Here is a 72,089-nt window from a genome sequence, read left to right as displayed (position 1 = left end):
GCGGTCTAAGGCGCTGCAGTCATGAACTGTGCGGCTGATCCCGGCGGAGGTTCGAGTCCTCCCTAGGGCATGGGTGTGTGTGTTTGTCCTTAGGATAATTTAGGTTAAGTAGTGTGTAAGTTTAGGGACTGATGATCTTAGTAGTTAAGTGTCATAAGATTTCACACACATTTGAATATAATACAGCTGGTCAAGTAGTGGAGGAGTGTCTACGATGTTACCATGGTAGACTGAGGAGGCTTGAGGTGCGGTAGCAGGCCGGTGAAAGCTCAGAGAGCGGGGCTGCCAAATTGTTTTGTTTTGCACTGGTACATCAACACTGCACCGATGAGTGAAGGCGAACATGCTCACACTCTGTGGCAATGTGAACACATATCCATTTTGATCAGCAGCTCTCCATAGTATTTAGCTGTCCATGCAATATATGATGGATAGCTTCCTGTAAGGTCTCCATTAGCACTCTGTCGCAGCATGCACCTTTTGCTAGCGATTGCAGCATCCCGGTCATAGTGAGTGTTGCATGCAGTACATCCATTCCTGCTTGCTTGGTCCCCAGATCTCGTTTCACAGTGTGCTTCAATGTCTTTGAGTAATTCTTCATCTCACTTGCTTTCTTGTCAGCTTCTGAAGAATTCGCGTATTGTTCAATAGCTTTCAAACCTCGCTATCTGCCTGGCATACCACTTAAACGACGACTTAATGTCCTCCGTTAATTCCTTCACCACTTCCGCTGCCTCGGTCAGTTCAATAAAGTCACTGGAAACTGCCGTTCGAATCACAATCTTCAAAATTCCTCCCCCAGTATCTGTACAAGCCATCTTCGGTCATCTTAGTGAATGTGGCCCAGTCGCCACTGCTTGCTGCATTTGCTCTAGCAAACTCTCATACGAGTTATGCAGCTTCTCACATTCCCAGAAACTTCCCAGAACAGACAGCTCCTGGCTCCCTATCGAATCGTATGAAACATCTCCTAGTGTCTCCTCACATCATTCCGCTTTTCCCATGCATTAAAAACTAGACTCAGCGCCCACTTATGGCAGATAACCACGAAATCCTCTCATTCTGTAAAAAAAGTCCTCTTTCCCGGTGATAATTCCGCAGCGCCCCAACTACGCTCCAAGCAAAGCGATGCTGCACCGCCATGAATAGCATCTTCTCATCCTCGGCATCGGTGTATAGCAAGCTCAGTGAAGGGACTACCATCCTCCTCCCTCCCTCTCAGAAGGCCGGTACCACCCGTAAGCCCTAGTACAATAAAAGAACCCCTTACTCTAACACAAGACTTACTTGTTATCCTCAGTACATAACAACTTGATGCTGTGCACATACTATCCTAGGTAATTATCAATAACACATATAACACTTCCGTCTGCTGCTGCTGTACCATAACCTTATAGCAGGTTGTGAAATAAAACAATCTGATTGAAGCAATTATGGTATAACACAACAGAGCAGTGTTACCCTCTGAGAGGAATTTTGTTGTGTTGACCGTGTTGTACCTAACGGAGATGGCTTATCGGAAGTGAAAGTCAGAATTACGGAAATATTTGAACAGTAACAAACAAAATTTTGCCTATCTGTACTGTTTAACAGGTGAAGAAAACGGTCGTCAGGCTAACTAGGCAAGAGAATGATTAACATTCTCGTTCAAGAAAATAGTTATTAGTAACTTTAATGGATAAACACAACCTATACTTTGTCACACGCGAGTGCAGTGAACTCTTGACACATACGTATGTATGTTGAAGCTAACAACTGGAGCAGCACAAACTATTTCAAAATTATAACAGATACCGAAACACACTATTACTTTAAGGGTTACACAAACTGGATGGTCTTTATAACGTTATTATTACTATTCACTGCAGAGTCATTAATTGGATATAGGTTAAGTCTCTCTCAGTTAAAAACTTTACTATTTAAAATGAAAGTTAATTGGAATCCACTAACAGGTTGCTTCTCACAATCATTTCAATAAAGAAATTATGGTTTTCATAATTAATGGTCTTTCCGTTACTTGTTACCGAGCATTAACACAATAGACAGACTGTGGATCCTGGTATACTATTCATATGCACTTCTAATACACAAGAGAGACAAACACTTAGCAAACATGAGTATATAACGTTTCATACTGCAGTTTTCCACTCTTACTACATTGAGAGCAAAATTAACTTATATGTAAGATACTGACTCACCTTCTGTGATTTACAACAGGCAGTAATGAGATCATTTACGAAGCAAAACTTTACAAGCCTCAGTCTTACGAACTCTTAATTTGAAGTTGGCAACAATACATTAATAAGCAGTTTTATTAGGAAAATTACTTTCATTAACTTTCTTTTTTATGTTCAAGAGGCATTAATTAGCAAAAACACTAGTCTTTAATGTTCTTTCAGTAGGGACACTCGGAAATCACTTTATTTCAAACGGAGAGGAACCTGAGAGGTGTTATGAAAAGGAGAAAAATCAAGGTAGGTACATAAACTCAGTTATAAATTACCTTATATTTGAGCACACTAACACATCCATTTAGCTGATCCTTCACTGTACATTGCTATAGTGCTCCATTACAGTGACTGCGCAGTATGGTGGCGATTGCATGTCGGTAGGTGGAATTGCAGGTAGAATTGCTGGACTCTGTCATTTCTTGGTGGCGATGATAGATACAGACTCCAGAATAGTTCTGGCTATTTTTCCATCCATCCAAGGCATTGGAAAGTAGCAGAAAAAACCTCTCTAGGAATCAGCACAGTATGCAACATTTACATGGCAGTGCACAATTTGGTAGCTCGTCCCCGACTGACTCTTGTTCCACCTTTTCTACCTAGGCCAACCACAATTTGCGCGCTCTACACAGTTCCGTTCCCGAGGGGAATCACAACAACTTTTACATACAGAATAATTAAGAATCCTAAGTGAGGATCAGCAGTTTACACAACAGTAACCAAATACATTAAATAAAACAGAATATTTGCACATATTGACATTGCTACAAAAACATTATTCACACAGAAATTATAATTATATACAGTAAGTTTTGTTCCCTCCAAATGGGACAAAGAATTTAAATGACAGATACACTATATTGCGGAGAATCATACCATGACATCGAAGTTCTTACAAAGAAATGAGTATACAATTTTATGTTATCGATTCAAACAAACGCATTTACAGAAGCTCAGTGATGTAACATTAAATGAAACAAAAACCAAAATAAATCTTTGGAGTATTAGAGCTATGGTGTTACACACAACAAAAATCCCTTTCAAATGAAATTATGTGGTTCCAGACCTTTCCAAGTGATGTTGTAAGTAGGCTGTTTACGTTTTCTTATTGGTAACGCCACGTGGCGCTCTGTATGAAAAATCACTGGCTGTGCTGTGCGCAGTCTGTGGCTAGTTTGCATTGTTGTCTGCCATTGTAGTATCGGGCAGCGGCAGCTGGATGCTAACAGCGCGTAGCGTTGCGCAGTTGGAGGTGAGCCGCCAGCAGTGGTGGACGTGGGGAGAGAGATGGCGGAGTTTTGAAATTTGTAAGAATTGGTGTCATGAACTGATATATATATTATGACTATTAAGGTAAATACATTGTTTGTTCTCTATTAAAATCATTCATTTGCTAACTGTGCCTCAGTAGTTAGTGACTTCCGTAGTTTGAATCTTTTAGTTAGCTGGCGGTAGTGGCGCTCGCTGTATTGCAGTAGTTCGAGTAACGAAGATTTTTGTGAGGTAAGTGATTTGTGTAACGTATAGGTTAATGTTAGTCAGGGCCATTCTTTCGTAGGGATTTTAGGAAGCCAGATTGCGTTGCGCTAAAAATATTGTGTGTCAGTTTAAGCACATTCGTGTATAATTGTTCAAAGAGGACGTTTCACATAGACCAGTCTTGTAAAATTTTTCTAAGGGGACGTTTCATATGTCGACCCTTAGCCGAGGATACCTCACTGGAATCTTCTGATTTTTTTGCTTGTAGTTTGTGTAGTTAGTGTAGCCTTTGTTTATTGCTAGCGCGTAATCATAGAGAGAATTTCCTTTGTACTTGCAGTCTTTCATTGTTGTACAGTACAACAGTTGTGGCATGCATGTAGAGTTGCACCAAGTATTTCGCAGCTGCGCTTGCAATTGACTAGATATTATTTTCAGTGCTACGTTAATGTGGTCTCTTATTTTTGCTCTTCAAATTGTGCTTTTCTGTGTTGTCGTGTGAATATTGTGACAATAATGGCGTGTGAAAAACGTAATACTATGTTCCAAAGTAAACTGAGAAATGACAGTGAAGACGAAAGCAGTGTGTTAGCGCCACCATGTAATGAATTAACTAATGTTCAAAGTAGTAATTTGGTAATTGTACATAGGGAAATGGAGCGGGCTGCAAACAATGGTGTAGACCGTGAAACAAGTAGTGAACAGAGAACAATTATCGATCGATCAGTCGGCAACAGCTCGCCTCAGGATTTCGAAATGACAGGACACATTCTTGCAAATACTGTAGATTCAGGTTTTGCGTCCACACCGCTTTCTCAAATAAGTCAAGACACATTTTCTGTTTTTCAAACTGCGAATATTGCCGGTTCAAATGCATTGCCGAATAGCACTAAGCAACATGTTTCAGACACCAGTGCATTGTTATTACAATTAATGCAACAAATAGGACAAAAGCTTCAAAAGTTAGACACAATGGAACAAAATCAGAGACAAACACAGCAAAAGTTAGACACAATGGAACAAAATCAGAGACAAACACAGCAAAAGCTTCAAATGTTAGACACAATGGAACAAAATCAGAGACAAACACAGCAAAAGCTTAAAAAGTTAGACGCAATGGAACAAAAGGTTCAAAAGTTAGACTCAGTGGAACATACACTTGAACAAACACATGAAGATTTAACTACTGAATTACATAAAATCGAATCGAAATGTCAAAAAGTCTGTAATGACGTAAAAACACAAATTTGTGAGCATTTCCAACCTATTTTTTCGCGGCATGAAAATGCATTACAGAATCACGAAGCAGCCATAAAAGAACTGCAAACTATTGTTCATGAAAATCATGAGACCTTGCGAGCTAAAATTGACTCAGTTGCATCTACTGATTCGGTTACGCAACTTGCAAAAACTCAAGAAAACTTAAAGGACACAGTAGATACTCTGAAAATTGGTTCAGAAAGACACATGGAGGACATTAGTTCATTATCAGAGAAAGTAGCTGAACTTTCGGATCAGCTAAATAATTTATCTACGAAGGTAGATGATAATCTGAATGACACAAAACCGGTAGTCTTTAATGACACAGAAGATTTCGAACAAATTAGGAAATTCAAACAAAATCAGAATCAAATTAATACGCAACACCAAAGAGAAATCTGGGAAGTACAAGATCAGCTGACACAGGTAATACAAGAATTACGTATTTCAGAGGACACTCGCACTCCAATACGGGAAGAGGGATATAAAAATACGGAACTGCCACAAAATAATAACACAGGGCACTTTGGAGATTATGAAAGAAATTGGCAAAGTACACCGAATTTTGAGATGGAACCGCCGAAACGACGTAACAATGACCGATATGCGACCCGCCGACACGATGATTTTGACTATAAGCTGTTCATTACTACACGTAAATTCAAAACATTTAAGAATTCTGGCAACGACATTCATCCACAAGCGTGGCTCCATCAATTCTCTCATTGTTTTCCTCCCAACTGGTCATTGGAGCACAGGTTAGAATTTATGTGTGGCTACTTGGAGAATGAACCAGCTGTAAGAATGCGATCGGTCATTCACGATTGCCACAGTGAAGGAGAATTTTACCATGCCTTCCTCTCAGCATATTGGTCCCAAGCCACACAAGACCGAGTAAAACATGGCATCATGATGATGAAACATTTCGAACAATCTGAATTTTCAAGTCTTGTGAAATATTTTGAAGACATGTTACATAAGAATGAATATCTTTCAAACCCATACAGCCCCACAGAACTCATCCACATTTGCTTAATGAAGTTGCCTGAACATTTACGACATATTATTTTGGCAGGACGTTGCAAAGACGACATTGAAGCTTTTCAGCGGCTCTTACAAGAACTGGAAATTGACACTGACAATCACGGAACGCAAAAACAGAAGCACAATAATTACAGGTCATATCCGTCGCAATTCCACGATGAAAGAAATAACAACTGGACACGACAAGGTTATTCTCACAACACAAATCGTGACCATAACAGACACCACCCGTATGACAACCACTGGCAGAATAATAGTTACAGAGAAAGATCGTATTTCCGTAGTAATGAACATGACAGAGACAATCATAGAAACAGACAATATGGCAACCAGACCTATTATTATTATCACGGGAGACAGAATAACTTCAGACGCAACGGTCCAGCGCGCAATTACGATTCAGGGAGTAATTCTCCACCACGTGGCCGACAAGAAAGAAACTATGGAATCTACCGACAAAATGACAGACCTGAATTGCATCATAACTGGCGGGATTCCTACAGGACAGGGCCCTCTCGGCAAGGTGAATTTGTAGAAGTTAGGTCTCCTAATCCCAGTAACGACGCGCGCCAACAAAGAGGTAACAAACAATGACTCGCACCGCAGGCAGCCGCGTGCGCCGGCTGGCTCAGAGAAAAATAACATAAGACGCTAACCTTGAGAAAAATTTTATCATTCCTTACCGACGTACACAACATGATAATTGCTTTGAAGTTAAAACTCTGTGAACTAGAAAAGGTAAATGATGACACCACATTTCACATGTAAAACCGTTTATTGAAAGATAATCTGCTTTTTAACTTTTGTCTTTGCCATAAAATTTTTCACTTTACATTACTAGTTTGCTTTGTCAGACTTAGAATCTGTTAATATGCAACAATATTTGAAGTTAAATATCCAGTCTAGAACCTACGGAACATATTTAGACAGTATCTACGAGTGCCTTGTTATTGTGAACAGACGACACAGTGTTGTTGTGTGTGTGTACATTCTTGCTTGTTAGTGGCACGATTACGTAACGACCATAAGGCTCACATACTTAGAACATTTACCAGTACTGCTAATGAGATTTTAATGCAACATTTTGGTTTACTTGAAAATACATTCTGGATTTAAAGTACTTTCTGTGAGATACCAGATGACACAGTGGTTAGTTTATGTGACAGCTACACGATTTTATCACGACGCTACTAATGAGTGACAATTTACAATGTTGCTTTTGCAGTTTATCTGTTTTATATCTGCACAGTTTTTCTGAATTTTTCTGGAAAGTAAAACATGTTTTAGTAGTAACGTTTGTGGTATAGCTACAATGAGGCAACCTTTTCTGTAGCACAACAATACGTTACAGTACAGTACTTACTTCATCACAGCAATAAGCGTAGTAACTATGATGTCTATACGCAAAGCATTTCACTTTTGTTTATCATGAGGTAAGTACATTGACTTCTGCAGAACATAGCTTCCGGAGGACGGTAACTACGACACTTCCACAGAGATTATCTTACAACACGACGCACAGTTTAGCGCTACAGTACGCGTATTTGAGTTACTAATTTTGTACTTAAAACATTTATTTTTAAAGATATTTGAAGTTCAATGATACAAAGGTTTTCCGTGATACATTTCATTCGATTGCTGTAATCTGTAACACCTGAGAATATAATTACATTAATCCTCAGGGGGGTACACGCTTACTTTGTGTACCATGTGTGTGGCAAGCACAAGGAGCCCTAGCTAATATGGTATTTGCTTATACAACTTTACACATCGGTACCATATTTCTGCAACACAGAATTACACAGCTACCTGGTTATTTAACAGAGAAACAAACATTTTTTTTTTTTTTTTTTTGCTACGTCAGTCACAGATGTTTACGCAATTACATAGTTGGATAACTTCACACTTACGAAATTGTATTTTGTCTGTACTTTGTGAACTGTTCATATTTTTTCGGAACCATTGTGATACTATGAGAGCTTTGAATGACATATTTGGTATGGGATCATGATTTTTAAAGTACGTTTGAGGTAGATGACACTTTTGACATGAGCAGAGAATTTTTTTTAGGTTTTGAAATTATTGCAGAAAGCTATGACGTTTTTGAGATTTGACTGAGGTGTTATGATGCTGTTATTACGACGACGATGTGTATTATGCTGTTGCGGTATGTTTATGATCAATAAGCTGATGCTATATGACGAATTTGATTATGCTACATATTTATTATGATGAGACATTGAAGAAGTGTCGACGAATATGTATATGTGTAATAAGGTAAGAAATAATGCGTAGAGGTTAGGGACTCTGATTTGTGAAAAAGGTTGTTGGAAACCAAGAATCGCACTTTAACAGTTATGAAATGTATGTAAATGCGTGAATGTATTACAATGCCGACGAAAATTTTTCGGACACTGTTATATCAATAGGATTTTGTTTCTACTGATGTGTAACGCAAATTCTTGACCTGTGAATCTTTTTATATGAGACTGCCACTGTAGCAGAAACTGGTGTCGTAAATATTTCGATAAGATAGTTAAGTGACCACCTGCACGTAATGCGTCGTGGGCACTCAGCTGCACGACAACCACCTGACAAAAGAAAGCCATTAATGTGTGCCTTTCAGAGGCACAGGTGAAAAAAAAGGAGGCTATTATCCTCGCTATTGACATTCCTTTGTAGAAAGCACCGCAAATACGACACGCTCATTACTGAGAAAGATACTTACATCTGACACCTGATTATAACAAACGTCTTTCTACGAGAGTTGAGAGAATTCTACTAACTTATGAAATGTCACATGAGTATTGAATGATATTTTTATGCTTTGTCCATAGTTGCTTATTTCATTTGATATCTGTTTTCCAGCTGTGTTGCAGCATTGGTTTTATAAAATTAAATGCATTTGCTAATGTGAACACTTTCTGTCGACAGATCTATTAAATAATTAGTTTATGATCCACATTCTTCGAGAAAGGAGCTCTTGGAATGGAAAGAGCAATAAGAAGCGACTAATAACAGTAACTGTGTATATAATTTTCTTTTCAAGTACTTGGTAATTTGTTGTGGCATTAGTTTTTGTAGTGCACCACTTTAATTATATAGACATTAAGATGTGAATCGACATCTCCCTTTTCTGCATTGTTGTCTTTACTGTAATATCTTTTCTGCTTGAGCTTTGTCATGTTTAGTTATAAGCTGTTGCATTTGCTTCTACTGTGTGCCAGGCATAGTGCTACTGAATTTCACTTTGTATTACTGTGTTAAGCCAGTTTTATTACGGATTTATTTTTCTTGTTTGCTGCGCATTGCCTTATATTAGTTGTAATATTGCTGCCTTTCTTTGCCAATTTCCATTTTTTTATCATTGCTGTTTGTGTAAATTGTTTTGTGCTACTGCATTGCCTCGTCCCTTAGTTAAGCATCTGAGCTCAGTAGATTGAAGTTAGCTTAAGAGGGGGTAGCCTATATAAGAGAATGAGTTGCGATGAATTTGAAGAAATGCAGTGAGAGGTTATATGAGAAAAGTACAGAAAGCAGGTATAGATAGGAGTTTTTGGAAATAATGAAGAACGAATGGAGATCTCCAAGAAGTAAAGAAAGTTTTGTTTGCAAGATACTGCAGTAAAACAAACCCTGTCCTTTCCCTTTCTATTATTCCGCTATGTGTTTGTGTACTCTTGTATATTTGTGTTCTTCCTGTCTTTATGTGTTTAGCTAATAATATTTACATTGTAGAATTTTTCTGATGTTTAGACATTATTTATTCTCTTTTATTTTAATGCTAATGTGTGAAGTTGATGTTTCAATAATTATTCTGATCTTTTATGTATGTACTTATGTCATAATTCCTGTAACACTGATGTATTTGTTATTTCGATTCTTTTGTAAAGCCTGTATTACTGCAAATGTTATCTGTACTATTATGTTCTTTAATGATATATTTTGTGCCTTTGTTATTGTATTCTCATGTTATAAAACTGTAATTGACACCAGTTCATCACATTAAATAACTTGTAAATTACATTTCACTGCACACGTTTCTGTTGGTCATAGTATATGGACAATATGTGAGAAGTAGGGACTGATAGTGTTTGCACGTGTGTTAATAATTCAGCAAGGGACTGGAAAACAGCATTGCTGGTTCTAAGGACATTTCAAACAAATTCTTTGTAAGTGGACGAGTGGTGGTTTATGGCCTTGCTATATTATCCGCAAGACTCTTCAATGGTGATTGTGCGCCTGCACAGTCAAACAGATGGCTGCTGGCCATCTCTACAAGGACTACACTGGGTCTACACCTTTGATGACCCACCAATACCATTATTTCTACAAGGACTGCAGTGGGTCTGCATCTCTGGTGGCCCACCAATACCATACTCTCTACCAGGACTACAATGGGTCTACTCTGTGTTGACCTACCTACCAATATTCTTCAAAACTTTGACTGACTCTGCTGTGGGTTTTATCTGTTGTGGCCCATTATCTGCCTGCATGTCAAGAGTCAGCACTGTCTTTCTGTTGGAAGGACAACACTTCTTCAAGACTGCATGGAAATCCACTACTTCCATGTGCATTTTCTTTTATTGCTCAGTCTTTGAGAAAAACACTGCTATTTTACTGTGATGAATGATCAGGACTGTCTATATGGACTGTGAGAAAATTTTAGTTTTTGACCAACATTGTATCAATAAGTGTGTGCATTTGATTTCTTTGCTATTGTAATCATACTTATAAAAAAAAATTCAAATCTGTATTGACCACTGCCCAAAACAATTTGTAAATTTTTTTGTGAGGAGCATGGGGGCTATGTAAGTAGGCTGTTTACGTTTTCTTATTGGTAACGCCACGTAGCGCTCTGTATGAAAAATCACTGGCTGTGCTGTGTGCAGTCTGTGGCTAGTTTGCATTGTTGTCTGCCATTGTAGTGTCGGGCAGCGGCAGCTGGATGCTAACAGCGCGTAGCGTTGCGCAGTTGGAGGTGAGCCGCCAGCAGTGGTGGATGTGAGGAGAGAGATGGCGGAGTTTTGAAATTTGTAAGAATTGGTGACTTCCGTAGTTTGAATCTTTTAGTTAGCTGGCGGTAGTGGCGCTCGCTGTATTGCAGTAGTTCGCGTAACGAAGATTTTTGTGAGGTAAGTGATTTGTGTAACATATAGGTTAATGTTAGTCAGGGCCATTCTTTCGTAGGGATTTTAGGAAGTCAGATTGTGTTGCGCTAAAAATATTGTGTCAGTTTAAGCACATTCGTGTATAATTGTTCAAAGAGGACGTTTCACATAGACCAGTCTTGTAAAATTTTTCCAAGGGGATGTTTTAATGTGTATATGCAGACTGAAGTGACGAACGGACGTTTCGAATCCCATCGTTGGTACAAAGTTTTATTCGTTGCTTCAGTTTGTACACATTTATCACAAAAATACCTCTGTTAATTAATTTACTTTAATGCATATAGTCCCCATCTAACACATCCACTCACAATCTCACATCTACTTCTCAGCTTCTTTCTGTTTTATTGTTTCTCAGGATCCATTGTTATGATTCCTGGGATTGATTCCAAAGCTCCAAATCACCTCCGAACAGTTTCAGGAGTCCAGTATGTACTACTCTTTCTCGTCGGCAATGGTAGTCTGATGTTCAGTAGTGACATATTTTCAATCGCTTGATGGGGTCCTTGGTACAGAGTGACGAAAATGTTAGTGTTATTTTTCTCTTGTTGTAGGCTGGATACCCGTCACCCACTGCGCCTCTCTATAAAGTGGTAAGCACCCGAAGAAATCTGCAACTCCCGCCCGTTGTCCAGTGCTTATTCATTTTCTGCACCCCAAAGTACCCAGCTGCTGACAATCGCCTATGTGACTGTACCTGTTTGCTGGTTCGGTATAGCAATCATCCCCACATACCAAGAAAAGAGATGTGTTATTACAATTAATAAAATATTCCAAGCTGTTAAGCCATGGTTGAAAGGATTTCACTTTAAAACCCCACGTTTCTTCCCCATCTGCGGAGAACATTTTCAAGATGGATCGCAGCTTTGTTGAATGTCCGATTCACACCCTGGCTCGCTACTGACTACAGCAAAATTCCGTTTCCGCTAGCTTCCGCTCAGTGGCGTGACATCGTATGTTATGAATACGCGAGCGCAACTGGCTGTTATCAACTGCCGTCGTCCGCTTTTGCTATCTTCCCACGGTGGAAGACTGGCACACGTCTTCTTCAGCACCGGAATCCAAATTGCCTTCAATTTCACGCCCTCCTCATTCCTATTAAAATTCTTGGGGTGTTTCAAAATCTCTATGGGCTCTCTGTACAGCCTTTCGTGGTACACAAATGTAGCTGTCAGTACTCGAGTCCTATCATAAAGAATTCGGTGGTCTCCTGGCTGTAAAGCATGTTCCGCAACAGCTGATCTGTCAGTTTCTCTTCTTCTGCAATGGTCTCGCGCTCTTCGCGTCGTTTTCTGACAGTTCTTTTTGTAGTACTCAGGTACATCTCCACACAGTTACACAGAATCCTATAAATTCCAGCTTTTTTCAGCGCTTGGCGAGCGTCCTTGCTCTATTTTTGGTGACCTTGTATCTTGCGTGCGGGTGGGTTAATTACCGCGATGTTCCGCTTTCTCAAGATTTCTCACATGAGGTAATTCACGTCCTTAATGAATGGCCGGAAAACTTTCGACTTCACCGGTGCTTCAGCATCACTATGAATTCTAAGCGGTGGTCTTAATGATCTTTTCACCTCAGCGAACGAATAACCATTCTTCAGCAATGCATTGGTCATTTGCTTTAATCCCGCGTTAAGCAGTTGTGGTTCACAGTTTTTCCTTGCTCTGTCCTCCAATGTTTATATGATGCCTCGCTTTTGTTGTGGGTGGTGGTTCGAGTCACGTTGTAGGTATCGGTCTTTGTGCGAGGGTTTTCGATACTCTGACTAGGCCAAGCCAGCATCTTCCTTCTTGGAAACTAGCACATAAAGAAAATTTAATGTTTCGCCTCCTCCTCCTCTTCATAAACTAAATATTCGGATTGATCCCATTCAGTTTTTTGTGAAAACGATAAACTTTCTCCTTGCATTGCCGCCACATTTCAAAGACATCTTTAAAGTAGCGGAACCAAATATTCGGTTGCTCAATAATGTTAGTGTATGGGGAGTGCGGTGGCCAGCGGAAGTTTTTAAATTCAGAAGAGTGTTGCTAGAGCCACTGTGTAACGATTCTATATCTGTGTAGTGTCGCATTGTCCAGCTGTAATTGGGGAAGTCCGTCGGAATGCACAGTGGACGTGAATGGATACAGATATTCAGAGTCGTATCTAGACGTATCGTGGGTTCTATACCGCTCCAACTGCACACGCTCCACACTATTACATATCTTCTACCAGCTTGAATAGTCCCCTGCTGACATGAAGAGTCCATGGATTCATTAGGTTGTCTCCATACCCGTACACGTCCATCGGCTCGATAGAATTTGAAACGTGACTCGTCCGACTAGGCAACATGTTTCCGGTCACCAACGGTCCAATGTCAAAGTTGACCGACATAGGCAAGGCATAAAGCTTTGTGTCGTGCAGTCATCAAGGAAACACGAGCGATCGTTCGGCCTGAAAGCCCATTTAGATTATGTTTCGTTGAATGGTTCGCACGCTGATACTTGTTGATGGCCCAGAACTGAGATCTGCAGCAATTTGCGAAGGGTTGCACTTCTATCAGATTGAACGATTCTCTTCAGTCGTCGTTGGTCCCATTTTTGCAGGATCTTCTTCTGGCCGCAGCGATATCGTTGATTTGATATTGTACCGGAATTGTGATATTCACGATGCATTCGTGAAATGGTCGTACGGGAAAATTCCCACTTCATCGCTACCTCGGAGATGCTGTGTCGCATCGCTCGTGCTCCGACTACAACACCACGTTCAAACTCACTTAAATCTGGAGAACCTGCCACTGTAGCAGCAGTAACCGATCTCACAACTACGCCAGACACTTGTTGTGTTATATACGTTTTGCTGACCGTATTCTCTGTAAACGCATGTCTATAAAGGTTTCTTTGCCGCTTGAGTGTATTTTGTCACATATTCTTCGTGTTGCCTTTACAGAAAGGATAAAGTGGTGGCCAACCACCAGCTCTGAAATGGTTATTAAGTCGGAAAGACCCATCCGCTAGACTAACGGGTAGTGTGTTAAGGGTCAGTGAGTTCGGTATAAAGTGGCTTAGAGCAGAAATGTGAAAATTATGTAATTACTGGGTTATGGTTGTGCTGAATGGCAACCAATGCTGAACACTGACAGTGACTGGAAACTGTAGAACACACAAGACTGCAGTTAAGTAATGGTCTGTAGTGTAAAGTAACTAGATGAGGTTTGTGAACGTTGGTGCCAGATAAGTTGACAGAAGAAGAAGTCTTGAGACAGGTGCATGATCGCGTGTTGTTGCGTAATCGAGGATACAGAGCAATAAACTGAAGGGTCACAGAGAAATATTGGTGGAATGTAAGAAAGGGTGATCCGAATCTCTATGTGAGAAATTTTGTGCAGTGTATGTAGCCTGAGGACTTGACCCATTAACAACTATCACTACAGGGACATGCTGAAGCATTGGGGTGAATGAGTAAGAACCGTGTAACTCGATTACAGCAGGGAATCGTTTTGTGTTGATAGTAAAACATTTGCAAAACCTAAACTTTCACGCTGGCCAGTGCTGCCGAGCGGTTCTAGGCGCATCAGTCTGGAACCGCGCAACCACTACAGTCGAAGGTTCGAATCCTGCTACGGGCGTGGATGTGTGTGATGTACTTAGGTTAGTTAGGTTTAAGTATTTCTTAGTTCTAGGGAACTGATGACCTCAGATTTTAAGTCCCATAGTGCTCAGAGCCAATTGAACCATTTTAAACTTTCACGACCAGAACTGTCACAATAAATAAATTATTCCTTGGTATTATGCCGTAGTCGACGGTATTTCACTTTAAAACCCCACGTTTCGTCGCATCTGTTAGGACAATTTAGCTTTGTTGAATGTCTGATTCCCATCCTGGCTCGCTACTGATTACAGGAAAATTCTGTTTCCGCGAGCTTCTGCACGGTGGCGTGAGTAGTAGAGCAACCTATTTACGACGACACGCTGCATTGTTGCCAAATTTATTAAAGAAGGCGGCGAGGACGTCATTCAAGATGGCGGTATGTAGACTTGGTAACAGCGCATGACGTCATCCAATATGGCGGCTTTTGGCGGGAAAATAGGCCAACTGGGCTACCTCTAATAACCTAACCTCGAGAAAAAAAGGCACGAAGCTTGAATTTTGCTGGGAAAATAGTCCAATTGGGCTACGTCCACTAACCTAAGCCTCCAGATGAAATTGGCACCAAATTCAAATTCCAACAAGATAATGCATGCAAAACCTTACTTTTTTATTATTATTCATTATTGTTCATTAATCATTCATTATCATTCATTATCATTTATTATTATTATTATTTAATATTATTGGTGTACCTCCACTAGAAAATTCGCCCTAAATTCAAATTCGAGCACGGTAATGGCTACAAAACTGTACTTGTCTTTATTATTATTTATTATTATTATCATTAATCATTTATTATTATTTATTATTATTGCCCTACCTCCACTAGAAAATTGCGCCAAATTCAAATTCCAACACGATAATGTCCCGAAAACTGTACTTCTATTTCTTATTATCAATTATTATTTATTCAAGATGTCCGATTTCGGTGGAAAGAAGCACATTTGCGTTACATCCGTAGCAAAAATCTGTCACAAGTTCAAATTTCAACACCATAATCTATCACACGTACGAAATAGCCCACACCCTACGAACTTGCGCGCTCATTTATCCTTTCACTGCTAAGCTATGAAAATCGCGTCAAGTAATAAAGTGCACTTAAATAACCTATTTCACATCCTTTGATTTTGTGTGGGGGGAAAAAGGGCTTATGTCTTTATTTCATGCAGTACGATTATCACTTGTTCTCCAACACAATCAGTACACATCTTCGAGATCCCAGAGCAGTCGCCACGACGACCACGCTACAACTGAATTAGTTGAAATCGTCGCCGCACCTGGCCCAGTCTCCCAGGCGCCACGGTCACCGAGCGAGCGGCCGCATAGCCCCGCGCGCCACGGGTAAGGGAGCGGCCGTATGGCCCTACGTCACGGCCGGTCCAGCGCTCTCATGAACAACATATTTTCGTGGACAGGGGAGTCTGCTCCCACCGACCAGTCGGCGCCAAAGCTGTTCGCTGGACACGTTCAAACTTGTCGATGACGACCGTTCACCGTCCACCACGTGTCTTTGTGCGACAGTGGAATCCGCCTTGACTGTATAACAGCACATTTGGTCGCCACGAGAATGCTCGCTAAGTTAATTGACTCACTCTCGCGCGCGCGTGCGTTACAACCGGCCACTCGCTGCGCCGCCGCCCCAATGACGTCCGACCGCTTACGTCACACACCCTTGATCGCCCCCATCCCTACACGCGACGGACATAGTCTTCTGTAAATATGCTAACTCCCACATCAATCATCTAACCTATCAATTACCTAAGTACTTAATTCCATTTCAAATTTAATCATATTAAATAATTCAATTTACAATTTCATATACGTATGCAAAGGTGTTCAGCTACTTACTTTCAACTACTTTTAGAGGACCAGACCGCCACCTCTTCCTAGGAACCCTCACCGAGTTTGAATTCTGTCAGTAAAGAAACATCACTTGCGCTTTTGCTGCCAACGTAAGAAAATTGCGTGTAAAGAAAGGGCACTTGTACTAACCTCATCCACCCGACCGCCACTTCCTCCTAGGATCAGGCGCCAAGTGTAAAATCTGCCAGTTAACAAAGCTCACTTGCGTCTTCGCTACCAACATAAGAAAATTACTGAAAACGAAGTCTACCACCACCTCCACCACCACTTCCTAGTGGGCGGTTGGTAAAACAGCCTGCACTAGGCTGATGGAAGGAGTGTACTTTATTTATTTGGGAGCAATTTATTTAGGGATGAAGTACATATATCACAGAACACACGCTCTCACACGCCTCCACAGCATACAAACCTGCAAACTACTCCTACATAGCTCATGTATAACACTACACACATGCTTGCTAATTGTAAACCATCAAAAAAAGTCACTGAACAGCCTACAGACATGTGAAGTACACCTAAATAGTTCAAAAAATTCACGCACATAGAACCGAACAACTCTTAATTTCTCTAAGTAATAATCCATCTAAAATACCCTGCTCCCTAATCGTCAACTTTTCAAAATCATACACCTGTCTTTATTTAAACAACTAGAGATAGACAGCACCACCACCCTCTGTATTCGCCTCTCAGTCCGCGGTCCAACTGACTTAGTGCACAGGACACCCCCCCCCCTCCCCCTGACATAAGAATATGTCAATAGATTCACATATTTTTTTGAAACTTTTGCTTCTCATGGGTTTCGATATGTATGGCTGACCTAAGGCAGGTTCTGAACTCCAGTAGTGCACTACACTTGGCAACACAACCACACCCATCAAGGTATTCATTCCAATCCAGGCCTGTAACTCTTCTACAGATAAATTAGTCCAGTTATTTGTTGACTCACTGACAGTCTGACCAGATTGACCAGATTGCCGTTTTTGCGCAAAAACCGCTCAGACTGCGCTGTGCTGCTCGGGGAAGTAAGAAAGGACTGCACTGTATTTATTTCGAGCCCTTTTATTTACTCATGGAGTATATTTGTCACAAAACACCCGCACTGATCTGACTGTGGTTCTCTGACGCAGGCCACAAACACGTAAAAAACTCCTAATTTCACCACACACTAGCAAACAGCTCTTAAATAATGCAGTACACAATATCCGCAGACGAGCTCTCTACTCTTAAACTCTCCAAATAACGCACACCACAGTGCACAGACATGCTCGCTCAGTGACCCCTTTCCTAAATGTGGAATTGTCATCATATACTATATTCTAGAGGTGATGCGTCGCCAAGAGGGTGAAGAAGGGAATACACATGCTGTTTCTCCTTTTCTTGAATTCTCGAGTCCACCAAGCGAGGAGAGTAGCCGTAGTTTGATGCTTTTGGTTTGACTTATTTAATTCCAGTTGGAAGTTGGTTCACTCATTAGGATGGATACCAAGCGATGATTCATTGAATGAAAGGCAGCTCGTTTATGGGTCACTCATTGTTGAAAATTGTCAGGTGTTAAAATACCTCTAATGGTAGGTTTGCCACAAATCTCGAAAGTATGAACATGACCACTGATGTCTATGGTTAGACGTAAATAATTTAGTTGCTTGGAAAATTTTTGAAACCGTCTGGTAGAACCTGTCTGTAAACAAAACACTTCATCAAGATACCTAAACCAGTGGCCAACGACTGGGTTATTTTCTAAAAACAGTTTTTCTAAATTTTCCATGAATATTTTAGCAAGGATCAGCTAAATACATAAATAGACGGATGGTCTAGCTATGGGATCAAGGAGGTAGCCAGGATTTTGTCAAAGGAGAGGTTCAACTTGTTAAAGATAACCTTAAAAGGGCTCACGATTTTCGTTTATTCTGGGAACACATTTATGTATTTTTCAAATTTCATTTACATTATTTGCTTTCGGGATGCCTTCATACAAATAGTATTTGGTCTATAAAATGAAGCAACAAAAGCTGACTCAAAATGTATGAATATACTCTTGACAGTTTCTCACTTTTGTTCCATAAAATATGGAATTTTTATAAAGAACAATAAACCATCTTCTTCGACAATGATCTAGGAGTTTTCACCAAGCGGAGACATAATCTGATTAATTTGGAGTGCTACAATTTGGCACGGAACTAAGAAGCGGCCATCCTCTAATCTCCCTTTACCCTCCAAGTTTCTCTTACACTTTTCCTTTCTTTAATCTCGATTTGAGCTGAGGATATGATCAGGAGGCAACAAACGTGAATTTTTTGAGGCACCATGATCATTATCCTGCAGGGTTGTTGAAATGAACAGAGCTGATATTGCTGTGTCCGATAGAAGCTGCAACAATTTTTGGTGGCGAAAATGCAAAGGATCTTACACTTTCCCAATTGCCTCATTTGAGTATTCCTCTATAATTTCTTGCAATGGAGAAAGGTCTTTTTCTGCTGATAAACGCATCAGTCTGAATGAGAAGAATCTAGATTATTATATAACAGCAAAAAAAGCGCCTATGGTGCACAAAAAAGGCGAACATGTTCTTGTTTAAATGACACTTCTAGAAATGAAAAGTGAGGTACCAGTAGCATCAGTCTACCTTCCTTAGTATCTTTAAAAATTTTCCCATACATTTTCGCATGTGAACATGTTCGCGGTCTTTTCAACATACAACGAACCTCACACTCCCACGAGCTCCCCTAACTGTAACTCGCTCACTTCCACTAGTCCATCGCTCAATTGTCACTCATACCAATCCACTCCCATTTTCCGTTCTCACTCACTCATTCAGCCCAACTCCTTGTCATTATATCTTTGTGTGTCTGTGCCACTGTTCTCTGTCTGACAACCAAAGTTTCGTTCCTTCTGTACTACTAATACTGTCTCCTCTCATTGTCACTATCTCCCTCTTCCTCTCTCTTACTGCAACTGCCTCATTTATTCCTGCCCACTGCTGCTGTGTCTTCTCACTATCTCTCTCTTCCTTATTGTCATTGCCATATACTCTGTCTGTCATTACCACTGTGTCTCACCCATTTCTCCGTCTCTTTATTCTTCTCCCACTCCCACTGTTTTCTTCGCTCTTTTCCTAGCACTGTTCTGTCACTTTCAACTATGTTCCACTGCTAATGTGTCCTTCTCTTTATTTCACACTGCCATCGTCTTCTTCGCTTTTCATACCACAACCACTGTCTTCCAGTACTTATTACATTTCCTTCTCTCTTCTCACTGCCACTGTCTCTTATCTTACCATAAAAAAGGCACGAATATACTCGCGTACCAGAATTTGGTAAACTAAAGATACTGAGGAAGGAGGACTGAAGCAGCTGGTACCCTAACTTTTCAGAACGACTTCTTTAAACACAAGCATATTCGGCTTTTTGTGCTCTGAAAGGAGCTTTTTCCGCTGGTTTCCTGCTATAACAGGGCATGTCACTCATAAAACTGTACGGGTCGATAAAATTTTGATAGTTTACTTATGTGAAACTGAAATAACGCAAAAATAATTTTACACCTCAAACTGGATTTTATGCCCACAAAAACATTGCATGTGCTTCAGTACTGCAACATGCGGTTGTAATACTGAACTATACTTATGACAGCGGATGCACCTTACAGCATATTTTTCCATGCCACGTCACTTTATAAACTACATTTTCGCTACAAACCAGATTTTACGTGTATATTTTATGTCTACAAGTACGGCAAATTTTAACCTCTGTATCTTGGAAACGATAAAGATATCAACAAGACTTTCTAGATTGTTTGAGATCTAGATCTTAGGAGTATACAGTAAACATTCACCCATTTGCTGTGCGTAGCCGTATTTGAATCTGCGGCTCGGTTTCCCTACAGAAGAGCTATGTTTTTGGAATGTTTCTTGATGACTGATAAAGATGTTTGAAAACTTGAAGATGGCACTTCTAGATCAGGTCTAGTGAATATAAAGTTAAAATTTTAGCACTTTGCTTTGGTTATTTATTATTTAGAGTTCATCTCACATCGGATTTCACGCAATGCAATTTTTGAATCTCCGTATCTCGGAAATGGATAAAGATATCAACCAAATTTTCTAGGTTTGTCGAGACAGGGATCTTAGGAATATATTGTAAAAATTTCAGCAATTTCAAATTCACGGCTCGGTTTTGGTACTAAAAATATAGTAAAGACTTCTTTTTTGAAGTTTTCCAAAGAATCGCCCATTAACTAATGGTGCCTCTACAAGCCTCTTAAGGCCCTCCGTACATCACATCAAATGCGAAAAGACCAACCGGTGTGCTCCATTTGTCTCAGCAGGAATAAGTGTGTGGCATTCATACTTTCATGCTGTACTGTAAGGTTCTTGTTTAAATGACACTTCTAGAAATGAAAAGTGAGGAACATGTAGACGATCGTTCTGTTGGGTATACAAATGGTCCCTAGCCCAAGGTCTATCGAAAACGCTTAACCCTACCCTTCTGTTACCGATAGATTCCGAGTAATGAGCCACGGAAGAATACTGTCTTTATGCGCGGAGTTCCGGAGTTTCGGTATATATTAGATAGCTCATGCTGTCACCTGCTCACCGATTTATCGTGTGTGGTTTAGTGGTGGGATTCTCACAAGAGATATTCTACTCGCTTTCGATGCAGCTTTTTTCACTTAAGCAGGGAGGCTGTATCTTTAAGAGAGCTGGAATAAATCGGGAAAGAAAGGAATTAGGAAGAGATTGGTTGTTACCTGTGGCAAGAGACCAACAGAAACCTATTCTGAAGGCTGCCGCTGAAAACCCGCTGAAAAAACCTTTTGTAAACGAATGAACTGCAGAATGTGCTATCATTGCATACCCCTTCCGCTCTCCACAATTTCCTCCCCATCGTTCCGTATCAGAAATGTTTTTCATAACAGCGTACTAGCCGGGGCTGTAGATTGGGCGGTATTTTGCCATTTGGGCTACTAATGACAGAATTTTGAGCAATTTTTTTTAAAGAAATGCAGCCATTGATGTTTGGGCAATATTTTTGTTGATCAAACGATATTTGGGATACACAGGAAAATCCAGATGTATGGTATTTTTATGCACTGCTTTTATATAATGTTATTTGTCATGTTGTTTACCGTTCCGCTGTTATGTGAAATACTGAAATTTGCTAACATTAAACATCTGTAGATAGATAATTAGGCTGTTGTAGTAGATCGTACATATTATCGTGATACAAATGGGGAATGAAAATCTGTTCTCCTCTTTTTTTATTGCCACAAAGTACCCATAATCAGAAACTATCACAACGGCACACAGCACAAAAGTAATAAACCACAGCACTGACATTAAATTCAGCTGCAAGAAAGAACTGAGCTGACTAAGAAATCAACAACTGAGCTTAAGCATGGCCAACAACGTACAGTAGTTGGTTGGTCTTGGCTAAATTATGGATGGGCTGTCGATATGTCGATATTTAGATAGTTTAAATCTATCGACGGCCTTGCTGATTATGGATGGTGTATATCACTTTTTCGTTCTGTGAATGAAAATCAAAATACACAGCAAGCAGGTCGTGTGTAACTTCATTTAGATTATAGGGGGCGTCGGAACATCCTGGAACCCCTTAGACAAGTCCTTGATGGGGTCCTCGCTCAGTCCACTTTACATAGCGCAGCGGTCGGCAAGCCACGGTCTGTTTCTGACAAAACTGAAATCTGAGCAAGAATGACAACCAAACGGAATACAGGCCACGACGGACGACAGTTTTCACTCGCGAGTGCGCGCCATCGGTGACCGCTAATCGAGCGAAACGAGTTATTGTGCATCCACGGCGCTACAACTACTTTGTTATAAATTTCGGTGCGTGTGACAGCTCTTTTTTATTTCACATATTTGATTTCATAGAGCTAAATAGTGTATATGCAACAAAACAACGGACTTAAAAATTCTGTTGATGGCTTTTCTTTAAAAAATGCAAGCAGAGATTTATACTTTTTTCTTGACTGCGATCTATACGGAACGAGTTGCGCGTATGTGCGAGTTTAAGGGTGCCGAAGTACTTATGAAGTCTTGCGAACCTTACTGACAGAGATCTAGTAAAACAGTGTGCTTTAGCTATAGCTGAGGATATACAAAAGAGAAAAAAAAGAGACAGAAAAGGAAAGGAAAGAAAGAAATAGACGCTATTTGTCTATCTGCCAGAACGTGCTCTCGATGTGCTCAAGATGTGGGCGAGCAACGTCAGAAAAGGTGCGATTATTTGAATGGATCTCTTCAACCATGGAACAAAGGGAGGACGTTTCAGATACTGCTCATCCATTAATACTTCTTCGCGGAATTGATAGTAACTATAATGATTTGGAGATTTCACCGTTATGCTGTTTGAAAGGAATGAGTAGAGGGGAAAATTTATTTCGCCACTTAGAAAGAGCGTCAGCAACAACGCAGTTTCGATGGCTACAGTTGGTAAGCGCTACAACTGATGGAGACAGAAACATGAGTGGAAAGAACAAGGGTCTAGTGGATAGAATTAAAATTAAATGGACAGACATAGATTGCGATATTCCATGACCTTTCCCTTTTATTGTCTTCCAAGAAGCGTTATGCTGCATAGTTCTTGCATTGAAAGAAGTAATGGACATGGTGATATCCAGTGTAAGCTTTATCAGAAAAAATGGGTTGATACAACGACAGTTCCAACAGTTTCTGTCAATTAGGAAAGCAGATCACAGAAAAATCCTATATTATCTAGAAATGAGATGATTAAGTAGAGGTGCAGTGCTAAAGGATTGTTTAATTTCAGAGTAAAAATCAACACATTTGTGGTAGAAGACGGTAACTCTATTCCAGAACTTACAGATCCTCAACGGATTTTTGATAGATTTAACTAATGAGTTAATTACACTGACTACGAGTCTTGAAGGAAAACAAAAATTAATATCTGATGTGCACACTGATTGAAAGGCCTTCCAAATAAAAAAAAAGCTCTTCCTAAAAAATATTGACGACCATTTCACAAATTGAAAAAGCTTTCGAGAAATCTGGAATAATTTTTAATTGAAAAAAGGGTAACATGAAATGCATTTTAATGCAGCTATAAAATCAATTCTGTGAGAGATTTTCTGACTTCGAGAAGGTTTCTAGTAAACTGAAGATTTTTTAAAACCCTGTTTTCTTGTCATATTGAAGACGTAACGAGTAATTTGCTGAGGAATGTACTTAATATTCAGTCTGGTGATACAAAAAACTCTTTCAATGATCTTGCTAAGTTTTATGTCTTTATGTCATCCAATTTCAAAGAAATGAAAACGTTTTCTTAGCAAATAATTACAGCTTTTGACTGCATTTACTTGTGCTAACGAAATTTTTCAGTTACCAGTTGCAGAAACAATAAATATTGTTCTCGTTTCGGAGATGAGCGTGTTGAGAATTTGAATTTGTGCCCTGTTCGGCACTATAGTTATGTTGGCAGTACTTTCTATCGATACTGAGGTGACCTCTCTGACTGGCATGAGGCTTTATCTATCCAGTGTGGCGGTAGAACAGCAGCAATGACTTGGGACAGTTACGCCGGGTAAGCAATGAATGCACAACTTGATGTATGCACGGTCAGCGCACACAACTTGTTTACTTGGCTCTAGACGGAAGGCGCCGTGCTGTGTCTTAGGATGTCATCATTGTGTATATTGGTCGCGAGCGTCCTAACCATTGAAATCTGTGGACGAATAGCACTTGCAACCTACGTCCTCAATTATTTGCTTGACGTATTCAAATCTGTCTTCCTCTACAGTTTTTGCCCTCTACAGCTCCCTCTAGTACCATGGAAGTCATTCCCTCGTGTCCTATCATCCTGTCCCTTCTCCTTATCAGTGTTTTCCACATATTCCCTTCCTCTCCTATTCTACGAAGAACCTCCTCATTCCTTACCTTATCAGTCCACCTAATTTTCAACATTCGTCTATAGCACCACATCTCAAATGCTTCGAATCTCTTTTCCCACAGTCCATGTTTCACTACCATACAATGCTGTACTCCAGACGTACATCCTCAGAAATTTCTTCCTCAAATTAAGGCCGGTATTTCATATTAGTAGACTTCTCTTGGCCAGAAATGCCTTTTTTGCCATAGCGAGTCTGCTTTTGATGTCCTCCTTGCTCCGCCCGTCATTGGTTATTTTACTGCCTAGGTAGCAGAATTCCTTAACTTCATTGACTTCGTTACCATCAATCCTGAAGTTAAGTTTCTCGCTGTTCTCATTTCTACTACTTCTCATTACCTTCGTCTTTCTCCGATTTAATCTCAAACCATACTGTGCACTCATTAGACTGTTCATTCCGTTCAGCAGATCATTTAATTCTTCTTCACTTTCACTCAGGATAGCAATGTCATCAGCGAATCGTATCATTGATATCCTTTCACCTTGTATTTTAATTCCACTCCTGAACCTTTCTTTTATTTCCATCATTGCTTCCTCGATGTACAGATTGAAGAGTAGGGGCGAAAGGCTACAGCCTTGTCTTACACCCTTCTTAATACGAGCACTTCGTTCTTGATCGTCCACTCTTATTATTCCCTCTTGGTTGTTGTACATATTGTATATGACCCGTCTCTCCCTATAGCGTACACCTACTTTTTTCAGAATCTCGAACAGCTTGCACCATTTTACAATGTCGAACACTTTTTCCAGGTCGACAAATCCTATGAACGTGTCTTGATTTTTCTTTAGCCTTGCTTCCATTATTAGCCGTAACATCAGAATTGCCTCTCTCATGCCTTTACTTTTCCTAAAGCCAAACTGATCGTCACCTAGCGCATTCACAATTTTCTTTTCCATTCTTCTGTGTATTATTCTTGCAAGCAGCTTCGATGCATGAGCTGTTAAGCTGATTGTGCGAGAATTCTCCCACTTGTCAGCTCTTGCCGTCTTCGGAATTGTGTGGATGATGCTTTTCCGAAAGTCAGATGGTATGTAGCCAGACTCATATATTCTACACACCAACGTGAATAGTCGTTTTGTTGCCACTTTCCCTAATGATTTTAGAAATTCTGATCGAATGTTATCTATCCCTCCTGCCTTATTTGACCGTAAGTCCTCCAAAGTTCTTTTAAATCCCGATTCTAATACTGGATCCCATATCTCTTCTAAATCGACTCCTGTTTCTTCTTCTATCACATCAGACAAATCTTCACCCTCATGGAGGCTTTCAATGTATTCTTTCCACCTATCTGCTCTCTCCTCTGCATTTAACAGTGGAATTCCCGTTGCACTCTTAATGTTACCACCGTTGCTTTTAATGTCACCAAAGGTTGTTTTGACTGTCCTGTATGCTGAGTCTGTCCTTCCCACAATCATATCTTTTTCGATGTCTTCACATCTTCCCTGCAGCCATTTCGTCTTAGCTTCCCTGCACTTCCTATTTATTTCATTCTTCAGCGACTTGTATTTCTGTATTCCTGATTTTCCCGGAACATGTTTGTACTTCCTCGTTTCATCAATCAACTGAAGTATTACTTCTGTTACCCATGGTTTCTTCGCAGCTACCTTCTTTGTACCTATGTTTTCCTTCCCAACTTCTGTGATGGCCTTTTTTAGAGATGTCCATTCCTCTTGAACTGTGCTGCCTACTGGGCTATTCCTTATTGCTGTATCTATAACGTTAGAAAACTTCAAACGTATCTCGTCATTCCTTAGAACTTCCGTACCCCACTTCTTAGCGTATTGATTCTTCCTGACTAATGTCTTGAACTTCAGGCTACTCTTCATCACTACTATATTGTGATCTGAGTCTATATCTGCTCCTGGGTACGCCTTACAATCCAGTATCTGATTTCGGAATCTCTGTCTGACCACGATGTAATCTAAGTGAAATCTTCCCGTATCTCCCGGCCTTTTCCACGTATACCTCCTCCTCTTGTGATTCTTGAACAGGGTATTCGCTATTAATAGCTGAAACTTGTTACAGAACTCAATTAGTCTTTCTCCTCTTTCATTCCTTGTCCCAAGCCCATATTCTCCTGTAACCTTTTCTTCTACTCCTTCCCCTACAACTGCATTCCAGTCGCCCATGAGTATTAGATTTTCGTCCCCCTTTACATACTGCATTACCCTTTCAATATCCTCATACAGTTTCTCTATCTGTTCATCTTCAGCTTGCTACGTCGGCATGTATACCTGAACTATCGTTGTCGGTGTTGGTCTGCTGTCGATTCTGATTAGAACAATCCGATCACTGAACTGTTCACAATAACACACACTCTGCACTACCTTCATATTCATAACGAATCCTACACCTGTTATAACATTTTCTGCTGCTGTTGATGTTACCCGATAGTCATCTGACCAGAAATCCTTGTCTTCCTTCACTTCACTGACCCCTACTATATCTAGATTGAGCCTTTGCATTTCCCTTTTCAGATTTTCTAGTTTCCCTACCACTTTCAAGCTTCTGACATTCCACGCCCCGACTCGTAGAACATTATCCTTTCGTTGATTATTCAATCTTTTTCTCATGGTAACCTCCCCCTTGGCAGTCCCCTCCTGGAGATCCGAATGGGGGACTATTCCGGAATCTTTTGCCAATGGAGAGATAATCATGACACTTCTTCAACTACAGGCCACATGTCCTGCGGATACACGTTACGTGTCTTTAATGCAGTGGTTTCCATTGCCTTCTGCATTCTCATGTCGTTGATCATTGCTGATTCTTCCGCCTTTAGGGGCAATTTCCCACCCCTAGGACAAGAGAGTGACCTGAACCTCTATCCGCTCCTCCGCACTCTTTGACAAGGCCGTTGGCAGAATGAGGCTGACTTCTTATGCCGGAAGTCTTCGGGCGCCAATGCTGGTTATTTATCAAAATTTAGGCAGTGGCGGGGATCGAACCCGGGATTATGAATCAAAGACGTTACCCCTAGACCGCAACCTTAGTTCAGTGAGAAACTGTAGAGTTTCTATTATGATGAATAAATTATTATTCAGTTAAATATATTTCAATTCTTTCAATTTAAATCTGTGTTTCATACTAGAATGTTGTGTTCCCAGTTTGGCACAACTTGGCCACAGGAGACACGAAAGCGGTGGAAGACGTCCGTCTTCTGGTCGGCTCCTGATCGTTGTCAGGAGGAGGCTAGTTTTTGATTACGCAAAGACTTCTATTATTTGGATAAGAACAACCCGGATTTCTTTGCGCAATCAGTATGAATTTTATAATTAACTAAGGGACCCTTAACAATGAACAGTAAAAGAAATTGAATTTGCAAATTAAATCATTATTAAATGGGGGAGCTATGAGTTGTATAGAAGACAAGGGCAGGCCTTCTGTACACGACCAGGATGCCGCAGTATTCTATGCTATAGTAAATGCTGTCTGACATTTTTAAAAATAATATGTCATGTAGGTTAAAAAAGTACAAAGGAAAAGAACAGAATAAGAAATCTGGTAAACACTAAATATATTTAATCAATTCTCACTAGCAAATTAGGGCTTATTTACTTAGTTACTTAAGTACTTTTATAACTGTAAACACCTTCATAACAATAACTTGCCGATGTACAGTTTCTAACATAAATTACTTGAATTTTATTAATTAATAATGTTGTCTGCACGCTGGCAAGACCGCTCACTTTTCTAGCTTAAACTTGATCTTCTTTTACGTTTTCACATTACAAGCAGAAGTACCTGAAGATCTACCAAAGTTTTTTTACTGTCATCTTTTATTTAGACCGAAGCGGAACGTCAGTTCAGCTTCTGTTAAAATGTTTCTTTGACTACGCAATCGATGTATTAGCGTCCGCGCTAGATGCGCATCTTTACAGTTACGTAAATTATGTAAAACAGATGTCTTCCAAAGAATAGGTCTCATATCATAAATTGATCATTTCATATAAAGATAGGTGAATGCCTTTCCAAGGGTACTCACAGCTTTCATACTACGGAAATCCCAATAATATTAAGAGTTACGTTGCCCAAAGTGTGGGACTTGTGAATATTCTGGAGTTTATAGTGTGAATTCAATTCAGACAACGAACTTGATGCTCTTGTAAATAACTGTTTATTATGGTCAGCTGATTTTTTTAAATTCGGTCACCTTCTTTGCTGTTGGATCAATAATTGTTTTACGAGAAGTTTAGTAATATTAAACTATTGGTGGTTTGAATAATTGTTTCACAATAGCAATTTGTTCTTATGATGTGTTTAATGATACAATGCAATTGTTCTATGGAACACACAAGCGTACATTGTGATCTGTGAAAGCTTTTTTTTTTCGTGCTTTTTTAAATGAATTTTTTTATGTAATGCTTCTGTCACGCAATCGTTTCCACTCTTTCCTAATGTATGGATCCCAGTGCTTCTGCACGATTTCCATGCTGTGAATTTCTACTAAAGAAACGAAAACAAAAATTCGACAAATACCCAGTTAAGTATCGTGTAAAAAATTACATTAAATTTTGATCCCAGTCACATGTTCATTTATTTCTAAGTTCTCATTTAATTTGTCTGTTTTCTCCTCAATTTTCGCCATTGTCCCCACTTGTTGATAAAAGTGATGATGAATAAAATGTAAACGTCAATATTGGTGTTTTTGCATTATTAGTAGGCCATCTTAGATATAGTTATAGGCACACAAAACTATTTATAAATATGACCGACCTTTATTTGATTTTGCCACTAGATGGCCCTTCACGCTGAAAGATTGTCGACAACCGGTTTGAGGCGCTGTTTCCAGAATGGAAGTCTCTCCAGAGCGAAAGATCTGTTCTGGAACCCTATGGAAGCAAGTGGGTCTAGGGCGTGGCACATCCTCCAGAATTTTGGCCGGATGTGAGCCAGCCTTTACTGACAGTTTCCAGAGCGTCTGTAGCCCAGTGAGTACCGCTTCACTGGACACAAGGGGTCACGACAGCGCCTGTAGTCCAGATACGAACGCGTATGTCATCCACTTGCCTTGACGTAGATTAGAAGAATGTGTGACTGTAGAATGGCGCCCCGAAAAGAATAAGTTATGTATATTACGTTTCGTTTTTCACATCATCAATATATCGGCAGTTTTGAGGCAGTCGTTCATTTCCCACAATCTCGTGCTAGACTTTCCATCTTCACATAACACGATGTGCTTCACCTATCTTCCTCGACAACTCTTCCACTTACGTTAATATTCGTCGGCCCCCTGTCTCTCTAGTGCGTCTTCTATTAAAAGTTTCAAGACCTAAGGGGCTAAACATGAAATTGTAGCAAAAAACTGTTTCTTCATATTTTTGAAAAATTTGGAGTAAACATAGTATTACTTCCTTTTTACCATTATTTATTATTCTATCATCCATTTCTATGTATGATATCGTTCAGGAGCATCACATAGCATATACCCTCTCGGAATTTTTCCTGTAATGTTATAAGAGGCAAAATTCCTATTGTTAAAGTACATATCTTTCGTTATGTCTATGGTATTTGTACTCGATTTTCAGTTTATGGAGAGTTCAGTGGCACAATCTCATGCGGTTGTTTAAACAGGGTTACTCGTTTAAAGAAACAAAAGATTCTATTGTGTACTGCTCTGTTAATCAACACTCAAATTATGTGAAGTGAACAGTAAAAAATTTGCCCTTTATAACTTTAAGGTCCAGATCTGTCACCAATAGTCCGACAGTAAAATACTACAAGACTGTGAAGCCAGGAAATCAATCTGTAGCGCATATGGTATGTATAGGTACGCATCCAGGTATTCAAGAAATACCAACAAAAAGAAAACTTGTATCTTTGTAAGTGCCAAATATGCTAAAATTGGCGGATTTTTATTCATAATCTTTGATGCTTTACACAGTCTACATACACTATTTATTTGCAATAGGTGTGCGTTAATTCATAGAAATGAACCAGGATACTTACGTGTGTTCAAAATGTGTCGAGAAGTTGGTATCTTCTGACCAACGTTCCTTATACATTTACAATTGCTTGCTTCACTCTGAAAATGTCACATTGTTTCGGTACAAGTGGCTGTTCTGTGCTGAGTCCTCCAAAGACAGGCTGCAGCTAAATTTTCTGCTTTTCTGTTTTCTGCTTGTTTCAAAGGTTTTACACTTTCCCTTTTCTTAGCAGTATGGGTCCCTTCTCTCTGCTAGGAGCAGAGGGGTGATTTTCCAAAATGTCTGTTGGAGGACAAAGTCAGATGTCTCTGGAAGTGTGTAAATACTTCGACTGTGTTACCTTTGCCGACTATAAAGCAATTTTCTCCAGAAAATATGATGCTTTATATCCACAAGTTAAAGTATTACTCACAGCTTTACTGTATGTTTTAAAACTGACCTATGTTCACTGTTTCCGTGCATTTAAGATGAGGTCCGTCAATTTTTCTCACCGGTCGAAATTTGAGACCATGGTTCCATCAGAGTGTAAACTGTGATTTTAAGCTCATCCATTTCAGGTTTTCTTAGAACCCACGACTGAATGTAAACACAGGCACATCTTTAGACAGGGACATGAAAGACACACGTATAAAGCACAATTCCCAGTTTTTCACTGTGGAAATAATCATATATTATCCTTGTGTCTCATCTGAAGGTTAGCTTGAAAAGCTTCGAAAACTAGATTGTAGGAATAAATCAATATTTAAAAAACGTGACTGGTGACAGTTTTCTGTGTTTATAAGTTCTTGCGTGCAGCGAGTGTCTCGTCTCTGCTGCACCTTCCCGTGTGCGCTTTCCACCGATACACAACAGACAGGTTCCCTATGAGATTTCATTCAAGGGTTGTTCAGTAGGGTCATCTGACTGTGATTTTTGCACAGAGTTTCTACACCAGCAGCACACACAAATGATAATGATAATGATAATTATTATGATAGGTATTACAATAACCACTGTTCGGAAAATACCACTTGAAGTATTCGCATTGGTATCTTTTTCCTTGTTCTTCATGTCATCTGACTCATTGCGTTCTATATCGTCAGTTTTATCTTTTATCGTACTCCCGATAGCCGAATCTGACTCTGTGAGTGATTTTTCTGAAGTGTGTTTTTCGTCACCAGTGATGTTCTTCGTATTTTTGATGGTGAAATCTGACTCTGTGAATGACTTTTGCGAAGTGGTTTTTTCGTCATCAATGATACTCTTCGTATTATTGATGGTGGAATTTGGCTCGTAGAGTGACTTTTCTGAAGTTCTTTCTTCGTCACTAGGGAAAACAGAGGAAAGGGTATCTCCAGCGGAATCTTCGCAGATGACCCGTAGATCCGGTCGAGCTTGCTTAAACTGCGCTTTCACGAAGTCGCATTGGATACCTCGATTTCCAGTCAAAGACAGAACCTTGAGGGCGGTCATATCCTCCACGGTAGCAACGTCGATGCTCGCTAGGCTGCAGTTTTCTAGGTTCAGCGTTTGCACTGAAGGGCTAATGAGACGTGGCAACTTGAAAAGGCTGCGATTGTTCTTCAGGCTTACAGTAGTTAAATTCTGGTTGCAGCTGAAACTCAGTTCATTTAGAATTTCCAACCTGAAACAAAATACACTGGAAAATTCATTTGATTGTAGCAGTACTGTTGTTGTTGTTGTTGTCTTCAGTCCTGAGACTGGTTTGATGCAGCTCTCCATGCTAATCTATCCTGTGCAAGCTTCTTCATCTCCCAGTACCTACTGCAACCTACATCCTTCTGAATCTGCTTAGTGTATTCATGTCTTGGTCTCCCTCTACGATTTTTACCCTCCACGCTGCCCTCCAATACTAAATTGGCGCTCCCTGATGCCTCAGAACATGTCCTACCAACCGATCCCTTCTTCTGGTCAAGTTGTGCCACAAACTTCTCTTCTCCCCAATCCTATAGCAGTACTACTTATCAAAACATCTAAAACACGAATTAGAATGTAACGACATAATTCAGTATTGCATATTGATGTAGAAACTGAAAAATAGCTGAACTCAATTAGCAGTTAGAGGTAGTGGATCAACAGCACTTTGTATGTTACTACTGTTCTCATTTTCACGTGTCCTGAGACTGTGTGTTACATTGAGTTCCTCGTAGTACGTATCGCACGTTCAATTTGTGTCTCTGTTCGTAGTTTTTAATTTTCATTGCCTCTGCCATCTTTCAGTCAACAAATCACATACCCTGAAAAGCCAAAGAAATTGGCAAAACTGCCTAATATCATGTAGAGTCCCAGCGAGCACTCAGAAGTGGCGCAACACGACGTGGATTGGACTCGAATGGACTCGGCCAATGTCTGAAATAGCACTGGAGGGAACTAACATAATTAATTCTGCAGGCCTGTCCATAAATCCGTAAAAGTACGAGGGGGTGGAGATCTCTTCTGAACAGCACGTCGCAAGACATCCCAGATTTGCTCAGTAATGTTCTTGTCTAGGGAGTTTGGTGGCCAGTGGAAGTGTTCATCTCAGAACAGTGAGCCACTCTGTAGAAATTCTGGACGTCTGGGGTGTCGCGTTGTCCTGCTGTAATTGTCCAAGTTCATCGGAACGCACAATGCACATGAATGGATTCAGGTGATCAGACAGGACATTAACGTGGGTGTCACCTGTCAGAATCGTATCTAGACGTATCAGAGGTCCCATATCACTGCAACTGCATACTCTCCACCCCATTACAGGGCCTCCACCAGCTTGAAAATTTCTCTGATGACATGCACGGTCCATGAATTCATGAGGTTGTACCCGTACACGTCCATCCGCTCAATACAATTTGAAACGCGACTCATCCGACCAGGCAAAATGTTTCCAGTCATCGACGGTCCAATGCCTGTGTTGACGGGTCCAGGTGATGCGTAAAGCTTTGTGTCGTGCAGTCATCACGGGTATACGAGCGGGTCTTCGGCTCCGAAAGTCTATATCGATGATGTTTCGTTGAATGGTTCGCTCGCTGACACTTGCATTGAAATCTGCAGCAATTTACCGAAGGGTTGCACTTCTGTCACGTTTAACGATTCTTTACAGTCGTCGTTGGTCCGGTTCTTACAGGATCTTTCTCCGGCCGCAGCGATGTCGGAGATTTGATGTTACACCGGATTCCTGATACTCTCGGTACACTTGTGAAATTGTAGTACAGGAAAATCCCTATTTCATCGCTGCCTCGGAGTTGCTGTGTCCCATCGCGTCGACTATAAAACCACCTTCAAACTCGCTTAAATCTCGATAATCTGCCATTGTAGCAGCAGTATCCGATGTGAGCATTAGTGTCATGCAATATTTTGTGTAATGTAGTATCTTGTACAGACATCTTTCTTTAACCTGACACGTTCCACATCATTACGAAGTGCCGTACTCATGATCTATGGAACAAGTATTAATCTAATGTAATCTAATCTATGTGACAACTACGCCCGACACTGAACACGCATGCCTATACCAGGTTATTTGGAACTTCAGTGTACGTCTTAAACAAATGGTACAGAATAGTCCCGTTTCTCCACAGTATTTTTCCTTTGCTTCGTTCCATGCCTGAAACTTGAACACGTAATTCGCCCTTTGCTTGCCAGTTTGCACATTGGTCTCCATCATAAAGAATGGATGGTTAACGTTGAACATATCGTCGACTTCGGGGTCTTTTATGCATGGAACACAGAATAGGAAGATGGAGCCGGTAAAATGTCAGGACTCTGCACAAACAACCATCTTAGTTTGTCTCACGTGATGCACGGAAACTATGGGAAACCTAAATCAGAATGGCCGGACACATACTTGAGCCACGAATATCCTAAACAGAAGTCAATTCTACTTGAAATGTAATCTTGTCAACTAACACTCGTCTAATTGAGTTCATATTTCACCTATTACCCACCGTAACAATAGAAACAATACTGCTTCACTACGTTACTTGTTACAATTTACTGTTCTCTCGCAGGTGTTAGAGGATTTCCAAGGGTATTCCTCGGATCTGGTTGCAATATTGTACTTGTATCCTCACGGATATGCGCGTTATTCAACGGTCGTAGCAATTTTTTGCAATAAGTAACAAGATTCTACAATTTTATATTACACCGGAAATAAAAATCAATGGGGTTGTACTACACTGAATTTTGGACGCTATATTTGCGGATGGGCATGGCTAAGCTGAGATTAAGGGGGGGGAGGGATGAGTAGTGAAAGGTGGAGGATGAGATGGACCGGGAGAGGGGGAAAGAGGAGAAAGACAAAGAGGTAGGGGAAGAAGAAAATGGAAGCTGATAGGTGGAAGGAAGAGATGTGTAGAGGAAAGGGGAGGAGGAAATGTGAGTAATAAATTTACCGTACAGATACAAGGGCAGAGCCACGGCTTTTGAGGGTGACACTACTTTGCGTTCATGAATAACAGTCGATAAGTTCCATTGAGAGAACTGTCTACAATGAGCAAAGGTGTTCGTTTAATTTATGCCCTGCACAATAAAATTACTTTAGATTGTGAAATACTGTACTCTACAAATTATTGAACAAATTAATTGCAGATAAATATTTTAAGAAATTAGTGAGCCTAGCTTTACAGTGCGTTTGAGGGTAGTCTTTACCCTTCTATAAGATGCTGGACGACTTAAATTGTTTCAGTTCTCCTTAAACACTTTTGTCTTACACAAGGGCTACATTTTTTTGGCAAGAGAAAACAATGATCCCTGTTTATAATTTTATCGATAAGAAGAACATAATAATTCCAATCCCAAAGAAAGCAGGTGTTGACAAATGTGAAAACTACCGAACAATCAGTCTAATAAGCCACAGCTGCAAAATACTAACACGAATTCTTTACAGACGAATGGAAAAGCTAGTAGAAGCCGACCTCGGGGAATATCAGTTTGGATTCCGTAGAAATACTGGAACACGTGAGGCAATACTGACCTTACGACTTATCTTAGAAGAAAGATTAAGGAAAGGCAAACCTACGTTTCTAGCATTTGTAGACTTAGAGAAAGCTTTTGACAATGTTGACGGGAATACTCTCTTTCAAATTCTAAAGGTAGCAGGGATAAAATACAGGAAGGCTATTTACAATTTGTTCAGAAACCAGATGGCAGTTATAAGAGTCGAGGGACATGAAAGGCAAGCAGTTGTTGGGAAGGGAGTAAGACAGGTTTGTAGCCTCTCCACGATGTTATTCAATCTGTATATTGAGCAAGCAGTAAAGGAAACAAGAGAAAAATTCGAAGTAGGTATTAAAATCCAGGGAGAAGAAATAAAAACTTTCAGGTTCGCCGATGACACTGTAATTCTGTCAGAGACAGCAAAGGACTTGGAAGAGTAGTTGAACGGAATGGACAGTGTCTTGAAAGGAGGGTATAATATGAACATCAACAAAAGCAAAACAAGGATAATGGAATGTAATCGAATTAAGTCGGGTGATGTTGAGGGAATTAGATTAGGAAATGAGATACTTAAAGTAGTAAAGGAGTTTTGCTATTTGGGGAGCAAAATAACTGATGATGGTCGAAGTAGAGAGAATATAAAACGTAGACTGGCAATGGCAAGGAAAGCGTTTCTGAAGAAGAGAATTTTGTTAACATCGAGTACAGATTTAAGTGTCAGAAAGTCATTTCTGAAGTATTTGTATGGAGTGTAGCCATGTATGGAAGTGAAACATGGACAATAAATAGTTTGGACAAGAAGAGAAAAGAAGCTTTCGAAATCTGGTGCTACAGAAGAATGCTGAAGATTAGATGGGTAGATCACATAACTAACGAGGAGGTATTGAATAGGATTGGGGAAAAGTTTGTGGCACAACTTGACCAGAAGAAGGGATCGGTTGGTAAGACATGTTCTGAGGCATCAAGGGATCACCAGTTTAGTACTGGAGGGCAGCGTGGAGGGTAAAAATCGTAGAGGGAGACCAAGAGATAAATACACTAAGCAGATTCAGAAGGATGTAGGTTGCAGTAGGTACTGGGAGATGAAGATGCTTGCACAGGATAGAGTGGCATGGAGAGCTGCATCAAACCAGTCTCAGGACTGAAGACCACACACACACACACACACACAATGCAAAGTGTAATGAAACATAATTATCTTGACTGCATTTCAAAAGTAGAATTTAATTTGTTCTCGTTGGTTATTGTAAACGGTCCATATATCTGAACTATTCTCAAAGCTATGAATTTTTTATTCAGACTTTAAATTCTGTGTGTTGAAACAACTCCTTATAATAGTTTCTGAGCACGCTGAGAGAGTATGGGAGGGATACATATTGTGAAAAAGTTAACTTAAAAGAGACATTCTGTAAACGATACCAGCAGAGTTTGAAAACAATTCCACTGCATCTCAATAGAGGTAGAAAATAAACAGAATAAATTAGTTTCTAGATTTTTAAAAAAATCAGCATCCTTCCAAGTATCTAAGTGCATTAACGAGTAACCAACGAGTTTAGTGACGTTGGTTCAGTTCAGTATGAATTACGCAACAAATACTACATAAGTGAATATTTGTAAAATCCTATGTTTAGTTAGTATATTGCATTTACTTTCTCACCTCATCCTCTTTCTTCCTCTGCACTCAGCCGTTGAACAAAAGTGTCACTACTAAAACAGATTTTTTTAGGTTACGTTAAAAAAGATACATTGTATCACAAAAAATGAAAATGGAAAGGGGAGGGGGTGGGGCTGGGGAATAAAACAAATGAAACTTCGTGAGTAGAGAAGGTGCCGGGTGATCAAAAAGTCAGTATAAATTTGAAAACTTAATATCACTGCATATTGTAGATAGAGGTAAAAATTGACACACATGCTTGGAAAGACATGGGGTTTTATTAGAACCAAAAAAAGCAAAGTATTACTAGACGCGTGAAAGATCTCTTGCGCGCGTCGTTTGCTGATGATCGTATACTCAGCCGCCACTTTCGTCATGCTTGGCCTCCCTGGTCCCCAGACCTCAGTCCGTGCGACTATTGGCTTTGGGGTTACCTGAAGTCGCAAGTGTATCGTGATCGACCGACATCTCTAGGGATGCTGAAAGACAACATCCGACGTCAATGCCTCACCGTAACTCCGGACAAGCTTCACAGTGCTGTTAACAAAATTATTCCTCGACTACAGCTATTGTTGAGGAATGATAGTGGACATATTGAGCATTTCCTGTAAAGAACATCATCTTCGCTTTGTCTTACTTTGTTATGCTAATTATTGCTATTCTGATCAGATGAAGCGCTATCTGTCGGCCAATTTTTGAACGTTTGTATTTTTTTTTTTTGGTTCTAATAAAACACCATGTCATTCCAAGCATGTGTATCAATTTGTACCTCTATCTACATTATTCCGTGATTTATTCAGTTTTCAAATTTATTCTGACTTTTTGATCACTGGTATGTGATGTTGGTTCAATGGTGGCAAGCTACTTCGTAGTCAGAGTTCACTTATCAGTATGATGTTGTACCCCTTCTGTCCTGGACGCATGCACTGATTCTGTCAGAAAGGATATTATAAAGTCGTCGTGTCTTCTCCTAAGGCAAGCAGGCCCAAATCTTTCAACGTGTTCTCGATATACTTCACGCCCGCACCGATTCTACAAATGTTCTATCGGAAACAAATCTGGGCATTTCACTGACTACTAGAGTATCTCAACATCAGCAAACAATTCATAGAGACATACGCGATGTGTGAGAGAGCATTATCGTGTTGAAAAATGGCAATACGATACTGACGATTTAGAGGTAACATGTGAGAACGCACAGCGTCCATGACGTAGCGTTGTGCAATCAGAATTCGCTCAATGACTGCCAGTCATGACCTGGAGCTATCCCGGATGGCACCCCAGACGGCGACGACAGGAGTAACGCTAAGACATTGAATGAATGGAACCTCTCTTCAGGTTGCCCCCCATATTCTCGATGATTGTCATCTGGGTTAGTGCAGAATCGCGATTCATCAGTAACATAATGCGATGTCATTTATCAGCAGTGCGTGCTTTCCAGTCACAGCACCATTCCAAATATAGGCGTTTGTGTTTCGGTGTTAATGGCAGCCAACGAACGGCATGTTAATTTCCTAGACCGGCTGCTGGTAGTCTTTGACTAGTGGTGCAGAATGTCACAGAATATTCCAGGAAGTACATTACTTGTTCTCAGACAGCAGGCACAGATGTGAAGGAGTCGCGATGTTTCTGGTGGGTAATGCTGTGATCCTACCTGGTGACGGTCTGACTTGGTTGACTGGAACGTTGACGACAAACATTGGGCCATTGTCACATCAGAATGCCTCAGAAATTTGGATATTTTACAATTCAACCAGACGACCAAATGGAGACCCACAATGAGTACGTGGTACCTCGATGTCAGTCACAGTGATCACTCAAAATCTGATGCTATTCATGCCTCTTACATACCCTACCAGGCCTGGTGACAACAAGTGCGAAGCCGGTTCACTAGGACGCCGAAGCAACTGCGCAAACACAGATACTGCAGACCAATAGCTCTACATGCACGCCCAATACGTTTCCGCGAGAAAGTCAAATACCTCGATGTCTGGCTGGACCGGAAATTACTCTGTGGGGGGACCACATACAACACATGACCAACCGAGCTAGCGCGAGGCTCAAACAGCTCTACCCTATGCTCAACAGGCGTAGCACACTGAACAGGAGGGTGTCGAGGTCCATGTACATGACACTTATCCGACCCCTGATGACGTACGCAGCTCCTGTCTGGGGATACGCTGCGCCTACACGCCTGCGCCGTCTGCAGCTCATACAAAACAAAGTACTCAAATTCATAAGCTATGCTCCACGATACACCCGCATCGCCGACCTTCACCGGGAATACCGACTTGAGACTCTCACGGAGATAATCCACAAACTCACCACAAGACTACACAGAAACTCCAGACATTCGCAGAACCCGTTTATTCTGAATCTGGGGGACTACGACCACAACCATAGATGGAAATATAAAAGACCAAAAGACATACTTGTAAGGACCTAACATCTATTACCAAGCATACGCAAACATAACGGTACAGGAGAGCCCCTGTTAATCAGACGCCATTACTGGAAATACAGCTGAAACACACTGCCGAATAACTGGCACCACACAGGGAAGCTGTACCGTACAGTGCATGCAGACAAGCTCCACAGATACTCCACACAGTGAGATGATCTATGGCTGATCTCCCACTACTGTATAACGATCTTGTTTGTTCCAGGAATGTAGCGGATGCAGCAACTGGGATACATCGCCATCGCTTGCCACGGTAATGATGCATGATACCCATACTAACAAATCCAACCTCGCTTGAACTATGGCAGGTAGTAAGCCACTATTGCTCTTACTACCCACCCCACTGTCGCAGGGGTTTTTTTTCCCACGGCACGAGCCATGGCACTTTTTTCCCCTCTGCTCTTCAAATCGCTACCCTCACTCGTCCACTATCACCTGATGGACCGTGTTAATGCGTAATCTTACCCAGACGCACGGATAACATCACAGCCCAGCATCCTGTGAACCACTTACTTGATAACTAACATGTTTACGGAGGTGACACCAAGCTTTTGGTTTGGTCACCACGTTGGTGCGAGCTGGAGGGGCCCCATATCTTTCTTTCTAAACCAAATATAAACAACACTAATGTACTCTTGTGGTCATTCTAACTATTACAGAGAATTGGAGCTCTGTTTATTTACATACCCACTGCTGGTGTACAGGCACGCAAAGACTGAGATCCGACAGTGCCTTGTGGGAGGTTCGCCTTTTATTTCGGGCAGTGTATTTGCATAAATAATAAAGTTTGGAGACAAGGTAGATAACAGGATTGAATAGTATTTGGTATGGATTAAAAGTGGTCACCTAAACGGTTCATTAAAGGAAAGGGTTGGTACACTGTAATACTCACCGGTTGTTGTCCAAGTAGAGCTTAATCAGGGCCGGCAAGGAGCAGAAGGCGTGGGCCCCGACGCTGGTGAGCGCACCTAGAGTCAGGTACAGGATCTCTAGCGCCGGCAATTGGGACCTCTCAAAGGTGGTGTTGTCCACAGACGTGATCGCTGTACGAGTCATTAGTAGCACCTTGAGGGTTCTGTTCAGTAATCTCGGCACAGCCTTCACCTCCGTACCAGAACATTCCATACAGTTATCCCTCCATTCCGGTCTACGATACGTGTGGCACGCCAGATTCACTGTTGTGCTGCATGCAGATGTGCATAGTGACAGTAAGGCCAGCCATCGGGTCATTTTTGTAGTGTCCTGTGAATGAATGAGATCGTTAGATAAATACTTTCATTTTGATGAGAAGCAAGGACTATAAATTCCTCAAGAATAATAGAATGTATAAATTATTAAGTTTCGGTGAAAAAATTTGTGCCTCATTTTCTAAAATGTTAAATCTACAAAATAGTACATGTATCTCTATGTACTCTGACCATAATTTGTTGGTATGGACTGCAGATTAAAACTGAATAAGTTGCCAAAAGTTAGGCTATTAACGGGATGTGGCTTGGATAAGTTGAAAGTGCCAGAGGTAATTGAGGGTTTCAAAGGGAACATTAGGCAACAATGAACTACAACAGGTGTAAGGAATACAGTAGCAGAATGGGTAACCTTGAGAAATGAAAAAGGAAAGGCAGGCGGCAATCAAATAGGCAAGAATCGAAATCCAGCGTAAATCCATGAATAAGGCACAGTAATTGAATATAACAGAGCAAAATATAAAATTTAGCAAATAAAGCAAGGAGAAATGAGTACGTGGTTCTAAAATTTTGGTTGACAAGAAGTGCCAAATAGGAAAGCTAGAATTGGTAGACGACAAATATAAGGGAGAAATTTAAGTGAATGGGAAAAATTGACACCGCCTGTAGGAAAATTAAAGTGGCCTGTTGAGAAGAGAGAAGCAGATGCATAAACATGAAAAGCTTAGATGACATACCAGTATTAAGCGAGTGGCGGGGAAGCCGGAAACTGGAAGGATGGGTTATTCAGGGGAATGAACCGAGGACAATATTATGCAAAGAGAAGGTGGGAAATATGATACTGCAGAAAGAACTCTACAGAGCACTGAACAACGTCACTCAAAAAGGGGCACGTGGGGTAGGCGACGTCCCTCAAAATCATGGAGCAGGCAAAATGCTCTCAGACTCCCAGAAGAACGTAATAATACCAATTCCAAGGAAAGCAGGAGCTGACAGGTTCGAGTCCCAATGAATTATCAATGTAATAGGTAACGCTTGCAAAATACTCACACGAATTACGGACGAATGGGAACACTAGTAGAAGTCGACTTCAGGGAAGATCAGTACGGATTCGTGAGAAATGTAGAAGCACGTGAGGTATTCCTGACGCTACGATTTATCTTAGAAGATAACTTAAACCTATATTTAGAGCATTTGTACACTCCTGGAAATTGAAATAAGAACACCGTGAATTCATTGTCCCAGGAAGGGGAAACTATATTGACACATTCCTGGGGTCAGATACATCCCATGTTCACACTGACAGAACCACAGGCACATAGACACAGGCAACAGAGCATGCACAATGTCGGCACTAGTACAGTGTATATCCACCTTTCGCAGCAATGCAGGCTGCTAATCTCCCATGGAGACGATCGTAGAGATGCTGGATGTAGTCCTGTGGAACGGCTTGCCATGCCATTTCCACCTGGCGCCTCAGTTGGACCAGCGTTCGTGCTGGACGTGCAGACCGCGTGAGACGACGCTTCATCCAGTCCCAAACATGCTCAATGGGGGACAGATCCGGAGATCTTGCTGGCCAGGGTAGTTCACTTACACCTTGTAGAGCACGTTGGGTGGCATGGGATACATGAGGACGTGCATTGTCCTGTTGGAACAGCAAGTTCCCTTGCCGGTCTAGGAATCGTAGAACGATGGGTTCGATGACGGTTTGGATGTACCGTGCACTATTCAGTGTGCCCCTCGACGATCACCAGAGATGTACGGCCAGTGTAGGAGATCGCTCCCCACACCATGATGCCGGGTGTTGGCCCTGTGTGCCTCGGTCGTATGCAGTCCTGATTGTGGCGCTCACCTGCACGGCGCCAAACACGCATACTACCATCATTGGCACCAAGGCGGAAGCGACTCTCATCGCTGAAGACGACACGTCTCCATTCGTCCCTCCATTCACGCCTGTCGCGACACCACTGGAGGCGGGCTGCACGATGTTGGGGCGTGAGCGGAAGACGGCCTAACGGTGTGCGGGACCGTATCCCAGCTTCATGGAGACGGTTGCGAATGGTCCTCGCCGATACCCCAGGAACAACAGTGTCCCTAATTTGCTGGGAAGTGGCGGTGCGGTCCCCTACGGCACTGCGTAGGATCCTACGGTCTTGGCGTGCATCCGTGCGTCGCTGCGGTCCGGTCCCAGGTCGACGGGCACGTGCACCTTCCGCCGACCACTGGCGACAACATCGATGTACTGTGGAGACCTCACGCCCCACGTGTTGAGCAATTCGGCGGTACGTCCACCCGGCCTCCCGCATGCCCACTATACGCCCTCGCTCAAAGTCCGTCAACTGCACATACGGTTCAAGTCCACGCTGTCGCGGCATGCTACCAGTGTTAAAGACTGCGATGGAGCTCCGTATGCCACGGCATACTGGCTGACACTGACGGCGGCGGTGCACAAATGCTGCGCAGCTAGCGCCATTAGACGGCCAACACCGCGGTTCCTGGTGTGTCCGCTGTGCCGTGCGTGTGATCATTGCTTGTACAGCCCTCTCGCAGTGTCCGGAGCAAGTATGGTGGGTCTGACACACCGGTGTCAATGTGTTCTTTTTTCCATTTCCAGGAGTGTATATTTAGCGAAACCTTCTCATAATGTTGTCAAGAATACCGTCTTTGTATTCTTCAGGTATCAGGCATAAAACACAGGGACTGAAAGATGATTTAAATGTTGTACAGAAACCAGATTGCAGTTATAAGAGGGAATTTAAAAGAGAAGCAGTGGCTGACAACGGGGGTGGTTGGGGGGGGGGGGGGGAGGGGGAAGAGGGGAGAGAGAGAGAGAGAGAGAGAGAGAGAGAGAGAGAGAGAGAGAGAGGGGGGGGGGGTGTTGTAGGCTATGTCAGATGTTATTCAATCTGTACATTGAACAAGCAGCAAAGAAAACCAAGAAGAAATTTGGAGATGTAATTTAATTTCAGGGAGAAGAAAATGAAAGGTTCGCCAATGACATCGTGATTGAGTCAGAGGCAGTGAAGCACAAGGAGAGCAGTCTGATGGAATGGATAATGTTGACAGAAAACTATCACTTTGTTGGCAGGATAAGCTAATAAAATCTGACTGCTACTGCGTGGGTGGGCGGAGTGCAAGGGGGAGGGAGGGCGGGGGGTGGGAGGGAGGGAACTCGAGAGCTGTCGTTTTTAGACTTTTTTAATTATTCAGTTCAAGTGTCGCCAGATGCCTGAACATCACTGATTCAAACAAATATATTTCCTATTGACTACAGGCTAATAGAAAGATATCTACAGCTTTAGAAGGAAGTAAACATCACTAGTCGTCATAGAAAAACAATGTCCTCCACATATATGTATAACTGATGGCCTCAGTTAACCGGTACTGAAATTACATGGGATGAATTAGTTACTAAAATGATGTTCAGAGGAATTTGGTTAATACATGTTTATTTTTTAACTATCTGCATAGATGGAACAAACTGAACACGATGAAAGAATTCATTGGAAAATGATCTGAAATACAAAGAAGTTTCAGATTCTTTCAATTATAGGCAGGTAATATTGTGCACTCAAGGTACTGGGAAACACTGTGGAAAAGAGGCGTTATTTCCAAAGACCACGGCCAAATATACTTCACATAATTTGGCATAAATAATTACGTTATCCATGGCCTTACTTAGAGGTTTCATGCACCAGAATTAATCCATGCACCAGATAAGTTAGCAGTCATGGACTGTGCAGCTGTTCCCGGTGGAGGTTCGAGTCCTCCCTCGGGCATGTGTGTGTGTGTGTGTGTGTGTGTGTGTGTGTGTGTGTGTGTGTGTTTGTCCTTTAGATAATTTAGGTTATGTAGTGTGTAAGCTTAGAGACTGATGACTTTAGCAGTTAGGTCCCATAAGATTTCACACACATTAATTAATTAATTAACAGACAAGTTAATCAGTAAGTCAATGGTCTCTTAGAATGCACTGTAACAAACCATTAAGTCCCGAATCGCGAAAGAATTTAAAAGAAAAATTAAAAATCATGAGTTTGGCTGAGACAAAACTCTATATATGATCGCAGGGTTTCTAAATTTCACAGGACATTAAACGCCATTAAATTCCTAACACAGTAGCGAGAAGACCGCCATTTTTAGCTGCCGTCTTGTATCTCGAACGATCACCAACTGCTCTCCGACGCTCTCTCTCTCTCTCTCTCTCTCTCTCTCTCCAGAAAGCCATTAGCTTTACTCATAATCTCCTCATTACTTCAGCACTCTCCAGAACGGAAAAACCAAGTTACTGTGACACTCTCTAAAATGGAATGTTCTCCTTCCTATTAGCGTCCCTAATTCCTCTATCTCGACCAATATAATTAGCTCCGAAACTCGCGCCAGCGAACCAGGGCTCATAAAAAGAGAATTTTTAACAAGAGACCCCTCCTCTCGTCTTAGAAGCGTCAGACAGAATTACGTCAAATATTAGTGTCCAATGGGAGCTCAAGTCTTGGGGTTAGCATAAGACACACGCGAAAAGGCTTGTTTCTTCGTCTGCCAGTCTGAATACATTTCGAAATTTTAGCTAACTTTTTAACACAGCAGGTTGGTGTTCTGGTCAAAGCGCATTTAGGGAGACACACGCCAGCATATTCCCATGTTCTTTTATTAATTTACTGATTTGGCGTTCAGTGTCAGATTGGATCTACATATTAGTTGGATTAGGAAGGAAATGAGGAGTGTGAACCGACATTATCATTCGTTAAACATTGAAAAATCTAAAGAAACAACGGACACATTTCTCTTAGAGAGGCTGGTAATATCTGCAAACAATTAGCAAGAAACCAAATCCAATGAACAACTTAGAATAAGTAAACGATATGAGAGGGGTCTTACAAATATCTCTGTCTTCGAACGAGGTTATAAAATGAACACCAACAATAGTAAAACAAGGGTAATGTCAAGTTAAATCAGGTGAAGGAATTAAATGAGTAAAGGTGACTAAAATAATTAAAAGATAACGAATGACAGCCGAAGGTGAGAGAATAGGAAATCCAAACTGTCTATGAAGCGAAGAGAATTACTGGAGAAGAAGACTTTGTTAGTAGCCGTTTTGTTGCCAGCTCCCCTAAAGATAGAATGTTATCGATCCCTTCTGACTTACTTGATCTTAAGTCCTCCAACGCTCTCTTAAATTCTCATTCTAATACTGGATCCCCTATTCCTTCTTAATCGGCTCCTGTTTCTTGTTCTATCACATCAGACAAATCTTCCCTCTCAGGGGCCTTCAGTCTACTCTTTCCACATATCCGCTTTCTCCCTGCATTTAACAATGGATTCCCAGTTGCAGTCTTAATGTTACCACCCTTCCTTTTAACTTCACCGAAGATTGTTTTGACTTTCCTATATGCTGAGTCAGTCCTTGCCCCATCATTTCTTTTTCGATTTCTCCACATTTTTCATGCAGGCGTTTCGTCTTAATTTCCCTGCACTTCCTTTCTTTCCACAGTGACTTGTGTTCCTGAATTTCCCTGAACATTTTCGTACTTCCTTCATTCATCGATGAACTGAAATATCTCTCCTGTTACCCATGGTTTCTTTGCAGTTACCTTCTTTGTACCTATGTTTTTCTTTCCAGCTTCTGTGTAGCGTCACACGGAACTGAAACATAAATGATAAGCAGTTCAGGCAAGAGAGAAAAGAAGCTTTTGAAATGTGACCTTCCAGAAGAATGTTGAAGATTAAAGTGACAGATCGAGTACGTAATGCTGAGCTGTTGAGTCAAATGAGGTAAAAATCAAATTCGTGGCACAGCTTGACTAAGAGAAGGGATTGAGTGATAGGAGACCATTTCCTGCGGTGTGGGATCTTCGTCAATTCGGCAATATAGGGAAATTCTGCGGGGGGGGGGGGGGGGGTCGGCGGGGGGGGGGGGGGGGTGAAAACTGTAGAGGGAGACCATGGAAAGAGTATAGTGAGCAGTTTCTAATAGATGTAGATTTCGGCAGAGATGAAGAGGGTTCCACAAGTTAGAGTAGTATGGAGAGGTGCATAAAACTACTATCGGGACTTCAGATCATAAGAGCGGGCCGCTGTGGCCGAGCGGTTTTAGGCGCTTCAATTTGGAACCGCTATGATCGCAGGTTCGAATCCTGCCTGGGGTATGAATGTGTGTGATGTCCTTAGGTTAGTTAGGTTTGAGTAGTCTGAAGTTCTAGGGGACTGATGAACTCAGATGTTAAGTACCTTAGTGCTCAGAGCCATTTGAACCATTTTCAGGCCATAAGAACAACACCACATCTATATTGAAGAATCCACCTTTAGGCGTGTAGCGGAGTTCTTTGGAGAACCGAAATCAGGAATGCAACATGACATATCAACTGTGCTACCAACAAACCCTGTCCCATGCCTAAACAGTTGCAACACCACACTCAGTCACACCTCACTTTTGGTGGGTAAAACACTACTGTCAAAATGTTCCACATATACCAACACGAAGAAACAATTACAGAAATATGGAACAATGTAATGTAAATATCCACAAAGAAGTCCGAAAGTCTGAAACTACTTCTGTACACAACAAAAAGTTGAAATGTAAGCAAAGAAACTAAGTGTAAGAGTTTTCCAACACACCAGGAAGTAGTGAAGAATACAAATAAACCTGTCATTTCCGAAAAGTGCCGTCAGAAACAGGCAACTATTTCTCAGCACCACGTGCCCCCTAGCGGGTGCCACGTCACGTAATCACCCATATCGTAACTATCACAATATGAGAACACCAATGGAAATGGTGATGTTCTTGTTTTACACATCTTTACATGTGTCAACCATTTGAAAATAACAAGCTATTGTGGCAAACGATTGTTTCTACTGAGATAATAAATGTAGTTACCAATGTACTATTGAGAAAATGACCATTGTAGCGGTATACCTTCATTGCTTTCCTAAGTAATTAACTAATCTGATGTGGAATGTTCTTGCCGTTACACATTACTTGGTCGGACAGGCGAACGGCGGTAGTTTCTCTTTTGAATTGTGGCAAATGGGGGGGGGGGGGGAGGATTACTTTGACCAATACATAATGGAAAGATCGAGCAATTCTCTCCTGTATCCGCCATAAAATTTTAGGAGGATGTTTACTTACCTCGTGTCTTCTAAAGTAATCTTGATGTCCCCTTCGGTTTTCTTCTCCGGCGGCCGCAGACTCCAAAATGGAGTAACGAGCAGAGAGTACCGGGATACTTCAACGCCACTACAATGGGAGTCTCAGCATAAAGATATGCCACCTCATTCCGTTGCCACAAATTTCTAAATCAGGAATACGAACTGCTATAACGATAAATACCTTCAGTCAGCCAAGCCCAGTAGGAAATTACCGCTCCCTCTACACGCTGCAGAACGACACTGCCCCTACTCACACCACCTTTCCCTTGCTTCGTGAACGTCTGCGGCTTTCTTTGAGGATAGGTCTACCAGTCTTGCGTGTTCGAAAATTTAGAGCAGCATAATGTTATATGTACTACATAAAACATGATAAAACGTGAGCTCAAATACGACAGAAATGCCATACCATTCGCTAGTTTCGCTGACTTGGAGCTGAAACACCGATCAAACACACAATCTAGACATCAGGCTATGTACAAGCCAGACTGTGACAAAAAAACTTCATTTGAAGATACACTATTGGCCATTAAAATTGCTACAACAAGAAGAAATGCAGATGATAAACGGGTATTCATTGGACAAATGTATTATACTAGAACTGACATGTGATTACATTTTCACGCAATTTCGGTGCATAGATCCTGAGAAATCAGTACCCAGAACAACCACCTCTGGCCATAATAACTGCCTTGATACGCCTGGACACTGCGTCAAACAGAGCTTGGATGGCGTGTACAGGTACAGCTGCCCATGCAGCTTCAACACGATACCATAGTTCAACAAGAGTAGTGACTGGCGTATTATGATGAGCCAGTTACTCGGCCACCATTGACCAGTCATTTTCAGTTGGTGAGAGATCTGGAAAATGTGCTGGCCAGGGCAGCAGTCGAACATTTCCTGTATCCAGAGAGGTAATAACAGGACATAACAAAATGCGGTCGTGCATTATCCTGCTGAAATGTAGGGTTTTGCAGGGATCGAAAGAAGGGTAGGGCCACGGGTCGTAACAAATCTGAAAAGTAACGTCCACTGTTCAAAGTGCCGTCAATGCGAACAAGAGGTGACCGTGACGTTTAACCAATGACACCCCATACCATCGCGCCGGGTGATACGCTAGTATAACGATGACGAATACACGCTTCCAATGTGGGTTCACCGCGATATCGCCAAACACAGATGCGACCATCATGATGCTGTAGACAGAACCTGGATTCATCCGAAAAAATGACCTTTTGCCATTCATGCACCCAGGTTCGTCGTTGAGTACACCGTCACAGGCGCTCCTGTCTGTGATGCAGCGCCTAGGGTAATCGCAGCCATGGCCTCCGAGCTGATAGTCCATGCTGTTTGCAAACGTCGTCGAACTGTTCGTGCACATAGTTGTTGTCTTGCAAAACGTTTCCATCTGTTGACTCAGGGATCGAGACGTAGCTGCACGATCCGTTACAGCCATGCGAATAAGATGCCAGTCATCTCGACTGCTAGTGATAAGAGGCCCCTCGGATCCAGCACGGCGTTCCGTATTACCCTCCTGAGCCCACCAAATCCATATTCTGCTAACAGTCACTGGATCTCGACCAACGCGAGCAGCGGTGTCGCGATAGGCTACAATTCGACCTTTATCAAAGTGGAAACGTGATGGTATGCATTTCTCCTCCTTACACGAAGCATCACAACAACGTTTCACCAGGCAACGCCAGTCAACTGCTGTTTCTGTATGAGAAATCGGTTGGAAAGTTTCCTCATGCCAGCACGTTGTAGGTGTCGCCACCGGCGCCAACCTTGTGCGAATGTTCTGAAAAGCTAATCATTTGCACATCGCAGCATCTTCTTCCTGTCGTTTAAATTTCGCGTCTGTAGCACGTCATCTTCGTGGTGTAGCAATTGTAACGGCCAGTAGTGTATAATGCGACAGTTACCTTCCTGGTCACAGCAAAACTGCAGTATTTGAGACATCACTAACAGCACACGCGGCCCATCAGATGTTTATCTTCTGCTAGTGACAGTTTTCCCGTCTGATAGATACACTATTACTTTTCCACAGACACCGAAATTGGGGGAACTTAATTTCACCTGATCACATCATGCATCCATATTCCTCTGGGCTAAGAGACGCAGTAAATATTCATAAGTTTCAAACTGGATCCCTACTAGAGCTATTCTGGTCCTATACAACATTAAACCTCAAACTGATAAGGCGACTAATGCCACTAACATGTTGTACACAGCCTTATTCCAGCCATTGGCAGATGTCATGTCGGAGGGTGCTGGGGCATGGCTGTACTGCAGAGGCGATAGAATTTTATTCACTATTGTTCAAAGCAGTACTTTTTAAGAACTGCTGATTAGTATATTGCCTCTCCCCCACCCCTCTCTGTCACAGTGCGTTGGTACCCTTCAGACTGTCCGCCCCCCTCCTATCGCCCATTATCTCCATTCTTCTTCTTCTTCTTCTTCTTCTTCTCCTCCTCCTCCTCCTCCTCCTCCTCCTCCTCCTCCTCTCCAAACCTCTCGCCCCCCCCCCCCTTTGGCCACCAGCAGCGTAACTCTGTCTCTGTCTGTCCATCTTTCCCTCCCCCCCCCCCCCTCTCTCTCTCTCTCTCTCTCTCTCTCTCTCTCTCTCTCTCTCTACATGAGGCTTTTCCCGACATGATGCGCATTAAAATAAGTAGTTGCATCTGTCCTCGGAGTTTATCATGGTTGCCTCCATCGATAAAAGTTTCCGTTTTCAAGCAATGTCACAGAATAAAATGCCCGATATTACGCCGTCAAGGGTAAAAATTGTTCCCTTCTAGAGCCAGCGGAAGTGGCGAAGCCGGCTCCATATTGTGTAACGACTAGGAAGATGGGGTGCCTCCAGGATACAAGATACGTTACGTCATCTTTAAAGACGACGCACGTGTATACTAGGTGTATACGGTGTCGCCTATGAATGCAGGGGCATTTTCTATTCGCACCTTTGCTTAGCGGTGTGCTGAGCACACGCAACGTAATGAACAAAAGGTGCTTAAAGGGAGCTGTGGCTGAACATTCCATGAAGAACGCAAACAAAACACAATTTAGAAACAGAAGCGTGTTCTTGTACACAGGTTGGGGCCACTGCTCGTGTCATGAGCGGTGGATAGGAGACTGATGGCGTTAGCTGATTGCTTTCCTTATACACTCACTCAGCATTAGCATCATAAGTAGCGAAACTTCCTGCAATTTTAAAACTGTGTGCAGGACCGAGACTCGAACTTTGGACCTTTGCCTTTCGCGGGCAAGTGCTCTACCAACTGAGCTATGGATAATAACATTTATAAAGTATTCGTTACTCATGATATGAGGAAGACATCATGTGCTTACATGTATGGCCTGTCTAGGAAACTTTTGTGCTTAAGAACGAAGTTTAATCGCCTAAAAAGAACTTTGGGGTGGGAAGGATAATATGAAGCCAACATCGTCATTATTATGACTAGGTCTAAAAAAATTTTTTTGAGACGTAAATGTTAAGCATTTGCTTAGCTATGGTTACAACACATGAACATCCTATTGACTCAGCACACAAATGGTCATGAATGAACTTACGATCAAGTCTACATCTAATCTGTAAGATCCGGCAATAAGGGCCATATAAACTAGATGGTCATTATTCATGATTAGTATATTTGACCTGAAATGGTATAGAACCAAGTCAAAATTAAGTGACGCACATGCCTGATTGAGCTTCATGGTTACTTCTACTTTAACATATATATATTAAAACAGCTTTGAGTTACGTTAGCTACATCGCCAGTATTACCAGTCACATCTCGGAAATTGTCATGAGATACGGTATCATCCAGCTTTTACAGTCACGTTCTTGTCCCACTCCTATTGTCTCTCTCAGCCTTCTCAAAATGAATATCTGTACACGCTCCCCAGATTGGCGTGTCAATCACATAATAGGAGAAATATTGAAAACTAACATACAGTACAAATAACAGAACACAGGACTGTCTTACGATCAATGACATACGCACAGACAAATCTAACAGAGGTGTTATTCACGAGGTAATCTGTAGACCTTTTCAGTCTACGTACATAAGCCTAAATATCGAATTTCAAATTGACGTGTTCTGAACACCACGCAGCAGAACCGTGTGTTTGCACGTCACGTCTCAAGAGAAAAAAACTCATCATACAAAAATATGGCCATTGAGCCGATGTTCCTCAGAGAAAGACATAATCTTGCGCAAACACTGAATATAGAAGTACTATTTGATGGCACGAAAGAATCTATACGAAAGCCTTCTACAAAAACGACGGACTTTTTGCCAAAACTGGCTGTAATCAATCTTTGGCGTGGAGATTATGCAACAAATAACAGCACTTTGTCACTCCAGTACTGGTCTGCTTACTCGTGTTATTAGCCGTCTTGACTTTCAAACTTCTGCAAATCGTACTGTAATTCATGGCATGCTCTACATACGAGATTTGGCCATTATTTTAGTGACAGATGTGATGCTGTGGGCTAAACTGTTTTAACCCTGTAAGTATTCAGATATATTTTGCACTTCGTTGGAAAAGATTTTTTAACATGTCCTATCTACAACACGTATTTCTTGTGACTTGAGATAGAATCCGTGAAGATGTTCTGTGACTGAAAGCGGTCGATATTTGGGTTTTAAATAAAAAAGGAGCTGATGTTCAAACGTGCATTTCATACATTAACTAACTGCTGTTGATAGTCACTTCCCAAAAATGTTCACTACGTATTACGACTGAGCACGTCACCAGCTTACAACAGAGCTCCGAGATCCAGACTGTCGATATGCATTTGAGGGCAAACACATTGCAATAACAACTGTACCAAGTTGCCTCAGTTCAAGTAAAGGCAGGCTTCAACCTGTCTCCTCATCATCCCTTGCTTTCCGGAGTTCAAAAGCACTGTGTACAAGACTAGCAAATGCCAAAATTTCTAAATATAAGTCTCCCCCGCGCCCCACCCCTAAAAAAAAGTAGTAAGTCATTCACCACGTTGAAATAACGAGACCTTGGAGGCCACTGAATTGGCGAGGCATGACCAATACACCTGTTGTCGAAACGCAGTTTGCAAGTACTTAGCTGTCCTGAATAATGATCCAATCAAACGAGAGCAGTTTACCAATATACATTTTACTTCTCAGTTGCAGTGTTTTGGAAATAAACGTTGCTTTAGACATTAAGAGTTTACTAACATTGACATGACTGCGGTCGTCCATATCGGGGAAACCACTGGTTTCTCATATCTATGTTTTTAAGAATTACATGCTTGTTTCACTGTAAGTCCCCTCATTTTGTCTGTGCCTGTAATGGTGAAACACCGTGTACAGCTGCTCTACAGGTATTAAAAGATAGCTGGATAAGCTTCCGTTTGTTTATGCCTGTTCTAAGCAAGTTTAAACACACATCTACCCGTTTCAGTGTTAGGAAATCGGCGCACACACACACACACACACGAAAACTACCATTCAGCGAGCGAGACAGTACTACAGCTGTGGGATAAGACCTCAGTTCGCAACTAATTAGAATATATTCGTGTTTCAGTTCCATGCCACTTATTCCATTGGAAGAAATAACAAAGCACATCAAAATAAGTCGTTATAAAGAATCGGGAAAACTCGGAAAATAAAAAGGCAAAGCACACACCACGATTGAAACACTTTATACAAAAAATACACAATGAAGCGCCAAAGGAACAAGTATACGCGTTCATATTCAAGTACGGACATTTGTAAAGAGACAGAATACGGTGCTGCAGACGGCAACGCCTATACACGATAACAAGTGTCTGATGTAGTTTCTGCTCGGTAACTGCTGCCACGATGGCAGGTTACCAAGATTTAAGTGACTTTGAATGTGGTGCTATAGTGGGCGGACGAGCCATGGGACACAGCATCTCAGAGGTAGCGAGGAAGTGGGAATTTTCCCATAAGACCATTTCACGAATGTACCGTCAATATCAGGAATCTGGTAAAACATCAATTCTCCTACATCGCTGTGGCTTGAAAAAAATCCTGTAAGTCAGCCCAGCAGCAATGTCTGCATCAAAGGTTTCGAATACTCGCACAGGCGCACACGTATTGCCTGCCGGGATACTAATCGACGACTGCCTATTATAAACTGTTCCCAAGGCTCATTTGAACACTGCCTAGTTGAGGCCCATTTGAACTCTACTTACTTCTGATAAACTGAAATAAGCATAGTAAAAACATGTGGTCATCATGCATATGAACGCTAGTCTTCCTTAAAGGTCCGTTTATTGTTGACCATCTCATTCTACTCATGATTTAAAATGTAACTGATATTTTTATTTACACTTCTAGCACTAATTTACAGTTACTGGAATTATAATTACAAACCTGTCAGTGTGGACAACGTCGACAGCATAGCTGGGATCCGTGACAAACATTTAAACAGTAAATGTAAGTAATCAAAGTATAGCTCTTCACATCAAGCCTAGTAGGTAAATCACCGCAACCTCTACACGCTCCAGAACGACACTGCTTCTACTGATTCCACCTAATCATGCTTCGTGACCGTCTGTGGCTTTCTGCAGGGATAGGTCTACCAATCTTGCCTGTTCGCCAATTTAGAGCAGCATAAGCTTATATGTACTACATAATAAAACACGATAAAACGTGAGCTGAAATATGACAGAAATGCCACATCATTCGCCAGTTTCGCTGACTTAGAACTGAAACACCGGCCACACACATAATCTAGACATCAGCCTGTGTAGAAGTCAGCCTGTAATAAAAAAACTTCGTTTGAAAATATAAGGCGACAGTCACCTTCCTGGTCACATCAAAACTGCAGTATTAGAACCTTCACTAGTCGCACACACAGCCCAGTAGATGTTTATCTTCTGTTAGTGGCAGTTTTCCTGTCTGATAGATACAGCATTACTTTTTCCTAGACACCGAAATTGGGGAAACTTAAATTCACCTGATCACGTCATGCTTCCATATTCACCTGGGCTGACAAAGTAAATATTCATGCTAAGTTTCAAAGCTGGATGCCTACTAGAGTTATTGTGGCTGTACACAACATTACACCTCAAATTTATAACTTGACTAATAACACGAAAATGTTGTACACAGCCTTATTCCGGACATTGGCAGCTGTCATGTCGGAGGGTGCTGGGGCGTGGCTGTACTTCAGTGGCGATAGTCTTATTCCCTGTTGTACAAAGCAGTACTTCTTAAGAACTGCTGATTAGTCTAGTGGTCGTCCCCCACCCCTCTCTGTCACCACCCATTGGTAAACTTCGAACAATCCACCCCCTACTATCTCCCATTGTCTCCAATCCTCTTGTCATCCCTCTCTCTCTCCTCTGCCCCCTCCCCCCCCCCCCGCCCTCCCCCACCGTAACTCTCGCTCTCTGTCTGTCCTTTTCTTATTCTGTGTCTGTCTACACAATGCGTTTAAAGACATGATGCACATTAAAATAAGTAGTTGTGTTTGTCCTCCGAGTTTTTCACGGTTGCCTCCATCGATATACTTTTCTGTTTTCAAGCGATATCACTTCGATTAAAATGCCCGAGATTACGACAGAAGTGTCTATGCCGTTGCCGTCAACAGTAATAATTGTTCCCTGCTGGAGTCGGCTGAACAGGCGAATCCGACTACATTTTTTCCATATTGTGGAACAACGAGCAGAAAGATTGAGTGCTAGTTGCCGAAACATGGACTGAGACCAGTGTTCTGGTGCACCTCCAGGATACAAACTACGTTACGTCCCTTTAAAGACGACGCACGTCCTCGAAAATTAGGTGCGTACAGTGTCGCCTACGAATGTAGGAGCATTTTCTATTAGCACCTTTGCTTAGTGTTGTACTGAGCATATGCGGCGTGTAAAACAAGTGGTGATTAAAGGTGGCCTTAGCTGAACATTCCATGAAGAACGTAAACGGAGCACAATTTATAAACAAAGGCGTATTCTTGTACACAGGTTGGGTCCACTGCTCGTGTCATGGGTGGTGGATAGGAGACTGATGGCGTTAGCTGATTGCTCTCCTTAGACGCTCACTCAGCATCAGCATTAGCGCCAGAAGAATTGTTCCTCTTGTGAGTCATCCTTTCGTCCGTGCTACTGGGGGACCGAGGTGAGAATAAACGATCGTAATCGAGACCAGTCGTCCACTGCAGGGCATGGGGCTGGGCTCCGAATTCTGAATGGCAACAAAGACAGATGCTTGTCAACTATAGGAGGTCGGGAGCGACAGTTTCAAACGTTGCGCCGTCCTGTCGCAGCACTTCTTGACTCATCCGGCATCGTGGTGGGCTGCAGCTGTTATCAGCTGCTCGACTGACCTTCCCGAGCATGCATCACTACGACCCGCTCTGGAAAGTTCCACGCGTTGCAATAGCGCCTATACAAACGGCATGTCGTCCCTTCCCTGTAAAACAGTGGGATTTTTTCCTGTCGAAGATGGCTGAAGTGGTTTAATCGAAGTCATGTGGCTTGAAAACCTAGAAGATTTGATTCAAATAGTTGCACTGACAAGCATAGCTCCAGAGTAGCGTCATGTTTTCCCTGTCACACGAGACTGTTTGTCAAGCGACATTTATTTGTTAACTGGTTTACTATTACAACTGGCCAATACGCTTAGCGTTTTACACCATTACTCTATGTCACACCATCAGATTGTTTAACAATTTTGATACCAGTTGCGGACAATGAAAGCCAGATCGGGAAGTATAGTAATATCAATTCTGTATAGCACAAACCTAGATGTTTAGTTGTTAATTTGGCCACTAAACATCAGTCTGGAATTCCAAACATGCAGAAATGAAACCAAAAACCACTTATTTGTTTATTTATAATGTAGTTATCATTTCTGGTTATGTTTTATACACTCCTGGAAATGGAAAACAGAACACATTGACACCGGTGTGTCAGACCCACCATACTTGCTCCGGACACTGCGAGAGGGCTGTACAAGCAATGATCACACGCACGACACAGCGGACACACCAGGAACCGCGGTGTTGGCCGTCGAATGGCGCTAGCTGCGCAGCACTTGTGCACCGCTGCCGTCAGTGTCAGCCAGTTTGCCGTGGCATACGGAGCTCCATCGCAGTCTTTAACACTGGTAGCATGCCGCGACAGCGTGGACGTGAACCGTATGTGCAGTTGACGGACTTTGAGCGAGGGTGTATAGTGGGCATGCGGGAGGCCGGATGGACGTACCGCCGAATTGCTCAACACGTGGGGCGTGAGGTCTCCACAGTACATCGATGTTGTCGCCAGTGGTCGGCGGAAAGTGCACGTGCCCGTCGACCTGGGACCGGACCGCAGCGACGCATGGATGCACGCCAAGACCGTAGGATCCTACGCAGTGCCGTAGGGAACCGCACCGCCACTTCCCAGCAAATTAGGGACACTGTTGCTCCTGGGGTATCGGCGAGGACCATTCGCAACCGTCTCCATGAAGCTGGCCTACGGTCCCGCACACCGTTAGGCCGTCTTCCGCTCACGCCCCAACATCGTGCAGCCCGCCTCCAGTGGTGTCGCGACAGGCGTGAATGGAGGGACGAATGGAGACGTGTCGTCTTCAGCGATGAGAATCGCTTCTGCCTTGGTGCCAATGATGGTCGTATGCGTATTTGGCGCCGTGCAGGTGAGCGCCACAATCAGGACTGCATACGACCGAGGCACACAGGGCCAACACCCGGCATCATGGTGTGGGGAGCGATCTCCTACACTGGCCGTACACCTCTGGTGATCGTCGAGGGGACACTGAATAGTGCACCGTACATCCAAACCGTCATCGAACCCATCGTTCTACCATTCCTAGACCGGCAAGGGAACTTGCTGTTCCAACAGGACAATGCACGTCCGCATGTATCCCGTGCCACCCAACGTGCTCTAGAAGGTGTAAGTCAACTACCCTGGCCAGCAAGATCTCCGGATCTGTCCCCTATTGAGCATGTTTGGGACTGGATGAAGCGTCGTCTCACGCGGTCTGCACGTCCAGCACGATCGCTGGTCCAACTGAGGCGCCAGGTGGAAATGGCATGGCAAGCCGTTCCACAGGACTACATCCAGCATCTCTACGATCGTCTCCATGGGAGAATAGCAGCCTGCATTGCTGCGAAAGGTGGATATACACTGTACTAGTGCCGACATTGTGCATGCTCTGTTGCCTGTGTCTATGTGCCTGTGGTTCTGTCAGTGTGATCATGTGATGTATCTGACCCCAGGAATGTGTCAATAAAGTTTCCCCTTCCTGGGACAATGAATTCACGGTGTTCTTATTTCAATTTCCAGGAGTGTATGTATCAAATGTACTATCACAAGCGTTGTTTCGTTTCCATGCACAGCAATACGGTGAATCTATCCATAGCCACAGGATGTAAGAAATCACTGACTCTAACAGGACTGACTAATAAACTGCAGTTTTTATGAAAAATTCAGAAATTCATACACTAGATTGACTATCTTTACGACGGTGAAGGCAGCCAATCTTTCCATATAAGGGGCATCTGTAACGATACCTGAACAGACGTAGCAAAGCAATGTTGCTTGGATTCAAATAACAACTCCAGTTGCTTTTTTTTTTACTTACGGTCACTATTACCGGCTTCTGCCGTTACCAAGTGGTAATTTGTGTAGTGTCATGTACGAGGACTATGCCAAAAGCTTTTAGCAGAATGTGTGAAAAAAATTATTTGCAGAAAAACTTCTACAACTTTTCAAAATACTCTCCATTAGCATGTATACATTTCTCCATTCACTGAAACCACTTAGAAAATGTCAGTCCAACCTTCTTTTGGGATGTCACTTAGTGCACTCTTGTACGCTGCAATGGCCTCTTCATCTGATGACAACTGCTGCCCTCGAATTTTTTCCTTAGTTTAGGGAACAGAAAGAAGTCACAGGAGGCCAGATCAGGTGAATACAGGGGATTGGGTAACACTTCCACTTTTTCCTTCTCCAGAAAGTCCATCGTTCTGGCAACCCTGTGCGCAGATGCATTGTGATGTAGCAGAAGGTGCCCACTCTTGGACTTTGGATGCTGTGACTTCCATGTGGCGATGACTTTTGGAAGACAATCGTTCGTGTACCATTCAGCATTGACTGTACGACGTGTGTCCAAGGTCACAGAGGTGAGACGCCTGATCTTTGTGAAAAAAGTTGCCACCATCTTTTTTCCAGAGCTCCGACTTCATCGAACATTTGTGGATGGTTCCTCCTCTGGAAAGCACCACACAGAAGACTGTCGCTTCGTTTCAGGATCATAATGGTAGACCCACGTTTCATCACCTGTGACGATATTGTTGGTGTCTTGGGACTTCCCTCCATTGAATTTTTCGAACATGAAACGACACCAGTCCACTCTCGCCTCCTTTTGGCTTTCTGTCAGGGAATGTGGCACCCAACGGGCACATCTCTAAGTAAAACGATGGTCTGTGCTGCTGTTGATCCAATATTTAGGGTCCCTTCAGTGTCACAAAATGTAAGATATTGATACTGTGAGGGAAATGATCAAAGAAGATCCACGTTTTCAGGAGTCACAGCTGTTGCTGGCCGACCGGGACGAGGTTCATTTTCAATTGACTGCCAACGCCTCGAAAACTTGCGAAACCAATTTCTAACTGTGGCCCTAGAAGGGGAAGCTTCACCAAAAACATGCAGCAAAGAAGAATAGCATTCTTCGGCACTTAAACCCTTTTTATAATCGTGAAAAATCATGGCGCGAAAGTCGCGGCGCAACAGCTTCATCCTACACCGTCTCTGACTCAGCACTGCCTGTGCTTTCTTACCACGATGTGAAGGGGATCACCGCTAACCAGGGGCTGCGTACGCACGTCCCAAGGTCGAAAAACATCGCTCTTTCGAATGAAAGCGACCCCATCGTCCTCCGCCTTACGGTTTATGGGCTGCTAAAAACTTTCGGGATAGCCCTCGTACTGCTATTGTACCTGATTCTAGGTAATTACTACAGTTTTGGGCTCTCTGGGAGAACCTTGCAAGTGAGTGCCTATAGGCGTAGTCTGTATGTGTGTGCGGTGTGCGAGAGAGTGTGTGAATACCCTTCGCGAACGTTGGCGGAAGTTGCCGAAGATCACCAGCGTGTCCTCGCTCAGTGAGACAAGCCAGTGAGCTTCTCGATGTGGGAAGGCACACCTGATGAGCTTGGGCACATGATTGCAGATATCACGCGATTGCTCTCACTTTCCCATAGCCTGCAAGTGTGACGTGCGCATGTGTCATGCCCTTCGCTTCTCTCCTCTGTTGGGCAACGTTTATTTAACTCACAAATGACGAAAACAGATTAAAATTATCATTCGGTTCTCTTCCGTAATAGAGCGGTTCTAGGCGCTACAGTCTGGAACCGCGCGACCGCTACAGTGGCAGGTTCGAATCCTGCCTCGGGCATGGAAGTGTCTAATGTCCTTAGGTTCATTAGGTTTATGCAGTTCTAAGTTCTTGGGGACTGATGACCTCAGAAGTTAAGTACCATAGTGCTCAGAGCCATTTGAACAATCTTCCGTAATAAATGAAAATGTTTGTTCGAAATATTACACATTTGAAGAAGGAACCTTATCAATAGCAGATAAATTTGAAACCAGAGACATATTGCGATCCAGTTCTGTCTCACTCTCTCACTCTCTCTCTCTCTCTCTCTCTCTCACACACACACACACACACACACACAGCCAGAGATTACTGCGACAGGAGCCAAGATCTTGAGGCAGTAAGCTAAGTTCCCATGTGAGCGTCGTGGACACATGCACGGAGCGGAGGCCTAGCTGCGAGGCACCGCTACGGGAAATGCGGTAGGCAGCAAACAGTCGCGGCGGCGGCGGCGGCGGCGGCGGGCTGCGGACAGCCTCGTCTGTGCGGACTCTGCCATTAGAAGTCATGTGTAGTTAATATTCGGATAATCTCTGTTAACACGGTCTGACGACTGGAGGACTAAAAATCCAGGCAAAAACGCGCATAGTGTATCCATAACCATTAAATATCTAATAATGACCAGAATTCCGGAAGTCAACTAGTCTTCCTTTTAAAAGAATGCTCAGGAGAGGGTTATCAAGCAAGAGGACGGAAAACAATAAAGTTCTAACAATCCAAACATGCAATGTTGAACGTGTGAAAGAGAGATTGCTTTGATAAAGTTAGACAGTATGTATTAGTACAGTACGGTGGAAAGAGGAAAGAGAATGCTGGTCAGATAAGTACAGGGTAACAACAATAGCAGCAGTGAATGGTACAGTAGGTGGCGGGATTCTTTCAAATAGGGAGTTAGATTATAGGATAAGCTACAGTGAATTATATAGCGTCTGAATTATTATTATGAGGTCTAAAAACCCACCAACAGTCACCATCACAGGACTGGTTAACATGCCCACATCACAAAGGAACGTTCAGAAAATAAAGAGAGTTTATGTGGAAACTGAGTGAACAAAGATGAAAATCACAGCTGGTAGGAAAGGTGCAATAAGAGGGCAGACTCGATGAAATGAAGTGAACATTGTGTAAGGTAAGTTCAATGGCCTAAAGAAACGTTTAGAGTAGTTAAACAGACGGACGGTGCAATACAATAAAGAACATGTTAATTAATAGATGAGAGGGCATTATAGATATAGTGTAAGTGAATGTGAATGGAAAGTGTGCGGCTCAGGATATACTCGATGTTGAGGGTAAAAGAAGAAAGAAAATAGAAGAATTTTACTAGTGAAGTAGTACTCCAGCGATAAAGCTTGCTAGGATTTAAACGAAAAGGAAATGCATAGAGAACCGTCAGGATAAATGAGAGTAAGATGTAAAGATACTGAGAACGATATGGTCGTAGAAAAAATTCAAATAGTGTTCATGAAGACTCAGCTTCAGAAAACTAAACAGTAAAGCTTCTAACCTACGAGATGCAGACGGAACACAACTATTAAACGCAAAAAAGAAAGATAGGCAGATGACTGGCACACAGAAGAGAAAATACGACAGAGTGAATTGCCACAAAGAATTATAGAAGAAGAGGAGGTTAATCTTGAAGAAATTTGTAAGCCAGAAATGTAGTCAGATTTTGACAGAGCAGTGAATAATCTCAACTCAGACAAGTCAGCAGTAAAATTTGTCATCATAACCAACATTGGGAACGCACATAAATGCCCATAGCTTTTTTCATTCTACACTGGTATCAAATAAAGTATTCATTCCGCTATTCGAAATGCTAATCATAGTGCTACAGGCGTAATTATAATTATATAGCTACGTTTTCAATTCAGTCCTACGTGCTTAAATGGACAGTTGTCAGTTCCGAAAGGATGCTAAAATTTCCCCATATCGCTACCGCATCGTTAGCTACTTAATGCATGATAATCAGGAAGTTTAAACAGTTCGTCACATATCATAAAGGTCTTGTTTGTATGCGGGTCGACAGCCTCGATGTATTTGGTAAAAGGCCATACCGTTTGTTATAGGATGAGAATTTTATCGTTTATTTGCTGCTGTATTTGTCACTTCCGACAGGGAGCTTATTTTCAAGCACATGAATGACATCGCTAAGCGTCATGTTCTCCTTGATGAGATCATAAACAAGTATGTGCTGGTATATCAGAAAGAGTAATGAAGATTCTGTCAGGGTCTTGGCTCGTGTCCCAGTGAGGACAAATTTCTTAATGTTAAACGTTGACTTTACTTCTCTAATGCTGTACTGTCACAGAACTCCGGCGAAGTTTACATTACTTCTACTAGGATATATATTAAAACAGTGCTCTCCGCTTTGAGTTACGTTAGCTACATCGCCAGTACTGTCAATCACATCTCGGAAATTGTCATGAGATACGGTATCATCCAGCGTTTACAGACATGTCCTTGTTCCACTCCTATTGTTTCCCTCAGCCTTCTCAAAATGAATATCTGTACACGCTCGCCAGATTGACATGTCAACAACCCGCTCTATGAAGCTGTTCTGCAGGTACGAACATGCGAAACAGCCTAGTGCACTAATGCATAACTGAAGAAGGTGTGATTCTGAAGTCTGTGCTAATATTCTCAACTAGTTTCGTTGTTTCGAATTATCAGATGCTGGACAAAACTCCAAATATATGTTGAGAGTCCCATACACGGATGATACGCAAAAAATTGATCTTCAATTTACATGCTACATAATCCACCAGAAGACAGAAACGAGCAGAGACAAAACAGGTCGTGGTAAAGAATTAGAAAGCCAAGAGAAGGTAAACGCAGAGATCGCAAGAGAACTGAACTAAAATAGTACATAGCACACTAACACTAATCACGTAATAGGGGAAATATTGAAAACTAACATACAATACAAATAACAGAACACAGGACTGTCTTATGAGCAATGACATACGCACGGACAAATCTAACAAAGGTGTTATTCACGTGGTAATCTGTAGCCCTTTTCAGTCTACATACATATGCCACATATACAGAATTTCAAATTGAAGTGTTCTGAACACCACGCATCAGAACCGTGTCTTTGCAGGTCACGTCTCAAGAGAAGAAAACCATCATACAGCTATTGAGCCGACGTTCCTCGAGAAAGAAATAATGTTGCGCAAACGCTGAAGACAGAAGTACTACTTGACTGCACGAAAGAAACTGTACGAACCCCCTACAAAAACGACGGACTTTTTGCCAAAACGAGTTGTAATCAAACTTTGGCGTGAGGATTGTGCAACAAATAATAGCACTACTCAGAAAGAGTTTGTAAGCATTACCGAAAATAGCTGTGTATTTACTGAATATTACGTGCGAGAGCATATTTTGTTTCCCTAGATCAAATTATGTTCTATTAGGTACACGAATCGTTGAGTAACGGCTTTGTCGGTTATTTCGGATCATGTCAAAAAAAATAAAAAAAACCATAGTACCTCTAAACATTACCACTGTTGCAGGTGGGGTTTTATACACTAAGACATCATAATGAGTTACTTATCAGCTGACAATAGATTTTCGGAAATTCTGAAGGATTAATGGGAGATCTGATGATGAATGTGAAATTGATGATGAGTTCACTAGGAAGGAAATCTTAGAAGAATATGAATGAGGGAGGAAGTGCCAGTGGCTAACTGGAAGAAACCACCTTGTTATTCGCCAGAAGTGATTATGAATAAGTACAAAATGGAGTAAACTTGAATCACTTCGTCCAGACGGAGTCTCTAAACCTGATTCGCCAAAATAATAGGTGGATGCAATACTACCGCCGTACGGCACCTTACATCGCTGCCAGAAAATGACGCGAGCGCGACGTTCCTTGAAAGGCTATTTCACCAGTGGAAATACAGGTAGAAGTATCTTTTTACTCACCATATTCATCTTCAGGTAGCTCACAAAATATAAAATCAAAAAGAACGTAAAGGTGCAGCGCACAAAGCTTCCTAATCACGTTCACAGGATTAAAAGAAACCGTTAGTTAACATTCTTTGCGTCATATATATACAGAAAGATAAGGGAAAGATAAGATGTCCACCGGGCTCCGATGTTTTCCCGATACGATGTATTAGACATATAAAATGCATGTTTGACCATCAGCTGCTTTTTTATTTAAAGCTCAAATATCGGCCGGTTTGTCACAGACCATCTCCACGGATCCTATCCAAAGGTACAAAAAATACATGTAGTATACAGGAAATGTTACAAAATATTCTCCGAAGAAGTGCAAAATATACCTGAGTACTTACGGGGCTAAAACAGTTTAGGCAACAGCATTACATCTGTCACAATGGCCACGTCGCTTACGTAGAGAATGCCACGACTTCCAGCGTAGGACAGAGGACATTTAAAGGCAAACATACGTAAACAGAAAGAGAGAATCAAAGGCATAATTGCAACAATTGTACAAAATATTGAGGAATTAGTCAAAGATCTGTACAAAGTATATTCGTCATATGGCACAAGAATATCTCGATTATGAATATCGATGATAAGTTTTTTACTGCATGCAGGGAATGGGACTGTCTTTGACGAACATTTTTTGTAGAGTTTCACATGTAAACAGAATGACCAATTTGCTACCCCAAACATAAAATATCAATCTTACAATATAAGGTAGAAATCATGATAAAAACCTAATGTTACACAGTAGCATAATATTTGCATATACCCCATGAAATCTATATAAACAAACGTCAATTATTTCATAAACGTAATGAAAATAGTATCCATAACATAAAAGCAAGTTAAAATACATTGTGCAGAAATAGGTTTAAATGCCACCCGAGGTCCATACGCACAAAAGTTACATATGATGTTTTCCTCTAAATGTAGTTAATATTTTATAGTATTGTATCGTTACTGTAACCACGAAAACACTTTGTACAGATTTTGACCAATTCCTCAATATTTTGTACAATTGCAGCACTTTGTCACTCCAGTACTGGTCTGTTTACTCATGTTATTAGCGTGTTTGGCTTTAAAACTTCTGTGTATCGCACTGGAATTCATGGCATGCTCTACATATGAGATGTGTCCACTATTTAAGTAACGACAGATGTGATGTGTGGCCTAAACTGTTTTATCTCTGTAAGTATTCAGATATATTTTGCGCTTCGGTGGAAAAGATTTTGTAACATTTCCTATATACTACACGTATTTCTTGTGTCTTGGGATAGAATCCAAAAACATGGTTGGGACTGAAACCGGTCGATATTTGGATTTAAAATAAAAAAGGAACCGGTGGTCAAACGTGCATTTTATACATTAACTGACGACTGTTAATAGTCACTTTCCAAAAATGTTCACAATGTATTACGACTGAGCACGTCACCAGCTTACAACAGAGCTCCAGGACCCAGACTGTCATTATCTATTTGAGGGCAAACACACTGCAATAACTGTTCCAAATGGCCACGGTTCACGTGAAGGCAGGCTTCAGCCTGTCTTCTCATCGATCCTAACATCCCGGAGTTCATAGGCACTGTGAATAGGACCGGCAAACGCCAAAGTTTCTAAATATCCATCCACCCCCCCTCCCCAAACAAGTAATAATAATAGTCATTCAGCACGTTGAAATAAGACGACCTGGGAGGCCACTGAAATGGCAAGGCATGACCAATACACCTGTTGTCGAAACGCAGTTTGCAAGTACTTAGCTGTCCTGAATAATGATCAAATCAAATGAGAGCAGTTTATCAGTATCTATTTTACGTTTCAGTTGCATTGTTTTGCAAATAAACGTAGCTTTACACATTGTTTCCTTACATTGACATGACTGCGCTCGTCCATACGCCATATAGGGAAACCCATTGGTTTCTCGTATCTATGTTTAGTTGGATTATTTGCTTGTTTCACTGTACTGAAGTTGCCCATTTAATCTGTGCCTGTAAAGGTGAAACACCGTGTACAGCTGCCCTAGACTAATGAACTGATAGCTAAATCAGTTTCTGTTTGTTTATGCCTCTTCTATGTAAGTTTAAATGCACATATATATGTTACTGTTGTAGGTAATATTGCTTATGCAGACACACACACACACACACACACACACACACACACACGAGAACTATCGTACAGCTTGACCTTAGTACATGTGTGAGATAAGACATCCGTTCGTAACTGATGTAGAAATATTCATATTTCAGTTACATGCTACTTATTCCAGTGGAAGAAATAACAAAGCACATCAAAATAAGTCCTTATAAAGAATCAGGGAATCTCGGAAAAGAAAAAGGCAAAGCGCACGCCATGACTCAAACATTTTATACAAAAAAATATACACTGAAGCGCCAAAGAAACACGTATATGCATGCATATTAAAGTACAGACATTTGTAAAGAGGTAGAATACGGTGCTGCAGACGGCAAATCCTATACAAGATAACAAGTGTCTGACGTAGTTTCAGCTCGGTTACTGCTGCCACGATGGCACGTTATCAAGATTTAAGTGACTTTGAACGGGATGTTACAGTTGGCGCACGAGCCATGGGACAGAGCATCTCCGAGGTAGCGAGGAAGTGAGGATTTTTTCGTACGACCATTTCACGAGTTTACCGCGAAGATGAGGAATCCGGTAAAACATCAGACTCCGATATCGCTGTGGCCTAAAAAAGATCCTCTAAGAGCGAGAACAACGACGACTGGAAAGAATCGTTCAACGTGGCAGAAGTGCAACCCTTCCGCAAAGTGCTGCAGATTTCAATGCTGCGCCATTACCAAGTGTCAGCTTGCGAACCATTCATCGAAACATCATCGACATGGGCTGTTTGAAACAAAGGAGCACTCGTATACTCTTGGTGACAGCACAACACAAAGCTTCATCCCGCGCCTGGGTCCGTCAACGCCAACAATAGCAAAGCAATCAGAACGCGAAATGACGGAGATACGTCATCAAGACTCCACACGTCCGGTGACATTTGTGAGCAACAGCACTGAAATGCGACAGCAGCGAGCATCGCCTTCGTTGACACAATAACAGTCAACAAACAGAGTCAAGAATCCACTGAACACCTCGTCGTGCAGAAAGCTCTACCCAAGATTTTGTGCCATCTCATCTCTATCATTGAAAACTGTAAGTAGCGAGCCAACGTTTCAACAGACTGTTATGATTGAGCGATTGCGTGAACTTCAGAAAGGTGAATGAATTCTAAGAGACAGGAAAGGGTCTTACTATGTGTTTGTCGGAAGTTGTAGCTCTAAGATCGATAGACTTGATACTATAGGCCTCGGCCATCTCCTATGTCATGACTGTGTTCTGTAAAAAAAGGATAATCAATGTAGGTAACTCGCGAAAGAATAAAATTAAGGTGTGAAAGTACTCGAGGTCTGCTGCAAACACGGAAGTGGCTAGACCCTTTTCCCTGAAAATCGTATTCAGGATTACATTCACCATTTCATGCTTGTTTGTAATTATTAACATTTTTTATATTAGTGATTTGGCTGTTTCTTTCTGATGTGTATGTATTGCCATACGATAAATAAATAATAAATACCATTTCATGACTACAAAAGAAGGAGTCGTTAAGAATAATGACGTCTCACTAAAAGATAAAGAAATCAAGCAGGAAGTTATCTGCGAAAACTGATCTGTGTTAGGCGATATGCTAAGAAAGTTAAGATTAATGGGTCAGAACAGACTACCCGGGAATCAGTTTGTACTCTAACCTTCAAATCGCAGACACTCCCAGAATATGTCTATTTATAAGGAGTTCGATTCTCGGAAGAACCATATGTTCCCCTCAAATTCCTTACAATTCAATCACAGATGTTCTAAACATCGTGGTCAGTCCAAATGCTCTAAGCCAGGTGTCTCCAGACATTTTAGTCCGTGGGCCACATTGACTCCTCCACGAAGTCATAAGGGCCAAGATCAACCTAGCGGGAATAAAGCACACTAGCACTCCATGATCATCGTAATGTAAGGCTAAAGGAAAGATGAAACCCCAAAAATCTAATGTTGTGGGAATAGCTAGCACTGAAACGGAGTACGATTTTTATTTAATTACATAATTTTGATTGGTGGACGTACCTGACCGAAATTATGGCGTATTTTATTCTGGCGAATTTCACCGACAAAAAAGCATCTCACTGCACATTCTTCACGAAAGCGTCCTGCAAAGTTAGCGAAATCTCAAAATCATTGTTAGCAACACTAAACACTATTACTACAAAACGTAACAGAGGTAGAGTATGTCAACGCATTGTTATTTCAAGCGGTGCAACAAAAAGTTAGTTATGTAGTCTTGTAGCGAGTAGCAGAGCCAGAGCATATATTTGATAGTTCTGTTACATGATTGTGTCTATGTTGCGAGTTTTTAAGTGTTTTATGCACTGTACTAGTAGGTGAGACGACGAAGTGTGGGACAATTCAAAGTTTGAATTCGAAGAGACAAGTAAAATCTGAAAATCAAAATACGTATAGCACGACTTGAGTACTTTTTCACTGTATTTTTTAGTGGAACTGCAGTGTAATTGTATTTAATTTAGTAATTAAAGTACCTTAAAAATAAATTCATTGCATTTTGTTTAGGCAGACTACTCCCTAGTTTTATTAGTATTAAATAGCACAATTTTATTTTCAGGTTACAATCTTTTGTGAAGTTCTGTACAAATATGGAAAAGAAACGAAAGGTTGACAGTGAATGCAGAATTTTCAAGACTAGTGGGGATGTCAATATTTCGTGGTAGAGTCAAGCAACAAACCAATGTGTATTATTTGCAATGAAGCAATATCAGTCTTCAAAGAATACAATATAAAACGTCATTATGAGACTAAGCACTCTCAGAATTACTCCAAGTTTACAGGGTGCGAACGATGAGAAATGTATGAGTCTCTGAAACGCCAGCTAAAAACCCACCAGTTGCTGTTTAAGAAAGTAAATGCTGAACCACATGCAGCAACTCGTGCTAATTGAAAGTGTGGCTCATTTAGTAGCGAAACAGTGTAAGCCATTTACCGACGGTGAATTAATTAAGAACTGCATTACTGCAACGCAGAAGAAATGTGTCCAGAAAAAGTTAATTTATTTAAAAAAAGTTTGTTGGGAAACACTGTGGCTCGAAGAACAGATGACACTGCACAAAATACACCAGCACAACTATATGACGAGATTGACTTAGACTGGTTCCCTTTGGCCATGGATGAGTCAATAGATGAATCAGAATTATGAATTGTATGAAGCGCTCCTTGATGTTCACAGTATTCACGGGACGACCACCGGCGAAGATATTTTTAAAGAAGTTGAAAGAACAGTTTAAAAAAACAATCTGCAGTGGAAGAAATTAAAATGTATGACAACTGATGGTGGCAAAAACGTGTGTGGGGAAAAATAAAGGTGTTGTTGCTCACCTTTCTAAGGCCGTAGAAAATGACGGTGGCTCAAAACCATTAGTAGTGCATTGTATTCACCAACAGTCTGCCGGCAGGTGTGGCCGTGCGGTTCTAGGCGCTTCAGTCTGGAACCGCGTGACCGCTACGGTCGCAGGTTCGAATCCTTCCTCGGGCATGGATGTGTGTGATGTCCTTAGGTTAGTTAGGTTTAAGTAGTTCTAAGTTCTAGGGGACTAATGACCGCAGATGTTAAGTTCCATAGTGCTCAGAGCCATTTGAACCAACAGTCTTTTTGTGGAAAACATTTAGATATGTCAGAAGTTTTAAACCCCGTTATTTCAGTTGTTAATTATATCAGATCCCATGCACTCAATCATCGCCAGTTCCGCGAGTTTCTTGAAGATATTGAGGAAAGCGACTTGCCATATTATACTGCAGTGCGCTGGTTAGTCGCCGAAGTGGCGTCCATTTGAAAGACTTGCACCAGACTCGTGAGTAGAATAAAATGCAAAGAATTTTTTTACTTATAATGTTTTCGCCAAACTAGTCTGTTTATTGTGGATAGCCACAAGTTTAACCATGAACTTCCTTTTTGTAAAGATAGAGCTCCGACTATGTCACGGTGTATTGGTCGCGATAGGCCTCGAAACTCAATTGTTGGCAGTATAGGTACCACCTCAAATATTTGGCGTGCCGGATACCGGGTATGTCCGGCCAGCTAACGCGGGCCGGTTTCGGCCCGCGGGCCGTAGTTTGGAGACCCCTGCTCTAAGAAACCAGCATCCCTAAAGCGCTCATCTCTTGCAGCTGGCAAAAATGTACAGGTAATGGCAAGCCACGAAGGCTTAAGGACGATCATGTATTCTCCATAGCAATGCTGATCACGATGTACCGGCGAAACCGACACAGCAAGGTGTATCAGAATGCGACTCCCATCGATCGACGTCTGAAAAAAAACTGAAAAGCTTATCGAGACTGAAACTGGATTATGATCTTGTATGTTATTAACGCGTGTACGACGATTACGTGAGTTTCTGCAGTCGAATCGTAAGCTCTCATAGTATGGTAAACATTGTTGCAGTTAGTGACGATCCCCCAGAAAATTTAAAAATTTAATTAAAAACACTCCTGACCTCAGTAAAATATTTATTCGCAACGGTAACCGATTTGGATCATAATGTGACAATCTTCAGAACATTAACACTGAACCAATAGTATAGAATCCATTCACAGTGAAATGTGATCACAATAGTTACATGTAAAATACATAAAATATAACAAAATTTTAACGAAGAATCATACCCTTGATGGAAAGCAGTGGCGGTGAACGAAGCACACGTCGTGGATCCATGGACGTCAACTGCTGACGAGAGCAACGGAGTTGTTGGTTCAGTACACTACTGTCCGCTCACAACATATTGCGTTACGTCAGTAACAGCCAAACACGCTGTACTAGGTACACACAGAGCAGTAATACAATAGTTAATAACAAATGAGGAAATAGATACATTATACAAAATAGCAGCTATAAAAATTATTTCGTTAATAAATTATAACCAATGATAATCGACTTGAGAACATAGATTACTCTATGTGTATATTTGCAGAAACCTTGTAGATTGCATGTCAACAGTCACAGAGCTTCAGTGACACTGATCGTTACCATGAAGACGGAGTGGAACTGTCTTTACGCATTACCAGTTAAAGTTGATTTCAGAGTTGTGTCAGGGACTAGATGTGAAAATTCATGCAGTTAGGCATGTAGAATTGCATGTCAGACATTGCAGTCTGCTAGTAGATCGTAGTTTCGGCAAAAATAAAGCCTGAGTTACGTCGGTGATTGCCATAGAGGCGGCGTGGAAGAGTCGATATTCACACGTCAACGGAAGGCGATTTCATCAACTGACTCGATAACCATTTGAATGGTTCTCGAGTCAGTTGGCAGTTGATGGCTGGAGTGCTGACACATTATCTGCGTATCCAATAATGCTGGCAACTGATGTGTTATGCATGGGGATCATATCAACCTGTAACACATCAAAAACAGCCTGAAGATGATGCACTGAAGTGTTTAAACTGGTAGCGACAAAATAAAATCAGAAGGACGGCTCTAGGTGTTTTTACTTATTTGTCATATATGTTTCAGCATATGAGGTTTATGTGACTCAGAGATCTTAATCTAGGCAACAGAGAATTCGATATCTTAAACAATTTTTTTTTTCTTTCGGTGAAAGAAGGAAAGTATTTTCGACAGTCAGTTCCCTTAGCGGATGTTAAATTATATTTTAATTCGTTGTTAAAACGTCGGAAATTCTTGGATAGAATTTGTGCTCATTAATGAAAAATCCTATGATGTCTTATGTTGCTGATCGATAAGAGTATCCATTTCCTTAGTCCACAGAATACCATGCATCGAAACCAGTTTCTGTTTTATAAAAACAAACAAGGTCTCTTTTAGTCCATCAAATG

General features: G+C 41.6%; 1 protein-coding gene across 1 annotated transcript; it reads right to left on the bottom strand.

Moving 5' to 3' along the window:
* Positions 1-30,412: 30,412 nt before the first annotated feature.
* Positions 30,413-64,236, bottom strand: LOC126282006 (uncharacterized). The gene is made up of 3 exons (XM_049981398.1): positions 64,164-64,236; positions 40,435-40,784; positions 30,413-32,140 (listed from the first exon to the last, which is right to left on the bottom strand). Exons 1-3 carry the CDS (start codon positions 64,170-64,172, stop codon positions 31,378-31,380), a joined length of 1,122 nt encoding a protein of 373 aa, XP_049837355.1. The 5' UTR covers positions 64,173-64,236; the 3' UTR covers positions 30,413-31,377.
* Between the last annotated feature and the right edge of the window lie 7,853 nt (positions 64,237-72,089).

Source organism: Schistocerca gregaria, chromosome 7 (genome assembly GCF_023897955.1).
Source record: "Schistocerca gregaria isolate iqSchGreg1 chromosome 7, iqSchGreg1.2, whole genome shotgun sequence".
Taxonomy (NCBI): domain Eukaryota; kingdom Metazoa; phylum Arthropoda; class Insecta; order Orthoptera; family Acrididae; genus Schistocerca; species Schistocerca gregaria.
This window is presented reverse-complemented; position numbering and strand designations above follow the sequence as displayed.

Bases quoted from the DNA above. Each gene is read 5' to 3' on its own strand.
- LOC126282006 (XM_049981398.1), bottom strand. The intron at 32,141-40,434 runs GTGAGTATTACA...ATTTTGTTTCAG, and splicing joins CTCTACTTGGACAACAACCG to GTTGGAAATTCTAAATGAAC.